The following is a 72089-nucleotide window of genomic DNA, read 5'->3' on the forward strand; positions in this document are numbered from 1 at the left end:
TTCTGCATCAGAGCCAATCAGAGTGCTCCTACAGCATTTGTCGAAATTCCGCAATAAATATCGCATTCTCATTTTGCGAAATTTCGATAAAATATCACGAATATTCTGAGCCAATCAGAGGGCTCCTACCGCAGTTGTCGAAATTCCGCAATAAATATCGCATTCGCATTTTGCGAAATTTCGATAAAATATCACGAATATTCTGAGCCAATCAGAGTTCTCCTACCACAGTTGTCGAAATTCCGCAATAAATATCGCATTCGCATTTTGCGAAATTTCAATAAAATATCACGAATATTCTGAGCCAATCAGAGTGCTCCTACCGCAGTTGTCGAAATTCCGCAATAAATATCGCATTCGCATTTTGCGAAATTTCGATAAAATATCACGAATATTCTGAGCCAATCAGAGGGCTCCTACCGCAGTTGTCGAAATTCCGCAATAAATATCGCATTGGCATTTTGCGAAATTTTGATAAAATATCACAAATATTCTGAGCCAATCAGAGTGCTCCTACCGCAGTTGTCGAAATTTCGCAATTATTTTCGCATTCGCAATAGCGAAATTTCGCAAACATTTCATTTCGATAAAATATCACGAATATTCGAATTTAGCGAATATTTCTCGAATATTCGGCTATATATTCGTGATATATCGCGAAATCGAATATGGCGTATTCTGCTCAACACTATTCCTCAGTGAAAGAAGGGGGGAGGAGGGGACAGCTGTTTGCTATTATTAGTCCTTCTTTGTCTCAATTTCAAGCTGAGATGCACTTGTAACTTTAAAACATTATAATCTGTTTCTTCATTTAAGGATAATAAAACACTTGTAGTATATTTTCACACATACATATGTATACATATCTTATATAGATCAATAAATAAAAGGAAATGAAACAAATGAACGATATAAGGAATGAAAAACAACATTTCAGTGGTTATATAAAAGAAATAGCATAATACAAAAAATATTAATTTTAGTAACTTCCATCACATATGTGTCACATACAGGCATTCCAGGACAACTCGAATCCATGCACCAAGCCCCTAATCTACATGCAGGATGCCGGACACATTGATTTCAATGTTTTTTGTTTTTTTGAAGCACGTGATTACAGCCAGAGGCCCTAATGGGCTTAAAAAATAGGTTGGGCTTGGGGCGCAGAACACTGCGCCCTGAGCCCACCCACTTATGTGGCAATAGCAAATTAATATTCGCTATTGTCTTCCTGATTCTCCTCCCGGGTAATCAGGAAGCGGGTCCTGAGACCTGATTGGCCGGTGAGTCTTAGGACTCCCGGGCCGATTGGGTCTCAGGGCCCACTTCCTGTTCGGCTGGGAGGAGAAGACACGCCTGTTCAGCTGGGAGGAGAAGCCCCGGCTCTTCTCCTGGAGAAACTGGAGCGAGGAGCAGAAGTGCTGCCCTGGAGCTGCATTATCTGCCTCCTTACGGTAAGGCCTATGATCGCCGCCTTCCCGTCTGTCTCCCAGGGGGAGACAGAGTGAGGGGAACAGGAGGTTTTGGGGGGAACAAAGAAAATGGCTTGGATGAAATTGTGAGATGAGATGAAGTTGGTGTTGATGTGCTGCTGCTGTCCCACTTGTAGTAGAGTACGATTGTACTAAACGTGGGCTTGGTTCATGGTGTCCCTGGGTAGCTCAGCTAGATGAGATGAGATGAAAAAAATCCTCCTACATAAGTTGTACCTGTTTTTTCTGCAGCCATTTGTCCTGTACATGTCTGAGGTTTACAATGATTACAACTACCTGCCAACCGCTCACACAGGGGCGTCAGGAGGGGTGGCTAGGGGGGGCAGAAGCCCCGAATGTGACCCCAAAAAGCCCCGAGTCTCATAATGGCAGGGCTCCATTGTTAGGCCCGATGGAGCGCAGGGCGCCGGGACCGATTTGATCCCCAGCGCCGTCGAATGTGGCCGAGTGAGGCCGGGTCCTGCCGACTCACTGAGTGCCATAGCAGGTCCCGCCTTCTGGAGCCTGTGCAATGCCTATGATGGACGTCCCACTAGTCCAATGCCGCGACCACGGGATGTGTGACGTCCATCATAGGCGCTGAAGGCTCAAGAAGGTGGGAATTACAATGCGGCCACTGCGCCACATCCCGGCTAGGCGCTCGTGTGGGCGGCTCTCCTCCATGCTCCTCGGCTCTCCCACCCTCCAGGCTCCTCTGCTCTCCTACCCTCCACTCTCCCAGGCTCCTCGGCTCTCCTCCCCTCCAGGCTCCTCGGCTCTCCTCTCCTCCTCTGAAGGACACCGCTGAGCTGAGGTAGGTCAGACAGTGTAATGTGTATGTAAAAGTCAGTGTATGTAGGTCAGTGTATATATGTCACTACTGTCAGTGTAGGTAGGTCAGTGTATGTCAGGTAGGTCAGTGTATATAGGTCCCTACCGTCAGTGTAGGTAGGTCAGTGTAGGTAGGTCAGTGTATATAGGTCACTACGTCAGTGTAGGTAGGTCAGATAGGTCAGTGTAGGTAGGTCAGTGTATATAGGTCACTACAATCAGTGTAGGTAGGTCAGTGTAGGTAGGTCAGTGTATGTAGGTCCCTACTGTCAATGTATGTAAGTCAGTGTATGTAGGTCAGGTAGGTCAGTGTATGTCAGGTAGGTCAGTGTATGTAGGTCGGGTAGGTCAGTGTATGTAGGTCACTACCGTCAATGTATGTAGGTCAGGTAGGTCACGGCTTTGGACTTAGGGCTGAAGCCCCTGGTCTTTTTGCCACCTAGCAACGCCCCTGTGCTCACAGTAAATTTATTAAGTGGACGGCAGGTACAGGCATGATCACATACATGTATGTGACGACCCTTCTTCTGGATTTGGGGGGACACGTGTGTGTGCCCTCTGCTGACCCGTGCTGTGATTGGACACAGCACAAGTTTGGTATAAGCAGCCTGCAGATTCCTGGAGGGGAACTTGAGGGTGGCACTCATTTCTAAGCAAGTTGGATACAGTCCCACAAGATTCAGGAATTTGATTATTTTTAATAATAATTTGGCATAATTCCACTTCAATAGGTGTGTCTATATAATTACACATTTCCACACAATGTGAACGTGAATATTTATATTGTTATATAGGATTTGTAACAGCTTACACAACAATTTCCAAATTAAAACAAGACAGTACAGTTACAATATAAATCAATACAAGAGAGTTCAGAGGGTCAATGCTTTTGTGAAAGCTTAAAATCCGAAATGTTGGGCCAAATTATCCAAAAGGTAATAACTGTGAGGGATTTGCTGATGGAAGAATGGGAGAAGTTCTGGAGAAGTCCTGGAGATGAGCATAGAGGGCAGGAGGTCTTGGTGGAGAACCAAGAGATTGGCTTGGATGAAATTTAGAGATGAGATGAGGTTGGTGTTGATTAGACATGTGCACAGAATTTTTTTTCGTTTTTTTTTTGTTCTGTTTCGGATCGTTCCGTAGGTTCGTTCCCGTTCGTTTTTCGTAAGACGCCCGTTTTCCTGTTCGTTCCCGTTCGTTTTTCGTACGACGCGATTTTTTCGTATTCCGATCGTTTCGTATTTTGGTTACCGTTTTATTTTCGTACATGCGGGATGGTTCGTTATTCTGTTTAATTCATGTTCGTTACTTGTTAGACAATCATTTTTGTGAATTTTCGTCATTTTGTACTTTCGTAAATATATCGCGGGATTCGCGGCACTTTCAACACGCGGCTCATCCATATTAACTATTGTTAAGCCCCATACACTTGGTCAGACTTTTTTAACAACAAACGATCGTTTTACCGAACGTTCGTTCGTTTTTAAACTCCATCAGAAAACCATTTTTGGGTTCCAGGTTCAAAAGTCTGGCCAACTGATCTCTCCCTTCAGACGAAAATCCACAGAAAAGTTTATTTGGCTTTACTGTACTACTGTACTCAGCACAACAGAGACGCTGCTTCACTAACTAACTACACTCACTGCCCATTCAAAAAAACGAAAATGACATCTTATAACAAAAGATTTGCATTCTGTATTTTGAAACCAAATTACGAACAGAAAAAAGGAATTCAGGATACAGAATACAAATCTTTTGTTATAAGATGTCATATGAACATACAAACAGAAAAAGGATTCAAACAAAATACCGAATACAAATCTTTTGTTATAAGATGTCATATGAACATACAAACAGAAAAAGGATTCAAACAAAATACAGAATGAAAATCTTTTGTTAGATGTCATATGAACATACGACTGAAAATCAAAATACGAACAGAACAAGGATTCAAACAAAATAAAGAATGCAAGTCTTTTGTTATAGATGTCATATTCGTTCTTTTGCCGTTTTTGTTTTGTCGTATTTTCGTCGGATCGTTTGTTCGTATTTGCGGTTGTTCGTTATGCGACTCATTCGTAATCCCGTCGTTTTCGTATTTTGGTGCTTAAATTTTTTTGTATGTACACATTATTCTGCGGGTACGAAAATGAACATTTTCGTACGAAAATAACATTTGTACGAACGGTAATGCACATATCTAGTGTTGATGTCCCACTTGTAGCAGAGTCAGCTTGTACTAAACCTGGGCATGGTTCATAGTATCCCTGTGTAGCTCAGCCGATCATTTGCTACTGCAAGGACTGTGCTAAGAATCTTAAGGAGGAAGATGCACTATATTACCACAAGAATTGGGACGCCTGCCTTTACACACACATGAACTTTATTGGCATTCCAGTCTTAGTCTGTAGGGTTCAATATTGAGTTGGCCCACCCTTTGCAGCTATACCAGCTTCACCTCTTCTGGGAAGGCCATCCACAAGGTTTAGGAGTGTGTCTATGGGAATGTTTGGCCATTCTTCCAAAAGCTAATTTTTGAGGTCATGTTGGACAAGAAGACCTGGCTCCCATTCTTCGCTCTAATTCATCCCAAGGGTGTTATATCGGGTGGAGGTCAGGACTCTGTGTAGGCAAGTCAAGGTCCTCCACCCCAAACTCATTCATTTATGTCTTTATGGACCTTCCCAGAAGAGTTGAAGCTGTTATAGCTACAAAGAGTGGGCCAACTCAATATTGAACCCTACAGACTAATGGCCAGATTCAGAAACAGTTATGCCCTGTACACACCATCACTTTATGTGATGAAAAAAAACGACATTTTCTGTGAAGTAAAAAATGACGTTTTTGAAACTTAAATTTTCAAAGACGAAGTTGCCTACACACCATCGTTTTTCTCACAATGTTCTAGCAAAGCAAGGTTACGTTCTCACCACTTTTTCCATTGAAGCTTGCTTCATAAGTAGCTTCTGGGCATGCGCGGGTGAAAAAACTTCATTTTAAACAACGTTTTTTACTACACACGGTCAATTTCTGTGAAGTAAAAGTTGACGTTTTGAAACACGACACATAAAATTGAAGCATGCTTCAATTTTTTTTGGCCGTTTTTTAGAAGACATAAAACAACGTTTTCCCCCACACACGGTCAATTAAAGTGACGTTTTTAAAAACGTCATTTTTTTTCATCCCATAAAGTGATGGTGTGTACGGGGCCTTACGCCGGCGTATCAGTAGATACGCTGTCGTAACTCTGAATCTACGCCGTCGTAAATTTAACCGTATTCTGGAAACCAGATACGCTTAAATTAGGCTAAGATACGAGCGGCGTAAGTCTCCTACGCCGTTGTATCTTAGGGTGCATATTTACGCTGGCCACTAGGTGGCGCTTCCGTTGAGTTCGGCGTAGAATATGCAAATGACTAGATATGCCGATTCACAAACGTACGTGCGCCCTTTTGCAGTAAAGATAGGCCGTTTACGTAAGGCGTTTTCCGAAGTAAAGTTATTCCAACAAATAGCTGGCCTAGCCAATGTTAAGTATGGCCGTCGTTCCCGCGTCGAAATTTGAAAATTTGACGTTGTTTGCGTAAGTCGCCTGTGAATGGGGCTGGACGTAATTTACGTTCACGTCGAAACCAATACGTCCTTGCAACATACTTTGGAGCAATGCACACTGGGATATGTACACGGACGGCGCATGCGCCGTTCGTAAAAAAAAAGTCAATCACGTCGGGTCATCAATCATTTACATAAAACACGCCCCCTCATCCTCATTTGAATTAGGCGCGCTTACGCCGGCCCCATTTACGCTACGCCGCCGTAACTTAGGAGGCAAGTGCTTTGTGAATACAGAACTTGCCTCTCTGATTTACGGCGGCGTAGCGTAAATACGATACGCTACGCCGCCTTAAAGATACACACATCTACCTGAATCTAGCTATAAGACTGGGATGCCAATAAAGTTCATGTGTATGTAAAGGCAGGTGTCCCAATACTTTTGACAATATAGTGTAGGTGTCCTCAAGTTACTTTTTACCATTATTGGTAACATTACTAGTTACCCTGCACCCATCCAACTTCAAGTTTTCAATGAGGCGTCAAAAAAGGATACCCCTAGAGCCTAGACTAATCATTGAACCAGAAGAGTGACTGAGACTGCTGGTGCAATTATTGGTGAAAGAACCTTGGGACCATTTGTTGGGCCCTCTCAGGGGTGAGCGCTACAGGTATTTCAGAGGAGAGAAAGTAGGGTAGCCAGGCAGTGAAGTCTCTGAGGAAGCTTTATACTGGTCAAGGAGGACAAGAGATCACAAATATCCTCTGGGAAACTGCAGAAAGTAGACAAAATTAATTAACCGCTTCCATATAGGGCTCTTATACACACCTCCATACCGGGCCAATTCTGGCACTTCTCTCCTACATGTACAAATCATAATTTTTTTGCTAGAAAATTACTCAGAACCCGCAAACATTATATATGTTTTTTTAGCAGACACCCTAGGGAATAAAACGGCGGTCATTGCAACGTTTTATCTTGTACGGTATTTGCGCAATAATTTTTCAAACACCTTTTTTGGGGAAATTTTTTTTTTCATGAATTAAAAAAATAACAAAACAGTAAAGTTAGCCCAATTTTTTTGTAAAATATGAAAGATTAGGTTACACCGAGTAAATAGATACCTAACATGTCACGCTTTAAAATTGCGCACACTCATGGAATGGCGCCAAACTTCGGTACTTAAAAATCTCCATAGGCAAGGCTTTGAAATGTTTTACAGGTTACCAGTTTAGATTTACAGAGGAGATCGAGTGCTAGAATTGTTGCTAGCACTCTAACGCACGCAGCGATACCTCACATGTGTGGTTTAAACGGCGTTTACATATGTCGGCGGGACTTGCGTGTGCGTTCGCTTCTGCGCGCGAGCTACCGGGGACAGGGGCGTTTTAATTTTTTTTTTTATTATTATTTATTTATTTTACATGTTTGTTTATTTTTTTACACTTTTTTTTTTTTTTTTATTACTTGTATTCCTATTACAAGGAATGTAAACATCCCTTGTAATAGGAATGTGTGTGACAGGTCCTCTTTATGGAGAGATGCAGGGTCAATAAGACCTCACATCTCTCCTCCAGGCTGGAAACCATGAGATCGGTGAAAAAAATTCACTGATATCATGAATACTGTGGCTTACAGCCGAAATCGCAGCTTTGTTTACTTACGGGACCCGGGCGTGACGTCATCACATCGCGCCCGGGTCCTCCGACGGTCATAGAGATGTCAGACCAGTCATCTCTATACTTCCTGCCAGCGCCGGACGATTCTTTCTCCGGGCCCCCGATGGCACGGGAGAGCCCGGAGAAGCACCGGATGGCGGCGGGAGGGGGGATGTCCCCTCCCGCCACCTGTAAGAACGATCTAGCGGCGGAACCGCCGCTATGATTGTTCTTATGTTGTGCAGAATCGCCGGCACAAGAGATAGATATCTGGATGATGCCTCTCGCTGCAGGCATCATTCAGATATCCCCCTTCAAAGTCCAGGACGTCATATGACGTCCACTCTGGATGGTAGAGACACTTTGTGGACGTCATATGACGGCGGCTGGTATGGAAGTGGTTAAAAAAAAGGAGTGGGACAGAAATGGAGTTGAGGGAAGATTTTTTATGATGTCTGTAGGAGCTACATATCCTCACTAATGGAATGACTTATCGTTCGTTTGATATATGCATACATCTTGTGTACCACCCTGGAGTTTAGTCAGGGTTGCTCCTAAAATGTACTCGCCAGGAATAATCATCTTGGCTAATTGTTAGAGATCAATTGATTTCTCCCTAAGTTTGGCCTGGTTGCACTTTTCTCTTCTACCACTAGGGTACCTGGTGGTATTAGATATGAGAAGGGAAATGCAAGGTCAGATAATGGCTATATGGGGTATTTCAGCCAATGGGCAGGGGTTTTCTTGAATCCCTTGGCCTGCTGGGAGAGCCTATATATTTGGGTGGAGTCAGGTGATCTGGGTTTCTGTGCCACCTGGAAGGCTGTCTGGGTGGACGTGTGTTGTGTTGTACTGCCTGGGCTGCTAGACCAGGTATTGGGCCAATCCACATCTGGCTGCTAGGCTGTCTGAGGGCCTATCCAGAAGCAAGAGAGCAGCGTAGGGTTGGGATTGCGGCTTGCAGTCCAACCAGACGTGACGGTTCATGCCGGCCAGAGAACCTGTCGTGGTCAGAGGTAGAGGGGAAGCTGTCGCCACTAAGGGACCAACCACCTTATTACCAGGGACCACAGTGTGTAGCTGAAGCAAGTACCGGAGCAGTATTCTCACCAACCGGGGACGGTGAAGAATCTGTAAACTTCAGCGGGTATCAAGCCATGGACCAAGCCAGTGGAGGTGACGCTTGCAGAGCAGCCTGGTGTGTCAAGCCAGGGACCAAGCAGGCCAGTGGGGTGAAGCATGAGAGGTATCTGGGTGCCAAGCTATGGACCCAGCAGAGAGGCAGGGGTGAGTGACGCTTGAGGAAGATACCATTGTGAAGATTGGAGGAGCTCAAGGGATTCAGTGGCAGTGAATCATCTAGTCTGGTGAGAGACCGGGAGCTTCGTACGCTAAAGAACTACAAGGAGCGATTGTAGTGAAAGTGAAAGAACTGTTACATTTGTGTTAGGAACGGGTCCCTGCATGGCTGTCCTCCTGTTACATAGTAGGTGAGGTTGAAAAAGGACACAAGTCCATCAAGTCCAACCTATATGTGTGATTATATGTCAGTATTACATTTTTTATCCCTGTATGTTGTGGTCATTCAGGTGCTTATCTAATAGTTTTTTGAAACTATCGATGCTCCCCGCTGAGACCACCGCCTGTGGAAGGGAATTCCACATCCTTGCCGCTCTTACAGTAAAGAACCCTCTACGCAGTTTAAGGTTAAACCTCTTTTCTTCAAATTTTAATGAGTGGCCACATGTCTTATTAAACTCCCTTCCACAGAAACGTTTTATCCCTATTGTCGGGTCACCAGTACGGTATTTGTACATTGAAATCATATCCCCTCTCAAGCGTCTCTTCTTCAGAGAGAATAAGTTCAGTGCTCACAACCTTTTCTCATAACTAATATCCTCCAGACCTTTTAATAGCTGCGATGCCCTTCTTTGTACTCGCTCCATTTCCAGTACATCCTACCTGAGGACTGGTGCCCAGAACTGGACGGCATACTCCAGGTGCGGCTGGACCAGAGTCTTGTAGAGCGGGAGAATTATTGTTTTTATCTCTGGAGTTAAACCCCTTTTCAATGCCAATATTCTATCTACTTTGTTAGCATCAGCTTGGCATTGCATGCCATTGCTGAGCCTATCATCTACTAGGACCTCCAGGTCCCTTTCCTTCCTAGATTCCCCCAGAGGTTCTCCCCCAAGTGTATAGATTGCATCCATATTTTTGCCACCCAAATGCGTTATTTTACATTTTTCTACATTAAACCTTATTTGCCATGTAGTTGCCCACCCCATTCATTTGTTCAGATCTTCTTGCAAGGTTTCTACATCCTGCGGAGAAGTTATTGCCCTGCTTAGCTTAGTATTGTCGGCAAATACAGAGATTGAGCTGTTTACCCCATCCTCCAGATCATTTATGGACAAATTAAATAGGATTGGTCCCAGCACAGAACCCTGGGGGACCCCACTACCCGCCCCTAACCATTCCGAGTACTCCCCATTTATCACCACCCTCTGAAGTTTCCCTGGTAGCCAGTTTTCAATCCCTGTTCCCCATCCACATGGTCCATGCCAGCGAACCTTATTTTGTGAAGTAAACGTTTATGGGGAACTGAGTCAAATGCTTTTGCAAAATCCAGATACACCACGTCTACGGGCCTTCCTTTATCTAGATACACCACGTCTACGGGCCTTCCTTTATCTAGATACACCACGTCTACGGGCCTTCCTTTATCTAGATACACCACGTCTACGGGCCTTCCTTTATCTAGATGGCAACTCAGCTCCTCATAGAAGGTTAATAGATTGGTTTGGCAAGAACGATTCTTCATGAATCCATGCTGATTACTGCTAATGATACCGTTCTCATTACTAAAATCTTGTATATAGTCCCTTATCATCCCCTCCAAGAGCTTGCATACTATTGATGTTAGGCTTACTGGTCTGTAATTCCCTGGGATGTATTTTGGGCTATGAGGAAGGCTTTTGCCGAAACATGTTAGCGTTTATATGTCGCACTGCTGTTTGTGCTCAATAAAGATTTAAGAAGAAGCAATCGAGTTGCCGGCATTCTTTTTGCAATTTTTATGTATTTTGGGCCCTTTTTTAAATATTGGTGCTACATTGGCTTTTCTCCAATCCACTGGTACCATTCCAGTCAGTAGACTGTCAGTAAAAATTAGGAACAATGGTCTGTAAATTACTTGACTGAGTACCCTAAGTACCCTCGGGTGCAAGCCATCCATTCCTGGTGATTTATTAAAGTTAAGTTTCCCAAGTCTAATTCTAATTCTGTCCTCTGTTAACCATGAGGGTGCTTCCTGTGATGTGTCACGAGGATAAACACTGCAGTTTTGGTTACTGACCCCCCCCCCCCCCGCCGATTCCCTTGTGAAGACTGAGGAGAAGAATATATTCAATACCTTTGCCATCTCCCCATCCTTTGTAACCAGATGTCCTTCCTCATTCTGTATGGGGCCAATATGGTCTGTTCTCCCCCCTTTTTTACTGTTTACATACTTAAAGAATTTCTTGTGATTTTTTTTGCTCTCCTCTGCTATGTGTCTTTCGTGTTCTATCTTAGCCGCCCTAATTGCACCCTTACATTTCTTGTTGAAGTCTTTATAAAGTTTGAATGCTGATGATGATCCCTCAACCCAGTGGCGGCTGGTGCTCAAAATATTTGGGGGGGCGCAAAGGAAAAAAAAAATTGCAGTCTCACTGTGCCCAAACGCAGCCACTGTTACATGCCATCAAACGCAGCCACTGTGCCATCAATTTGCACCACTGTGCCATGCCATCAAATGCAGCCACTGTGCCATCAATTTGCACCACTGTGCCATGCCATTAAACGCAGTCACTGTGCCATCAATTTGCACCACTGTACCATGCCATTAAACGCAGTCACTGTGCCATCAATTTGCACCACTGTGCCATGCCATTAAACGCAGTCACTGTGCCATGCCATCAAACGCAGCCACTGTGCCATCAATTTGCACCACTGTGCCATGCCATCAAATGCAGCAAATGTGCCATCAGTTTGCACCACTGTGCCATGCCATCAAATGCAGCCACTGTGCCATCAATTGTCACCACTGTGCCATGCCATTAAACGCAGTCACTGTGCCATGCCATCAAATGCAGTCACTGTGCCATCAATTTGCACCACTGTGCCATGCCATTAAACGCAGTCACTGTGCCATGCCATCAAATGCAGTCACTGTGCCATCAATTTGCACCACTGTGCCATGCCATTAAACGCAGTCACTGTGCCATCCTTTGTCACCACTGTGCCATACATTATCACCACTGTGCCATACATTGTCACCACTGTGCCATGCCATTAAACGCAGCCACTGTGCCATCCATTGTCACCACTGTGCCATGCCATTAAACGCAGCCACTGTGCCATACATTGTCACCACTGTGCCATACATTGTCACCACTGTGCCCTTTAATGGTCGCCGCTGTGCCAATTGTCCCCACTGTGCCCTGTAAATTGCTTTCTTCCCCCCCCGCCCGGCACTTATCTTTACTGGAGTCAGGCATCCACGTCCCACGATGTCTTCTCCCGCCCTCGATGACTGACAGGCGTCTAAGTCAATCAGGTTACTGGTAGCCAGAACCGGCCAACCTGATTGGCTGAGGCGCCTGTCATCTTATTCAAGGGGCGTACAGTCTGTGCGCTCAGAGAATAAGCTTCCGGGACCCGAGGGCTGTATTGGGAAAGCCTATCAGAGCTGTTGGCTTTGATAGACATTTCCCAACAGCCAACCAGCTGGCGTTATTCAGATGGCCGGACATTGAGCGCCGACCATCTGAATAAAAGCGGCAGCGGCGAAAATAACATAGATTCGTGCAATGCATGAATCTATGTTATTTCACTCAGTGGCGGTGAGAGCCAGAGGGGGCGGCGCTCCAGCGCCCTCTATGGACGAACCGCCACTGGGGGGGGAGGGATGGTGGGATGAGTGCCCGGGGGGGTGGTGGGATGAGTGCCTGGGGGGAGGGATGGTGGGATGAGTGCCCGGGGGGGATGGTGGGATGAGTGCCCGGGGGGGGGGATGGTGGGATGAGTGCCCGGGGGGGATGGTGGGATGAGTGCCCGGGGGGGGATGGTGGGATGAGTGCCTGGGGGAGGGATGGTGGGATGAGTGCCTGGGGGAAGGGATGGTGGGATGAGTGCCCGGGGGAAGGGATGGTGGGATGAGTGCCCGGGGGGGAGGGATGGTGGGATGAGTGCCCGGGGGGGGAGGGATGAGTGCCGGGGGGGGAGGGATGGTGGGATGAGTGCCCGGGGGGGAGGGATGAGTGCCTGGGGGAGGGATGGTGGGATGAGTGCCCGGGGGGATGGTGGGATGAGTGCCGGGGGGGGGAGGGATGGTGGGATGAGTGCCCGGGGGGATGGTGGGATGAGTGCCCGGGGGGGATGGTGGGATGAGTGCCTGGGGGGAGGGATGGTGGGATGAGTGCCCGGGGGGGGGGGTGGTGGGATGAGTGCCTGGGGGGAGGGATGGTGGGATGAGTGCCCGGGGGGGATGGTGGGATGAGTGCCGGGGGGGGAGGGATGGTGGGATGAGTGCCCGGGGGGATGGTGGGATGAGTGCCCGGGGGGGATGGTGGGATGAGTGCCCGGGGGGGGTGGTGGGATGAGTGCCCGGGGGGGAGGGATGGTGGGATGAGTGCCCGGGGGGGAGGGATGGTGGGATGAGTGCCTGGGGGGAGGGATGGTGGGATGAGTGCCCGGGGGGGGTGGTGGGATGAGTGCCCGGGGGGGAGGGATGGTGGGATGAGTGCCCGGGGGGGAGGGATGGTGGGATGAGTGCCCGGGGGGGAGGGATGAGTGCCGGGGGGGGGATGGAGGGATGAGTGCCTGGGGGGGGGATGGTGGGATGAGTGCCCGGGGGGATGGTGGGATGAGTGCCGGGGGGGAGGGATGAGTGCCGGGGGGGGGGATGGTGGGATGAGTGCCCAGGGGGGAGGGATGGTGGGATGAGTGCCCGGGGGGAGGGATGGTGGGATGAGTGCCCGGGGGGGATGGTGGGATGAGTGCCCGGGAGGGATGGTGGGATGAGTGCCTGGGGGGAGGGATGGTGGGATGAGTGCCTGGGGGGGGGGGGTGAGTCCCTTAACATTAGCAGCCCCCCCCCCCTTTAGAGATCCCATTAGCTGAGTGAATATCAGTGCTGTGGCGGCAGGACTCTGAGTGAACTGCGGGGGGAGCCGCTGCTGGATTGTAGCTGAGAGCCCACGGCCAACACAAACACAGGTATGCTGCTGGAATCCCCCCCCCCTCCTCTCCCCCCGCAGCGCCGCATACCTGTGTTTGTGTTGGCCGTGGGCTCTCAGCTACAATCCAGCAGCGGCCCCTCCCCCTCCCCCTCCCCCCCGCAGTTCACTCAGAGTCCTGCCGCCACAGCACTCACCAGTCCGGAGCACAGTGCGTGCTTGAAATTCCCCCCTCCATCTCAATGTGCCGCTGCTGGAAGAGAGCTCACGGTTGGCCACAAACACAGCTATGCTGGTGGTGGCGGAGCTGGCTGGCAGTACTAGCGGCGGCGGGACTCGGGAGTGCTGATGCGGGGGATGGAGCCGGGAAGTAACACTTACCTTCTTGGCGCCGCTCCTCAATAATGCCCCCACACGCTACAGAGAGATGCCGCCGAAAGTCATGTGACGATCCGCCCACTGACCTCTGCTCCGGTCCTGCCAATCCCATGATAGCTAGCGGACATGCTAGCAAATCAAATGAAGTGGGAGTGTGTGCGGGCGCACAGCTTGCGCCCTGCACACGCCCTAAACACGGGCAAATCAGCTTCCCAGCCTGCGATCAGCTGATTGCAGGCTGGGAAGCTTCCCATAGACCGCCGCATGTCCGGCGCCTGGTCACTCTTAAAGTGACATTTTTAAAAAAAAAAAAAAAAAATTTTTTTTTTCCTTCCACAGCTTGGGGGGGGCGGCGCCCGAGCGCCCCCTATGGGCGGGCCGCCACTGCCTCAACCTTGTATTTTTTGAAGGCCTTTTCCCTTTTACACTGGCGTTAAGCCATCCAGGACTTTTGTTCGCTCTTTTAAATTTATTACACAATGGGATACACTGGCTAATGCCCTTATTTAATATGCTCTTAAAGCGAACCCACCTCTCCTCCGTGTTCTTTGTTCCTAAGATTTTATCCCAATTTATATCTTCTAGCAAGGTTCTTAGTTTAGGGAAGTTGGCTATTTTAAGATTCAGTGTCTTTGTACTGTATTTCCCTTATATTTCCTATTTGTGTGATTTATACTGAAGCCAATTGACCTGTGATCGCTATTTCCCCATTCGTGATCAGGTCCGTATTGTTGGTAATCAGTAGATCTAGTAACACTTTATTTCTCGTTGGTGTGTCTACCATCTGACCCATGAAATTGTCCTGCAAGACATTTAGGAACTGGCGAGCCTTATATGAATGCATGGTTCCCTCCGCCCAGTCTATGTCTGGATAATTATAATCCCACATTATGATAAGATTTCCCATCCTTGGTGCTAATCCAAATTGTGATGGGGGTCCGCCTCCCCCTCCTCCCTCCTCCCTCAGGTTAGGGGGCATACTTCCAGTATTATTTTCCCCTTAGCTTCATCCCTTTGAAGCTCTACCCATAAGGATTCCACCTCCTCCCTAACTCCCTTAGTGATGTCATCTCTTACATTCACTTGTACATTATTCTTGATATACAGGCATACCCCTCCCCTTTTTTACCCTCTCTATCCCTGCGACAAAGGGTAAACTCTTAAATGGTTGCCAGCCAATCATGAGAGCTGTTGAACCAAGTCTCTGAAATTCCCACAAAATCCAACTCCTCCTCGTACAACAGTATCTCTAGTTCACCCATCTTGTCTGCCAGGCTTCTGGCATTGGTGAACATGCCACATAGTTTAGACCGGTCGCATACTATCCTCTTATGGGGTGTTCCGAGATTGCAACTAGGACTTGTTACTATACTTACCTTGGGTTTATGTGCTTTAGTCAACCTACCACTAATGCCTCCAATACTACTCTCTGGACTATGTTCTGGGCTGACTTTCTCTACCAGCCCCCCCCCCCTCCCCCCATCACCTAGTTTTAAAAACCCTCAAATTTTTAGGGCCATCTATATTATGGTGTGTGTTTATAACCCCATGAATATGTATAGCAAGGTAAGTTCGTTAGACTCAATGAAACGCCACTCACCTCAATAGCTGAACATCCAGAGATGGATTGAGAGTTCCAGAGTATGGGAGCAGGGAGCCACACTGTGGACCTACCGTATTTATCGCGGTATAACGCGCTCCCGCGTATACCGCGCACCCCTAAAGTGGCCCCCAATCCTGTGGAAAAAATGTTTTTTGTTTTTTTGTACTTACAGTTTTGGTGTCTTGCACGGCGTCAATCGGCGGCTTCGGGTGTCCTCTTCGGCGGGTCGGGTGTCCTCTTTGGCGGGTCGGGTGTCCTCTTCGGTGGATGCGGCCTCCTTCTGCGGCGTCCTCGTGGCATCCTCGCGTCCTCCCCGCTCGTTTCCCGCGCCGAGTTTGAATACTGCGCCGACATATACTGGTATATGTCGGCGCAGTACACTCGTGTATCGTCGTGCAGGCTCGGCAACTGTCGCGCTGACGTCCTCTACGCTCAGGACGTCAGTGCGAGAGGCGCCGAGACTGCCCGAAGATACACGAGTGTACTGCGCTCGGTATATGCCGGCGCAGTATTCAAACTCGTGGCGGGAAAGCGGGTATCGGCGTATATCGCGCACCCACGATTTTGCCCTGATTTTCAGGGCAAAATAGTGCGTGGTATACGCCGATAAATACAGTATATGCTGATATGGTTTATCTGAAAGTAACAGCAGTCAAACATTAATGTATAGCAAAAACAGAGACTACTGAAAGATACGGACTACGAATAGACAGTAGAAGTTCACATGGTGTGTTCGATCTGAACACGCCCGAGCCCATCATTAGTGTATAGTATTATCACTGATTATTATTACAAAGGATTTATATAGTTCCAACAGTTTGCGCAGCGCTTTACAACATGAGGTCAGACAGTACAGTTACATTACAATTCAATACAGGAGGAATCAGAGGGCCCTGCCTATTAGAGCTTACAATCTAAGAGCGAGGGTCAAGTGATACAAAAGGTAATAACTGTGGGGCAGGGATGGACTGGTCATTGGGACTACAGGGAGTTTCCCGGTGGGCCGATGGCTCAGTGGGCCGGCTTCAGTGACAGCAGACCGCCGCCCCCCTCTGCTCCTCTGTCTCTCCCTTCCCGCAGCACTCACCTCCTCTCCCTCCCCGCAGCGCTCACCCGGGGGGGAGCAAAGAAGCAGGGGAGGACCAGAGGAGCAGGGGGGACGACAGAGTAGCATGGGGGAGGGGACAGACAGCTGACTCAACAGCTATGGCCTGGGAGTTTCTCCCTTCTGCCTAATCTTGTCCCATAAGGGGGACACTGAACTGATTCTTTGCCCCGGGTGAAATAATGTCTAGCTTCGCCACTGGTACTGCCTATAAGAGTACAAGTACCAGCTGTTCTACTCTAATAAAGTAGAATGGCTAGTGGCTAGTGAAGGGGAAGAGGGGGCTTGGGTGGCCGAGGGGGGGGGGGGTGCGCGGGAGTTGTCCGGCCACCCTGGGAGAGACCTGTCAAAGTGGGCCAGTCTGGATAAAGTCCAGGGCCAAATTTGTGTCCCAGTCCAGCCCTGCTGTGGGGGATAAGCTGATGAAGAAAATGAATGTACAGTTGTTAGGTGGAGGCAGGATAGGCTTCTCTGAAGAGAAAAGTTTTCAGGGATCGTGGGTAGAGTTGGGGATAGTCGGACAGATTGGGGTAGAGAATACCAAAGGATGGGAGAGGCTCGGGAGAAGTCCTGGAGGCGAGCGTGTGATGAGGTGACAAGGGAGCTAGCGAGCAGGAGGTCTTGGGAGGAACGAAGGAAACAATTGGGTTGGTATTGTGAGACTAGGCTTGTGATGTAGCTGGGGGCCGAGTTGTAAATGGCTTTGTAAATTATTGTTAGTATTTTTAATTTAATTTGTTGGGTGAGTGGCAGCCAATGGAGGGATTGGCAGACGCTGAGCGGTTGGTAAGGTGGATGAGTCTGGCAGTAGCATTCATGATGGACTGAAGGGGGATAGCCTATTTAAAGGTAAGCCTATGAGGACATTCTAACGCTATTATGTACTGAAGGGGTATAACCACAAATGTTTACATTCTGGAATTTGGAATAGGGTGTCACCATAAAAAAAGTGAGTAAGCAGGGTGTCACCAGTAAAAAAAAGGTGGATAGGCAAACAGGTGAAGATTGTTTTATGAGCAGCAGTCACACCTTCTTGAGTGCTATGCCCTGCAGCATCTCTTTGGATGCCTATTGGTTCTGAGAGGCCTTGGTTCAAAACTAGGAACTGGAGAACCTGGTTCAGAAGATTGTACAGACACCGAAAATAATTTATCTCTGGCATCTATTCAGAATGAACACAACTTGGCCTCTTAAGTCTTATAGATTCCTCATCCAAAATGTTACAAGTGTGGTCTCTCCTCTCATGCCAACACAATTTCTAGGAAAAGCAGGAAGTGCTTCTAGAATAGGGATGGGCTGAACAGACCCCTGTTTGGTTCGCACCAGAACTTTCGAACACCGCAAAAGTTTGCACCCAAATAACGAACCCCATTAAAGTCAATGGGACCCGAACGTCAAAAATCAAAAGTGCCCATCTTGAAGGCAAGTAATTGGGCATACAATGGTTATAGGGGTCCGGGTCCTGCCCTGGGGGACATGTATCAATATAAAAAAAAGTTTGTGAAAAACTTCATTTTAAAATGAGCAGTGATTTTTTGATTTTTAAAGTGAAAGCATAAAATGAAAAAAATCTTCCAATATAGTGCCTGTGGGGTCCCCTTAGTCTACCTGTAAAGTGGCAGATCTGTACCATGTACAGAATCTGCTGCAGCAATAATTGAATTTATAAAGACAAAGGGCCAGATTCTTAGAGGAGATACGACGGCGTATCTCCAGATACGCCGTCGTATCTCTGCGTCCGGCCGTATCTATGCGCCTGATTCTTAAAATCAGTTACGCATAGATATCTATTAGATCCGACAGGCGTAAGTCTCTTACGCCGTCGGATCGTAACTGCATATTTACGCTGGCCGCTAGGGGCGTGTACGCTGATTTACGCGTTGAAATATGTAAATCAGCTAGATACGCGAATTCACGAACGTACGCCTGACCGACTCAGTACAGTTACGCCGTTTACGTTAGGCTTTTCCGGGCGTATAGTTACCCCTGCTATATGGTGGCGTAAGTGCGGCGCACCAATGTTAAGTATGGCCGTCGTTCCCGCGTCGACATTTGAAAAAGTTACGTCGTTTGCGTAAGTCGTCCGTGAATGGGGCTGGACATCACATTGAAACCAATGACGTCCTTGCGGCGTACTTTGGAGCAATGCACACTGGGAAATTCCACGGACGGCACATGCGCCGTTCGGGAAAACGCCAATCACGTCGGGTCAAGCCTGATTTACATAACACACGCCCACCTCTTCACAATTTGAATTAGGCGTGCTTACGCCGGCCTATTTACGCTACGCCGCCGCAATTTTTTTTGAGAATACGGCACTTGCCTGTAAAAGTTGCGGAGGCGTAACGTAAATAGGATACGTTACGCCCGCACAAATTTAAGCCATTCTACGTGAATCTAGCCCACAGAAAATACAATTTTCCCTGCAAGCTGCCTTTATTTTGCTCAGCAACAGCTGAGGAGCCAATGTGTATGATAAGGCCACAATGTAGTGCACTGGGAACAGGATTAGAGATTTTTCTGGATACATTCTGGTGTCACTTTAACTTTGGATAGAAGTAACGGGTGCATAAAAATTGGTCTTTGGGTGTCGGTGGTGCCTTCCCACCATAACCCTATAGAGGTAATCTTGATGAAAGCAAGAACTGGCCTTGCTGCAAAGATATGCACCTGTCAAACAGGTGCAGAAAAATTACTCTTTGGGTGTCGGGGGGGCACCTTCCCCATGTAACCCTATAGAGGTGCTCTTGATGAAGGCAAAAGAAATTGCAATGGAGGACCTTTCACGCAAAATATGGTCTGACTGGTTTGCCTTCATGTTTACCTCTGCCTACGCAGACATTATGGTTCAATCCGACTGATTTGATTCTATTGTTCTACTGATTGGTTTTGCTATTAACATATGGAGTGTACCTGAGATGGGTTTTCTTTTCTTTTCTATTCCTACCCCCTTTTTTCTCTTCCTCTGCTCTTCCCCCCTTTCTTTTTCTTTCTTTTCAACTTGTCTATCTTTCCCCTTTCGTCTCTGTTTTTCTTTTGGTCTCTATACCACTGTGTCTCTCTTTCTAAGAGACAGTCCTGGTATTGATGTTTATGTATGCTATCTTAGGTTTTGTGGCCAACGTGTTGTTCTCGGATCATGGATCCTCGCAGGTGGTGTATGGGTTATTGTGTTGCTTTTCACCCCCAGCTCTAGCCCCTGCGTCTGCGCACATACTGTGGGCTGCGAAGGCTGTGCACACTATTGTTTACTGTTTCACCTTGGATGCTAGTGATTGAACGACTGTCACTGCTCTTTTGTTTTGCTTTTTCTGTATTATATACGTTTCAATAAAAACGTATTGAACAAAAAATAAATAAAAAAATTGCAATGATATGCACCTGTCAAACAAAAATGTTTTTTGGGTGTTAATTGTGCCCATAAAACCTACACCAAAAACATTCTTCCAGATGAAATGATTGAACACCCTCAAAGCTAGGCAGCCACGTTCACTTCAATCCCATGACTAAGTCTTTTATGACGAAACATGTCGGGGCGTGGCTGTGCGGAAACCATCTGAAGTGAACGTGTGACGTATCAAGGCCGATCAAGGGAGCAGAGATCCAGGAAGGAACAGCGGGGAGGTGGTGAGCGATCAGTTGACACCTTGGGTCCGCTGTGACCAATATACTCGGCTTTCGGTTCATCTCTGAACGAGTGTTTTCTGTGCAGTGTATTGCTCTATTTTTTTTTTATTCATGTGCGTGATAGATTTGAAGATTTAAGTGTGTTATTAACCACTTCCTTACTGGGTACTTAAACCCCCTTCCTGCCCAGACCAATTTTCAGCTTTAAGCGCTGCCGCGTTTTGAATGACAATTGCGCGGTCATACAACACTGTACCCAAATTAATTTTTATTATTTTTTCCCACAAATAGAGCTTTCTTTTGGTGGTATTTGATCATCTCTGCGTTTTACATTTTTTGCGCTATAAACAAAAAAAGACATCAAATTTTGAAAAAAACACAATGACCCAGATTCTCGTAGACGCGCCTATCTATAGGCGGGCGTAGCGTATCTCATATACACTACGCCGCCATAACTTAGTGAGGCAGGTCCCGTATTCTCAAAGAACTTGCGCCCAAAGTTACGGCGGCGTAGTGTAACTGTGCCGGTGTAAGCCCGCGTAATTCAAAGTAGGCTAGTGTGGGCGTGTTTTATGCTAATGAATCGTGACCCGACGTGATTGACGTTTTTAACGAACAGCGCATGCGCCATCCGTGAATGTATCCCAGTGCGCACGCTCCAAATTACGCCGCAAATAGTCAATGCTTTCGACGTAAACGTAACTTCCGTCCAGCCCCATTCACGGACGACTTACGCAAACGACGTAAAATACGACGCTGTTCATACGTTTCCAACGTCCATACCTAACATGACTTACCCCTGCTTTATGAGGGGGTAACTTTACGCCGGCGTATGTCTTACGTAAACAACGTATCTTGCTACGCCGGGCGCACGTACGTTCGTGAATCGGCGTATGTAGCCAATTTAAATATTCGACGCGGAAATCTACGAAAGCGTCACCTAGCAGCCAGCGTAAATATGCAACTAAGATACGACGGCATAAGAGACTTACGCCGCTCGTATCTTAGCCAAATTTATGCGTAACTGATTCTAAGAATCAGCCGCATAGATACGACGGCTCTCATTCGGACTTACGACGGCGTACATGGCGATACGCCGTCGTAAGTCCTTTGAGAATCTGGGCCAATATTTTTTTACTTTGTTATAATAATATCCAATTTTTTTTTTCTTTTATTTCTCAGTTTAGGCCGATATGTATTCTTCTACATATTTTTGGTAAAAAAAAAAATCCCAATAGGCGTATATTGATTGGTTTGCGCAAAAGTTATAGCGCCTATAAAATAGGGGGTAGATTTATGAATTTTTTTTTTTTTTTTTTACTAGTAATGGCGGCGATCTGCGATTTTTGTCAGGCCTGCGATATTGCGGTGGACGTATCGGACACTTTTGACACTATTTTTGGGACCATTCTCATAAATATGCACTGATTACTGTGCAAATGTGACTGGCAGGGAAGAGGTTAACACTAGGGGGTGAGGAAGGGGTTAAATGTATTCCCTGGGAGTGATTCTTACTGTGGGGGAATGGGACTGACTGGGGGAGGTGACTGATCTGTGTCCCTATGTACAAGAGACACAGCATCATTCTCCTCTCTCCCTGACAGGACGTGGAGCTCTGTGTTTACACACAGAGCTCCACATCCTTGCTCTGTCACTGTTGATCGCGGGTACCTGGCGGACATCGAGACCGCCAGGCATGCGCATCGGCATTACGTGACACGCCGGGCACAGTTTTCCCCAGCTGCGCGCCCTCGGCGGCGTGCGCAGGGAATGTAAATAGCAGGACGTCCAGGGACGAGCCGCATTGTGGACATCTTTCGTCTATAGCTCGGCTCTCAAGTGGTTAAACTGATTTTACGGTATCACGCTATTTTGAGCACTTCTTTTATTTACATGCGGAGCTTTCTGGCAGTGAATTGGTTGGAACTGGAATTATCTGCTATACCTACCAGTGAGGTCTTTTTGTACACGTTTACATGCCAAACACGAGACTGTAAGGCAATTTGAGTTGGTGAGTTTTGCATCTGACGGGAGAGGATTCACTGACACCGGGTGTGGGGGAAGATAGGAAGCTATTATCATTATTTTTTCACAAACCTACTTGATGTGATATATGGACTTATATTTTATTAATATTTAAACACATTTATATATATTTTTGGGAATTTGTGCACATATTCACCTTTGTCACATGGTGATGTTTATGGACATTAGCATTATTTTTGAATACCTGTGAAAACTGATATTTTATCTTACATTGTTTACAGCGCTGCTTATATTTTATTACGCTAATTTTACTGTTTTAGAATATGTTTTTCACATATTATGCATTGCAAGAATGTGGGGAAGAACCAACAAGTCTCATTGCTCATGGGAGAGTACCAGCCTTGTCTTTTCACACTTCCCGCCAGTACTGCGAGGGTTAAAACGGACTCCATTACAGATTTGGCGTGCTGCAGAGGGAAAAAGGCAGACGCTAAATTTTCCAGAGAGTATCTACAACAATCTGTTGTCAAGAGTTTTGGAATTTCGGAATTTCGAGTTTTTGAAAATCCGAAAATTCAAAAATCTGAAAAAAATAAAGAAAAATCTGTAAAATTCTAAATAATAACTAACTAATAATAACTATTAAATTATAGGTATTGCAATTTCCTTTCAAATTTGGCTGTTAGTGAACGTAACGAATACAAATTTATCTGAAGTTACGAATTATCCGAAATAACAAATGCCACATCTAAACAAATGGATAGGAATAAATTAATAATAAATAATAATAATAAAACGTTTTTTTTATTATTACTACTGTATTTGCTGGCGTATAAGACTACCTTTTACACTTAAAAAAACTGGCCAGAAAGCAGGGGTCGTCTTATACGCCGGGTCAGCTGCTCGGATGCCTGCTGGAGCTGAAGTCAATCACGGCAAGCGATGTATTCTATTAATGAATACAAAGCCTGCTTGGATTGGCAGAGGCTGTAACATCATCACCAGCCCACGCCTCTCTGACTCTCAAAGCCAATCCGAGCAGGCTACTGTATGTAGACACTCGGATTGGCAGAGGTTGTTATCCCAATATGAGCAGGCTCTGTATTCATTTGAATACATCACTCACCGGCATTGGGTAAGCGGTATATTACCGGTAATATACTGCTTACCCAATGCCGGTGAGTGATGTATTCAAATGAATACAGAGCCTGCTCATATTGGGATAACAACCTCTGCCAATCCGAGTGTCTACATACAGTAGCCTGCTCGGATTGGCTTTGAGAGTCAGAGAGGCGTGGGCTGGTGATGATGTTACAGCCTCTGCCAATCCAAGCAGGCTTTGTATTCATTAATAGAATACATCGCTTGCCGTGATTGACTTCAGCTCCAGCAAGAATGAAGAAGAATATGGCTCCAGAAGAAAGAAATATGAAACATCGGAATGGGGGTCGTCTTATAAAGTGAGTAAAGGCAAAAAATCTTAAAAAAAATGTAAAATTAGGGAGTCGTCTTATACGCCCGGTCGCCTTATACACCAACAAATACGGTATTTATTATTATTAGATCGTTACGTTCCATTCGTTTAGATGCAGCATTCGTTATTTCGGATAATTCGTAACTTCAGATAAATTCGTATTCGTTATGTTCACTAACAGCCAAAGTTGAAAGGAAATTCCAATACCTATAATTTAATAGTTAAAGTGGAGTTCCACCCATAAATATAACATTACATCAGTAGTTTTAAAAAAATGTCATTAGTCCTTTACGAAAAAAACATTTTTTTTAGATGCCTTCAAAGTGTTGTTGCTAGGCAGAACAGTTAAAGAGGAGTTCCACCCAAATTTGGAACTTCCTCTTAACCCACTCCTCTCCCCCTTACATGCCACATTTGGCATGTAATTTTTTTGGGGGGGGAGTGGGGGCTTCAGCACGAGTGGGACTTCCTGTCCCACTTCCTCCTTCCTGTAGGCGACTAAGCTTAATCGCCTTCAGGAAGTGGCTGCTGTAGGCGATCGCCTAGGACACGTCACAGGTCCTAGGCGATCTCCTGGCCAATTACACGGCGCGGCGCCGGGCCGCGCCGCTCGCGCATGCGCAGTGCCGCTCGCGCATGCGCAGTGGGTGCCCGGTCGTGAAGCCGAAAGCTGTCACGGCCGGGTGCCCACACTGAAAATGAAGACGCCGGCCGGGGAGGGGGGGGAGAGGAGCGGAGCCCCGGCCGGCGCGTCGCTGGAGCGCTGGAGCAGGTAAGTGCCTGTTTATTAAAAGCCAGCAGCTACACTTTTTGTTGCTGCTGACTTTTAATAAACATACAAATGGCTGGAACTCCCCTTTAATCTTCCCACTTCCTGCACCTAGGTGCTTAATGCTTCTTTTTTTTTTTTTTATAATTCTTTATTTTATGTCTTTTTTTCTTTTCACATACAAAAAATAACATGTACAGCTCTTTCAATACCTTCAATATTGTAACATTCGTTTATATCATCACCTAAACATCTCACAATCTCTATGTTACTACCTCCTATTCCGTTTCTGATCTCCCCTATACTGGCCAAGGTACTATCTCCTTCACGGCCCCGAGGCCTTCGTCTGCCACCTTCGGAGAAGCACCTTGGTCCCGAGGGAGTGTTGGTCACTCACCCTGCATCCCCCCTCCCCACCCCAACAAATACAAATACAAAAAAAAAAAAAATCCGCACCGAGCCACCCCTGGTCTCTCCCCCTCCCCCCCCTAAGGGTTACGTTCCCTATATTCTATGTATGGAGTCCAGGTCCTCCAATAAATCTCCTCTCGTTCCTGAATTCCCATTGTAAGGTTTTCCATCATCTATATCTCGTTTATTCTGCTAAGCCATTGTAATTTTGTTGGGGGAGCAGTATTCTTCCATAAGATTGGAATGCACGCCTTTGCAGCTGTTATCAAATGACGTAATAGGGATTGCTTATAGTTTTCCAGTGATATGGGAATGTCAAATAACAAGAAGGCCGCGGGTCTGTCTCCGAGATTCACCCCGGTAATTTCCAGGGTTGTCTCCGAGACCATCTTCCAAAATTCTCTTATCACCTGACAGTCCCAGAAAATGTGTACCATGGTGCCCTCTTCTTTCTGACATCTCCAGCAAACTTTAGACGTATTAGGGAAAAACCGGTTCAGTATTGTTGGTGTCCTATACCATCTTGTCAGTACTTTATATCCCCCCTCCTGGTACCTGGATGCGATTGAGGCTTTGTGTGTAAATGAAAAGATCTTATTTTTCTGTGCCTCTGAGAACTTAATGCCCAGCTCCCTTTCCCACGCCTGTATAAAAACAAGATCTTGTGGCGCATTTGATTCGATCAATAGATTATACATATATGATAACGTATGTCTCAGTGGTTCTTTTTTTAAGCAAATTTCTTCAAATTTGGACGGGATCCCTATATCTACCTCTTGGATTTTCAGGGAGCCTAGAAACGTTCTCAACTGATTTTGTCTCCATATATCTATATCTTCTCCATATGCCTGTTCTAGTTCCTCGTTCTGCATCACATGATTCTCTCTCATGAAGTGTATCAGCCTACTGACTCCTCTCCGTCTTAAACTGCTAAAATGTCGGTCTGTTAGACCTGGCTCAAAGCTCAGATTTCCCAAAATAGGTGTCATAGGGCCGATACACTTCACCAGTTTCGTTTTCTTACAAACCCTTCTAATTACTCTAAGTGTGGTATTTATCATTGGGTGTTTCTTAACACTCTGAGGTATCTTCTTCTCCCCTAACCACGCCAACCCTTCTATGGGGATATTGCTTACTTCTCGTTCCAAATTGACCCATGGTTTATCTGCCTGATGTGTGCACCAGTCCACTACTTGTGCTAGATGAGAGGCCTCATAGTACCCCATAGGGTCTGGGAGTCCGACTCCTCCTTTTTCTTTCGGTAGGGTCAATATATTTCTCCGGACTCTGACCGGTTTACCAGCCCATATGAACTTCATAAACCTAGATCTCAGATCCCTCAGAAATCCCATCGATAGTGTTATGGGAAGAGTCTGAAATAGGTAAAGTAATCTTGGTATCGCATTCATTTTTACTATATTGATTCGGCCAAACCATGAAAAAATGTCTTTATCCCACTTTTGTAAGTCTAATTTTATTTGTTTTGTCAGGGGTAAGAAGTTTAATTCAAAGACCCTGCCTAGTTTCTTTGGTATCTTAGTCCCTAAGTATCCTACATGGGAATCTGTCCATCTAAAAGAAAAGCTGCCGGCTAATTGCTGCTGCAACCCACTGTCCACCTCAACTCCCATTGCCTCCGATTTGTTATAGTTTACTTTAAAATTAGAGATTTTTCCATATCTTTTTATTTCTGCTAATAAACATGGAAGCGATGTTACTGGGGACGGTAACGTAAACAGTAGGTCATCAGCATAAGCTGCCACCTTATAATCATCTTCCCTAACCCGGATACCCCGTATGTCGCTGTTTGCTCTTATAGTTCTTAGAAAAGGTTCCAGAGTGAGGATAAATATGATCGGGGATAGAGGGCATCCCTGCCGAGTTCCATTATGGATAGGGAAAGGGTCTGATTTTTTCTCGTTTATCTTCACTCTTGCCGATGGGCAGGAGTATAAGCTCGTAATCCAGTTCTGTAGGCCCTTCCCCAAGCCAATGTGTTGTAAAATAGCTTTTAGATACCCCCATTCTACCCTATCAAATGCTTTTTCCGCATCGGCGGATATCAGGACTACTGGCTGGTGACGTTGTTGGGCTAGGTATATTGTACTTATTATCCTTTGAGTGTTCTCTCTGCCTTCTCTACCCGGGGTGAATCCCACCTGGTCTGGGTGTATCAGTGCCGGGATGCACGTCAACAGTCTATCGGCCAGTATCTTCGCCAGAATCTTTAAGTCAACATCTAGCAAAGATATTGGCCGATAGCTTGAACACTGGGCAGGGTCCTTCCCTTCCTTAGGAATCACTACTATCTCGGCCATTAAGGTTTCCGCCGGCATCCTGTGTCCGTCGCGGATCGAGTTGAAGGCCGCGACGAACCAAGGCGCCAGTTTTTCCGCAAAAATTTTGTAGTAACGCAATGTATATCCATCGGGACCCGGCGCCTTTCCCGATTTTAATGCTCCCAAGGCTCCCAGGAATTCTTCTACAGTAATCGGGCCATCTATCTTCTCTGCGTTTTCTGTGGATATCTTTGGCATTTCTGAGGACACTAAGTATTCCTTAATCCTTTCTTCTCTTTCTGAGGTACTTGCTCTTACATGCTGCTTATCCAAATTATATAGATTTGAATAGTAATCTCTAAATGCTTCTGCTATTTGTTGCGTGGAGCTCACCACCACATCTCCCTGCGTTTTAATTTTTTCGATCTGATTCCGGGCTCTTGTCTCTCTGAGTGCATTCGCCAGCAATCTGCTGGGTTTATTCCCAAACTCATAGTAAATTCTTTTACACCGACTCAGTTTGTCTTTTGCTTTGTCCGTTAGCATAAGATTCAATTTTTCCCGCAGACCCGCCAACTTCTCCTCAGCCTGGGAATGTAGTGGGTGTAACTTTCCAGGAGTCTGTGCATTCCCAAGTCTCAAAGAATCATGTGACTTGGACAGCACAGGTGCTGAAACCTGATCTGACACTGCTTGTGCAGCACTGAGCATGTGCGAGATTTGCAAGGCTGAAATCCAGGAAGTCATACAGTCTGGCTTCATGATGCCCACACTTAAGATGGCCCCAGTCAATTTCTATTTTATAAAGTGTCTAAATGCTGTAACAACCTAACAAAACAGACCTTAGTTTACAGACTAACTTTACTAGAATACATTAAGCTTGTGTATTACAGGGGTAATTATATTTAAAAAGTGAAATTGTGTCCGGAACTCCGCTTTAAGTTATTATTAGTTATTATTTCAGGTTTTTGGATTTTCATTCTTTAGAATGTTCAGATTTTCAATATTATTTACGTATTTTTTAGAAATTTACCAATTTCCGAAATTTCTAAATTGTGAAATTTCAAATTTGCGAAATTTCGAATTTACGAAATTTCAAATTTATAAAATCTTACATTTCCAAAATCTTACATTTTCAAATTTCTGAAATCACAAATTTCCGAAATCTCAAATTTCCGAAATCTTAAATTTCCGAAATCTTAAATTTCCAAAATCTTAAATTTCCAAAATCTTAAATTTTCTAATTTTTGAAATTCTGAATTTCCAAATTTCAGAAATTCTGAATTTCAGAATTTCAGAAACTCTAAAAATTTTGAAATTTACGAGATTCTAAATTTCAGAAATTCTAAATTTGGAAATTTCTGAATTCGGAAATTTCTGAATGAACTAATTTGTCAAAACGAATTCAGAACTAAATGAATTGCACATGTATAATTCTTACCAATGTAGTGCTGCCCTGAGTCGACTTGAGGATCCCAAGCTTGCTTCTTATAGTCCCTCCCAGCGATCTGCACTTCTCCATCAGCCTGCTGGTAGTTGCAGTTTCACACAATGCAGCCAGAGGGTGAATCCTTTACAAGTGGACTACATGTCCCAAGATGCCTTGCTCTACCTCTACCTCTAATTAAAGAATCACAGAACAGCTAAACTGGAACACTAAGGGGGAAAACAGCTCCTTGGTAACATAATTACACAGCTGTTCTTCTGATTGCAGGCAAATGTAAGTATCCAGCTTCTGGCTACACCAATATGAATAAACATGCAAATGGTAAACTGTACTTACAATTAGACATGTGCAATTTGTTTTGTTCCAAATTCTTTTTTTTTCTATGAAATTCGACAAATGTGTTAATTTGGAAATTGTCGAATTAACGAAGAACACGTTTAACAATTTTTTTCCAAGATTGGAAAGAACGAAAATCCGAAATGAGAAAATCTGAAATGAGAAAATTCTAAAGAACGAAAATCCGAAATGAGAAAATCCAAAATTCCAAAATTCCAAAATAAGAGCGAAAATCACAAATTTCTAAAACCCGAAAATCGAAAATTCAGAATTACTGAAATAATGACTAACTAACTAATAATAACTATTACTAACTATTACATTATAGGTGTTGAAATTTATTGTTAAATTTGGCTGTTAGTGAACGTAACGAATACGAATCAACGAATGCCGCATCTAAAACGAATGGAAGGTGACAAATTAATAATAATAATTAATAATAGTAATAAAACTTTTTATTATCATCATTTATTATTAATTTGTTACGTTCCATTCGTTTTAATGCGGCATTCGTTATTTTGGATAATTCGTACATTTTGGATACATTCATTTACGTTCACTACTTTCCAATACCTATAATTTAATAGTTAGTTATTATTAGTTAGTTCGTTATTAATTTTGGATTTTTAGATTTTTTCCAGTGGGGGGCATTGATAGTTTTAAAAACTATTAGATAAGCACCTGAACGACCACAACATAATACTGACATAAAATCACACACATATGTTGGTCTTGATGGACTTGTGTCTTTATTCAACCTCACCTACTAAGCAACAATGTAACTATGTAACAATTGTGATTAACTATGCAACTATGGATTTTCGTTCTTACAAATTTTCGGATTTTCGTTCTTATTTTTGGATTTTCAAATTTTCGGCTTTTTTACATTTTTGGATTTTCAAATTTTGGATTTTTATGAATAATCAAAATAATGATTCTGCATCTAAACGAATAGAATGTAACTAATTTGATTTTTTTCAAAGTTATGAATTTATTCGAAACAACGAATTTTGATCATAACGAATGACCCGAAAAACAAAATAAATAAATAAATGAAACGAAAACAAACACATTTTTTGGCAGTGCACGTCTACTTAAAATTGAACTTGGGTCCTCCCAAGTGGAAGCATATACACTATATTTCCAAAGGTATTGGAACACGTGCCTTTACACACACATGAACTTTAATGGCATACTGCTCTTAGTACGTAGGGTTCAAAATTGAGTCGGCATACCCTTTGCAAAGACACGGATGAGCGAGTTTGGGGTGAAGGAACTTGACTGGTCCTGACCTCAACCCGATAGAAAACCTTTGGGATGAATTACAGTGGAGACTGCGAGCCAGGCCTTCACTCCCAACATCAGTGCCTGACCTCACGATTGCTCTTTTGGAATAATGGTCAAACATTTCCATAGACACTCTCCTAAACCTTGTGGACGGCCTTCCCAGAAGAGTTGAAGCTGTTATAGCTGCAAAGGGTGGAGCCAACTCAATATTGAACCCTACGAACTAAGACTGGGATGCCATTAAAGTGTGCGTGTAAATAGCCGGCGTCCCAATACTTTTGGTAATATAGTGTACAGTAGGTTGGCAACGGGCCAATTTTACAAAATATATTATGTACTGAAGGGGTATATTGCACAAATGTTTCCTAACATTCAGGAATCTGGAATAGGTAGTCACCATTAAAAAAGGGAGTAAGCAGGGTGTCGCCAGTAAAAAAGGTGAATAGGCAAACAGGTGTAGACTGTTTTATGAGCATCAGTCACACCTTCTTGAGTGCTATGCCCTGCAGCATCTCTTTGGAGGCCTATTGGTTCTGAGAGGCCTTGGTTCAAAACTAGGAACTGGAGAAATTGGTTCAGAAGATTGTACAGTCACCGAATACAATTTTCCTCTGACGTCTACTCAGGATCAACACAAATCGGCCTCTAAAGTCCTAATCCAAAATTTTACAAGCTTGGGGCCAGATTCACGTAGATGAGCGGCGGCGTAACGTATCGTAGATACGTTACACCACCGCAATTTTTCATCGCAAGTGCCTGATTCACCAAGCACTTGCGATGAAAACCTACGCTGGCGGCCTCCGGCGCAAGGCGGGCCAATTCAAATGGGCGTGTGCCATTTAAATTAGGCGCGCTCCCGCACCGGACCTACCGCGCATGCTCCATTTCCGAACTCTCGCCGTGCTTTGCGCGAAGTGACGTCATTTTTTCGAATGGCGACGCGCGTAGCGTAATTCCGTATTCCCGGACGGCTTACGCAAACGACGTTATTTTTTAAATTTCGACGCCGGAACGACGGCCATACTTTATACAGCAATACGATTGCTGTGTAAAGTTAAGGCACCAAAAAAAACGACTAACTTTGCGACGGGAAACTAGACTAGCGGCAACGTAGCGAGCGCGAAAAACCGTTGTGGGTCGCCGTAACTCCTAATTTGCATAACCGACGCTGGTTTACGACGCGAACTCCCCCCCCCCAGCGGCGGCCGCGGTACTGCATCTTAAGATCCGACAGTGTAAAACAATTATACCTGTCGGATCTTATGGATATCTATGCGTAACTGATTCTATGAATCAGTCGCATAGATAGAACAACAGATACAACGGCGTATCGGGAGATACGCCGTCGTATCTGCTCTGTGAATCTGACCCTTGGTTACTCCTCTCATGCCGACAAAATTCCCAGGAAAATCGGGATCTTCTTCTAGAATGGGGAAGTCTCTTAATGGTTGAGTGATGGTTGGCTGTACAACTTGACTGGTAACAAATTTCGGCATTTTAAAATAAGGAGATAAATAAGAAAATAAGGTGGGAATCCTGTTGCATACTTTCTAGTGCTGTTTGTAAACACGTACAACAGTAACCACAAGCCTACTCAAGTGGTTCTCCTTACCATCTGAATCTGTACCCAACACATCCTGCAAAGTCAAGTTGACTTTTTTTTCAACCATAAAATGCACAGGCTAAGGGTCCCCTTGAAGCGTACAGCGTAGTACAACTCTTTTGAACTCCCAGCAGAGTTTATAGTTCATTAGACATGTGCAATTGGTTTAGTTCCAAATTAGTTTTTTTTAACCAATTTCGACAAATTAGTTAATTTGTAAATATCAGAATTTTCAAATTTTTGAAATTCCGAATTTTTCTCAATATTTGAAAATTCGGAAATTCAAAACTTTTCAGAAATTTGAAATTTTGAAATTCGAAAATTCGGAAATTCGAAAATCAGAAAATAAAAATGAAGATTCTAAAGAACGAAAATCCGAAAAGTAAGAACAACAGTCCGAAAATTCAAAAACCAGAAGATTAGAAAATCTGAAATAATAACTAACTAATAATAACTTAACTATTACTAACTGTTTAAATTATAGGTATTGGAATTTCCTTTTCAAAATTGGCTGTTAGTGAATGTAACGAATACAAATTTATCCAAAGTTACAAATTATCCGTAATACCAAATGCCGTATCTAAATGAATGGAAAGTAACAAATTAACCACTTAAGCCCCGGACCTTTAGGCAGCTAAATGCCCAGGCCAGGTTTTGCGATTCGGCACTGCGTCGCTTTAACAGACAATTGCGCGGTCGTGCGACGTGGCTCCCAAACAAAATTGGCGTCCTTTTTTTCCCACAAATAGAGCTTTCTTTTGGTGGTATTTGATCACCTCTGCGGTTTTTATTTTTTGCGCTATAAACAAAAATAGAGCGACAATTTTGAAAAAAAATGAATATTTTTTACTTTTTGCTATAATAAATATCCCCAAAAATATATATAAAATAAAAAATGTCCTCAGTTTAGGCCGATACGTATTTTTCTACCTATTTTTGGTAAAAAAAAATCGCAATAAGCGTTTATCGATTGGTTTGCGCAAAATTTATAGCGTTTACTAAATAGGGGATAGTTTTATTGCATTTTTATTAATTATTTTATTTTTACTACTATTGGCGGCGATCAGCGATTTTTTTTCGTGACTGCGACATTATGGCGGACACTTCGGACAATTTTGACACATTTTTGGGACCATTGTCATTTTCACAGCAAAAAATGCATTTAAATTGCATTGTTTATTGTGAAAATGACAGTTGCAGTTTGGGAGTTAACCACAGGGGGCGCTGTAGGAGTTTGGGTTCACCTAGTGTGTGTTTACAACTGTAGGGGGTGTGGCTGTAGGACTGACGTCATCGATTGTGTCCCCTATAAAAGGGATCACTCGATCGATGCAGCCGCCACAGTGAAGCACGGGGAAGCCGTGTTTACATACGGCTCTCCCTGTTCTTCAGCTCCGGGGAGCGATCGCGACTATAAACGAATAACCGCGCCGTCGTCCCGGATCGCTCCCCAAGGTAAGCCGCCCGCCGCACGCAGCGGGGGGGGGTCCCGATCGGACCCCCCACCCGCTAGAAGGCAAGGACGTATATATACGCCCATCTGCCTGTACGTGCCATTCTGTGGACGTAAATAGGCGTGCGGCGGGCGTTAAGTGGTTAATTATAATAAATAACAATAATAATAATAAAAACATATTATTATTATTATTTATTATTTATTTTTTCGTTCCATTCCATTTGTTTAGAGGCAGCATTCTTTATTTTGGATAATTCGTAACTTCAGATAAATTTGTATTCGTTACGTTCACTAACAGCCAGATTTGAAAGGAAATTCCAATACCTATAATTTAATAGTTAGTTATTAGTAGTTCGTTTTTATTTTGAATTTTCATAATTTTCAAATTTCATAATTTTCTAATTTCATAAGTTTGGATTGTCGGATTTTAAAATTAAAAAATTCCAAATTTCTGAATTTCCGAACTCCGAATTTTCAGATTTCCGAATTTTCAAATTTCAGAATTTTCAGATTTCCGAGTTTTCAAATTTACGAATTTTCGGATTTACGAATTTATGAATTCAGAATTTTCGAATTTATGAATTCAGAAGGAGCCACTTGGTGATCTGGGTTCTCTGTTCAGCGCCTTGACTTCAAGAACAACCTCAACCCCCTCTGACGCACCTGGTTGAGTGAAAATTACTACACTAGGGCCCCTTTCACACTGGGGCGGGAGGTTCGGTGGCGGCAAAGTGCCGCTATTTTTAGCGGCGCTTTAACGTCAGAATTGCGGAGGTATTCGGCCGCTAGCAGGGAGGTTTAACCCCCCCGCTAGCGGTCAAAAAAGGGTTAATACTGCCGGCAATGCGCCTCCGCATTTCCGGTGGTATAGCCGCGGTTTCCCATTGCTTTCAACACACCGCTCCTTCACCGCTCAAAAGATGCGGCTAGCAGGACTTTTGTAACGGTCCTGCTAACGCATTGCTCCAGTGTGAAAGCCGTCAGGCTTTCACACTGGAGAAACAGCAGACGCAGCAGACGCTGTTTCAGGTCAGTTTGCAGGCGCTATTTTTAGCGCAATAGCGCCTGCAAACCGCCCCAGTGTGAAAGAGGCCTTAGAGGAACACAAGTGTAGATACCTTTAACTCAACTGGATTTCAATGTTTTTTTTTTTAAGCACATGATTAGAGCCTGAAGGGTGGGTTTGGGGCGCAGAGCACAGCACCCTGAGCCCACCCAGTTGTGTGACAATAGCAAATTAATATTCGCTATAGTCTTTCGGATTCTCCTCCCGGCCAATCGGGAAGCAGGTCCTAAGTCCCTATTGGCCGAGAGGAGAAGCGATCGTATTGGCTGCTGAGGAAAAAGCCGCTGAGGAGGAGGAGACGCAGGGTGAAACCACAGAGGAGGAGGAGATGCAGGAAGCAGCTGGAGCTGCCCACAACCTAGATGGGGTAAGTGTGGGGCTGGTGGGCTGAAAGAAATGAATAAACAAGCCTCCTGAACAGGAGCCTCCTGAACAGCAATCCTAGATGAGATGTCCTTCAGGGAGACGAACAGTGATGACCCACCAGCTGCTGGACACGGGCGGAGGTTGGATCCGTCTGGCGAGGTGGTGCCGCGGTGATGTCTTGCGAACAGCGAGCAGAGTTGGGCCCTCCTGGGCCGGGCTGGAGTGACTCAATCACCGTGTGGTAGGCTGCAGCCCTTTCCCCAAGCAGCGGAGAGGTGTTTACTCGGGGAGGCCTAGGAAGAAGAGAGCATGGTTGGATCTGCTGTTCCTTTCATAGTCCCTCCTAGAGGTCTGTTCGTGTTGCAGAGGGACCCCTGGGACGTGTAGTCCAGGGGTAATATCACAACATCCGAATGGCTGATCAAGAGACTACTAATCCCACAATCCTCCCTGTTTGGCTCAAATATATGGTGTAAGTTACTGGAGCCCAGCACTAGAGGGACATTGAAATAGATGGAGAATGACGGGGGGTGGTCAGAGAGGCAAGTACTGTATTCACAAAGCACTTGCCTCCTAAATTACGGCGGCGTAGCGTAAATGGGGCCGGCGTAAGCTCGCCTAATTTAAATGAGGATGGGGGGGCGTGTTTTATGTCAATGTTTGGTGACCCGACGTGATTGACCTTTTTTTTACGAACGTTCGTGTACATATCCCAGTGTGCATTGCTCCAAAGTACGCCGCAAGGACGCATTGGTTTCGACGTGAACGTAAATTACGTCCAGCCCCATTCACGAACGACTTACGCAAACGACGTAAAAATTTCCAAATTTCGACGCGGGAACGATGGCCATACTTAACATTGGCTAGGCCAGCTATTTGTTGGAATAACTTTACGCCGGAAAAAGCCATACGTAAACGACGTAAAAAAAATGCGCCGGGCGCACGTACGTTAGTGAATCGGCGTATCTAGTCATTTACATATTCTACGCCGAACTCAACGGAAGCGCCACCTAGCGGCCAGCGGGAAAATTGCACCCTAAGATACAACGGCGTAGGAGACTTACGCCGCTCGTATCTTAGCCTAATTTAAGCGTATCTGGTTTCCAGAATAGGCTTAAATTAACGCCGGCGTAGATTCAGAGTTACGACGGCGTATCTACTGATATTAAACGTACCTGAATCTGGCTATAAATGTCTGTTACCTTGGTGGTCAGTGTAAATCATCTTATTACATTGGGGCTTGGTGTACAATCCTTTCATTCACACTAGTGGCCAGTGTGAAGGTCCCCCTTACATTGGTGGTCAGTGTAAATCCCTCCTTACATTGGTAGTTACTGTGAATGCTCCTATTACATTAGTGGTCAGTGCAAATTCCCCCTCACATTGGTGGTTAGTGTAAATCCCTCCTCGTATTAGGGGTCACTGTAAATTCCCCATTACATTGGTGGTCAGTGTAGAATCCACCAGTATATAGTTGCCAAAGATTTCCCACTTTGCTGGTTCCAGATATGTCACAATTTAGATCAGACATGTATCAACCGTACAAATTGTGTTATCGTTTTCCTGGAAGGTCACCCTACCCTATAATTAGTCAGCTTGTGCCGGGAGCTGGGGATCGGCTGTTTGAAGCTTCAGGTGGCTGATTACATCTAAGAAGCCAATTATATCAGACACCAAGTGCAAAATCACACTCGTCTCTTCATGGCTATTGGCATTTATTGACTCTGGGGGGGTTCTTCACATTAAAGGGACCCACTATGCATACCTTAGGCCCCGTACACACGATAGGATCCCTCCGCTGGAATTGATCCACGGACCGGCTCCAGCGGATAGATCCCCTGGTGTGTACAATCCAGCGGATCTGTTTCCGCGGATTTTTATCCTCTGGGATGGATTTCAAGCGGATAAAAATTTGAAGACATGCTTTCAAATCTATCCGCTTGAATCCATCCCAACGGATTGATCCGCTGGTCTGTACAGACTCACCGGATCAATCCGTCCAAAGGGATCCCCCGCATGCGTCGTAATGATTCGACGCATGCGTGGAATTCCTTATATGACAGCGTCGCGCACGTCGCCGCGTCATCATCGTGGCGACGGCGCGACACGTCATCGCGAGGGGATTTCGGCGCGGATTTCGATCCGATGGTGAGTACACTCCATCGGATCCAAATCCTCGCAAATCCTCGAGAGGATTTATCCGCGGAAATCCTCTCGTGTGTACTAGGCCTTAGATTTCCTTTCAAAACATTTCTGTCTGCAACAATTTTTTTTTTTTTCACACACATGATAAAAAAAATCTGCATTTTTGGCTATCAAATTACTGAAAACATAGAGGACCTATAGAATATAAAAGGTGATATTTGCAATTTTTTTTGTTTATGTTGCATTATATTCGCATAACTGTTTATGCAATGCCAAGCTGCCGTTTCCCAAGCGAGCAAAATCCGTTCTTGTATAAGAGAGGTATGGACTCCAGAGACAGAGATATAATGTTGCCCCCTGTACAAATCATTAGTAAGACCTCATCTGGAATATACAGTTCAGTTTTGGGCTCCAGTTCTCAAAAAGGCTATCGGGGAACTGGAGAAAGTGCAGAGAAGGGCAACCAAACTGATAAGAGGCATGGAGGAGCTCAGCTATGAGGAAAGATTAGAGGAACTGAATTTATTCACTCTTGAGAAGAGGAGATTAAGGGGGGGGGATATGATCACCATGTATAAATACATAAGGCAGAGGTGTTGCTAGGGGGTTGCGGGGGGTGCGGTCCGCACCGGGTGACACCCGCTAGAGGGGTGACACCATCCCGTTTTTTTGTTTTTTTTAGCTGACATGCCCAGCCTGCTCTGTGCCACCCCAGCCTGCCCTGTACCACCCCAGCCTGCCCTGTATCACCCTGACTGCCCTGTACCACCCCAGCCTGCCCTGTACACCCCCAGCCTGCCCTGTACCACCCCAGACTGCCCTGTACCACCCAGCCTGCCCTGTACCACCCCAGCCTGCCCTGTACCACCCAGCCTGCCCTGTGCCACCACAGCCTGCCCTGTACCACCCCAGCCTGCCCTGTACCACCCCAAACTTTCCCATGCCACCCCAACTTGCCCTGTGCCACCCTAACTTGCCCTGTACCACCTCAATCTGCCCTATGCCACCATAACTTGCCCTATACCACCCCAACCTGCCCAATGCCACCCTAACTTGCCCTGTACCACCCCAACCTTTCCCATGCTATCCCAACTTGCCCTATGCCACCCTAACTTGCACTATACCACCCAACCTGCCCTGTACCACCCTAACTTGCCCTATACCACCCCAACCTGCCCTATGCAACCCTAACTTGCCGTATACCACCCCAAACTACCCTATATCACCCCAACATGCCCTATACCACCTTAACCTGTCCTATACCACCCCACTACACCAACCTGCCACTATACCACTCTATACTACCCTAACCTGCCACTATACTGCCCTATACTATCATTTACAGGGGCTGGTTTGGGGTGAGCCCCGTGCCTGTGCGCTGCCTGCTTGGTGCTGGGCAGCCTAGACAGAGGGGGGGGGTGACACCATGTTTTACCGCACCGGGTGACACCAACCCTAGTGACGCCACTGACATAAGGGGAGGGGGATATGATCACCATGTATAAATGGCTGCTAATACCATTCCACTGCTGGGGGGGGGGGGGAATATAAAAAATAAATCTTTGTTGTAGCAATCACAGGATTTGTACGGCATCATTTCCAAAGTCTGGTATCACTTTTCTCAATATCACCTGCAGGGTGTGGTCCTTATTGGTCACCCCACCCCATCTTTTAAATGGTACGGCCCTCAGGTATATAATCCCAGGTACTCTCTAATGGGTATCAGTCTGCTGAAAACTTTGCAAAGATGAGTGTGCATACGATAGGACTTGGGGGAGTGGGTGTGCCCACAGAACCTACTGAAGAAGATCAATCCATCCTTGACCAGGTAAGTGGTTGGGGATCCAATCCTAAGGCCCCTTTCACACTGATTTGTTTTATAATAGAATCAAGAGAAAACAATGTATACATTGTATGTCGTTTACACAGTATAATAGGCATTTTAAAACATAGATACATGCTTAAGAATCAACTAACAGAAAACTCTGAACTAATACTTATACAATAGATTTAGATATGTTTTCATAAAATTGTGGTTTCACCTTACCCAAGAACCCCCAATGGGACCTCTTTTGTTACCTGGAGGAGGGCTTTGTCCTGTTTCTTTTGCATAACATAGACTTTAACCACTTCCATACCAGGCACTTACGCACCTTCCCGCCCAAGCCAATTTTCAGATTTCAGCACTGTCGCACTTTGAATTGCAATTGCGCGGTCATGCTACACTGTACCCAAACAAAATTGGCGTCCTTTTTTCCCCACAAATAGAGCTTTCTTTTGCGCAACAACTAAAAAAAGACTGAAAATTGAGAAAAAAAATACGTTGTTTTTTTTTCGGTTAACTTTTTTGTAAATAAGTATGTTTTCTCTTTCAATTACGGGCACTGATATGGCGGCACTGATGGGCACCGATGAGATGGCACTGATGGACATCGATGAGGTAGTACTGATTGGCACAGATGAGGTGGCACTGATTGGCGGCGCTGGTATGCAGCACTGATGGGCACACATAGGCGGCACTGATGGGCACTCATAGGCGGCACTGATGGGCACTCATGGGCAGCACTGGGCACTCATAGGCGGCACGGATGGGCACTCATGGGTGGCACAGATGGCCACTGATAGGTGGGCACTGGGCATGGATGGGCACTGTGGGGTGGCACTGATGGACACTGTGGGGTGGCACTGATGGACACTGTGGGGCGGCACTGATTTATCCATGTTGCCAGTCAGTGCCCATTTGTGGGCACTGATTGGCATCTTTTTTATTTTTTACTGCTCTTTTTTTTTCCACTGACTTTTTTTTTTTTTGCCCCCTTTTCTTTTTTTTTTCTTCTTCCCTGGTGTGGGCTACCCTGGTGGTCCAGTGTGGCGATCCAAGGGGGGGCTGCGCTGATAAACAATCAGCGCGAACCCCCCTGTCAGGAGAGCCGCTGATCGGCTCTCCTCTACTCGCGTCTGTCAGACGCGAGTGAGGAAGAGCCATCAACGGCTCTTCCTGTTTACATCGTGATCAGCCGTGATTGGACAAGGCTGATCACGTGGTAAAGAGTCTCCGCCGGAGGCTCTTTACTGAGATCGGAGATGCAGGGTGTCAGACTGACACCCCGCATCACCGATCGCCGCGCTGCGCGCCCCCGGCATGAAATCCTGCAGGACGTCCATGGACGTCCAGTCAGGATTTCAGAACCACTTCCCGGACGTAAATCCCCTATGGACCGGGCGGGAAGTGGTTAAACATTACGGAGGTGTTTGAACCTAATTACTGCTGGATCATGACTGAACTTAGAGCTAATTCTACTATGTTAAAGGAATCTCGCAGCTCGAGACCACTGTTCCCACGGTAGCCACGCTCTCTTTCCCTTAGCTAGATAGCCTTGGCTAGAGGCCATTGTCATTTCATAGCTTTAATGGAGGTTTACAGATTTGAGGGTGTTTTCAATGGAAGGAGCCCTGTCTGTATCATTTTGTTCTTTGATGTGAAAGAAATGCACCCGCATGAGCACATCAGCCATGATTAAGCACTAGCAAGAGTGCGAAACTAGTCGGCTGTCCTGGTTTATGGTTGTGGTGATTATGCATGTTCCTGCTTGAAAATAAAAGACAACTTTTTTGAAAAGTTATTTCGGAGTGCGGCTGTCCATCTCCTTCCTCCTATTGCTACCGCATGAGCACATCTCTCGGCACAGACGCTGCTAGATAAAGAGGTTTCGCTATTCTGTGGATCCTGTCTATATAATTATGTCTCTGGGAGATGCATCAGGTAGAATGGTGTGTATGAGGTCCTTAGCATACTTGTGTAGATCTGCCGGCAGTAAAGCTTCAGGGACCCCCCTTAGTTTAACGTTATTACGTCGTGAGCGGTCTTCTAAATCGGCCAGCTTGGCCCAGATCCACTCCTGTTTTTCCTTAAAGGGGTTGTAAAGGTAAATAAAAATTCCCTAAATAGCTTCCTTTACCTTAGTGCAGTCCTCCTTCACTTGCCTCATCCTTCCATTTTGCTTTTCAATGTCCTTATTTCTTCTGAGAAATCCTTACTTCCTATTCTTCTGCCTGTAACTCCACACAGTATTCTGAGGCTTTCTCCCTGGTGTGGAGTGTCATGCTCACCCCCTCCCTTGAGGGGGTAGGTGGCGAGCAGGAGAGTCAGGACGCTCTCTACATTGCAGATAGAGAAAGGAGCTGTGTATTAGTGGGTGTCCTGACTCTCCTGCTCGCCCCATCCCCCCTTAAGGGAGGGGGCGAGCACGACACTCTACACCAGGGAGAAAGCCTTGCATTACTGTGTGGAGTTACAGACAGAAGCACAGATAGTGAGGATTTCTCAGAAGAAATAAGGACATTTAAAAGCAAAATTAAAGGATGAGGTAAGTGAAGGAGGACTGCACTAAGGTAAAGGAAGCCATTTAGGGAAATGTTATCTTTACAACCCCTTTAACCTCCTCATTTGTATCAATCGGGTCATTTACTGTGGTTGTGCATTCCGCCATGCCCGTTTCAATGGTAGTGACTCTTTGCCCCATAGATCGCATGTCTGTAGTGATCTTTTGAAACAGGGATGAGAGATCTGTCATCAAGGATGATTGCAGTGACATGAGCATGTCCTTTAAGGTAGTGTCCATCTCTGGCTGCCCTGTGGTGGGGGAGGATGCCATGGAGTTGTGTAAGGCCTGGTTGAATTGCAGCGGATTGAAAGCCTGGGCCTCGATTAGGGCTTGAGGCGGCCGTGGGCGCAGTGCATTCATCCGCATCCGGGCCTTAGCAGGGCTACTTGTGAGGGGGTCTGCACCTGAGTCCTGTGTGGGGGACAGGGGTAGTGCTAAGATGCCCATTTCTCCCTGTGTGTCATCCGGGAGGTCTGTGTGTCCCCCATTATATGGGTTTTCAATTGCATAGTTCATACCAGTGCTTGCAGTTCCAGGAAAAAAAAGCAGAACATGCTGCATTGTTTCTGCACTGGACTGGACTGTACTGGAATGCTGTAAAACGCATAAATACACTGAAACACACACACATCCTTATTTAAGGTTAAGAAAAAGGGGGGGATGCACTGGACTGCATAAAAAAAACACACTGGAACACATGCATGCAGAAAAGCATCTGCCCCTAAATCCTATTGGATTTTACACACCACTATGCTGCGGGTGTGGTAAATTTTTTGAAAAGTCCTGCATGCTGATTCTTTGGTGCAGCGTTGAAAACCGCACCAAAAACAGGCAAATTTCCCTACCCCAGCTGCTGCAGCACCGAAAGAAGTACTCTCCCAGCCATCCACATGCCCAGCGGTTGAATGCTAGCTTAGCTAAATTGCTAGCACTTCAACTGCTGCATTTTCAGTTGGTAGATTCTGCCCCCTTCCCTGAGTTTGTGGAATGTGCGGTACCTCAGTGGCAAGTTCCCAAACGCCACTTTTTCTCACGGAAGGCGATTCCGGCTCTCTACCGGCATGTGGAAGGCTATGTCCATGCCTCGCTGGACAGGGCGGTCAGTGATAAGGTGCATTTTCCGCTGACTCATGGTCCAGCAGGCATGGACAGGGACGTCGTTACCTATCTTTCACTGCGCATTGGGTGACTCTGCTGGCAGCTGGGAAGAATGCAGGACAAGGTGCAGTAGTGTTGGAGGTTGTTCCGCCACCACGCCTCCAAAATGCTACTACTGGTTGTGACACACCTCTCTCCTCCACCCCATCCTCTTCTTCTTCCTCTGTGGCCTCTTCCTGTGCTGATGTGTCCTCAGAACCAGCGGTGCTCTGTAGGCGTTCAAGGGGCTACGCAGGTACGCAGGCAAAGAGATGCCATGTGTTGCTTGAGATGGTGTGCTTGGGGGACAGGAGCCACACTGGGCCAGGGGTTCTGTCAGCTCTGCAGGGGCAGGCTCAGAGGTGGTTGACGCCACGCCAGCTTAAGTCAGGAATGGTGGATTGCGACAATGGCATCAACCTCCTCTCCGCCCTGCGACAGGGACAACTGACCCATGTGCCCTGTTTTGCTTATGTCCTTAAATTGGTGGTGCAGCGGTTCTTGGGCAGGTACCCGGGCTTAGAGGATGTTCTAAAGCAGGCCAGGAAAGTCTGTGTGCATTTCCGACAGTCATATAATGCCAGTGCTCGGCTGGCAGACCTCCAAAAGGAATACAACCTGCCCAAGAACTGCCTAATCTGTGACATGCCTACCAGGTGGAACTCTACGTTGGCCATGCTGCAGCGACTGCACACGCAGCAGAGGGCCATCAATGAGTATCTTTGCTAATATGCCTGCAGGACAAGGTCAGTGGAGCATGTTTTTTTCCCCCACGCCAGTGGGCCATGATCAGGGATGCATGCACTGTCCTGTCATCATTTGAGGAGGCCACGAGGATGGTGACAGTGCATGCATCAGTGACACTGTCCCTCTTATTCACCTGTTGGAGCACATGCAGCGTGGAATAATGGACAGGGCCCTTGAGGCAGAACAGAGGGAGGAAGAGGAGGACTTCCTTACCTCTCAAGGCCCCCTTTATCCAGACAGTGTTCCTGCTTGCCCGCCTATCACACAGGAAGAGGAAGAGGAGGAGGAGGAGGATTGTGTCAGCATGGAGGTGGAGCCTAGCACTCAGCATCAGCAGCAGTCTTCAAGGGATCAATTATAGTCCCAAGAAACCCATGGACTTTTACGTGGCTGGGATGAGGTGGCTGCGGATCCTGTCATCCTCAGTGACCCAGAGGACTCCGTAAATGCCTCAGCAAACCTATGTTGTATGGCCTCTCTGATCCTGCAAAGCCTGCGGAAGGATCCTCGTATTCTTGCTATCAAGGAGAGGGATCATTACTGGCTGGCAACCCTTCTTGATCCACATTACAAGAGTAAGGTTGCGGACCTTATCTTGCCGGTGCAGAGGGAGCAGAAGATGAAACATCTTCGGGAGGCCTTGCAGAAAGGTCTTTGCAACGCGTTCCCAGAGACTGGGAGGTTGCAAAATCCTGGTCCTGGACAACGTGTTGCCGAGGCTTCGGTCAGTCACAGAAGGAGCGGTGGAGAAGGTGGCCATCTGATTGATGCATTCAGACAATTTTTTAGTCCGCAGCCCCAAGGTATGACTGGTTCCAGCAACCATCGCCAGCGTCTGTTTTACATGGTGCGGGAATACCTAGGGGCAAGATCAGACTTGGACACCTTTCCCACCGAAAATCCTCTGGCTTACTGGGTCTTGAGGATGGATCACTGGCCAGAGCTTGCACAGTATGCAATTGAGCTACTGGCTTGTTCTGCATCCAGCGTTCTTTCAGAACGCACATTCAGTTCTGCTGGAGGCTTTGTAACCTATCACAGGGTGCGCCTCTCCACCGACTCGGTCGATCGACTGACCTTCATAAAAATGAATCCGGCTTGGATCACCACCAGCTACCAAGCACCTGATGCTGATGTAACTGAATTTTTTTTTTGAAATTTCAGATCCCTTCAAGACTGCCTATGCTAATGCTAAGTGACTATCCTGTTATGCTGAGTGACTATCCTTTTCCTCCTCAATGATCATGCTGATAGCTTGTAAGAACATTTTTGGTTCTGGACACCGCCACCAGTGCCTCCTAATGCCACGTACACACGATCATTTTTCGGGTTGTAAAAAGTGAAGTTTATCGTGTGTGGGCTTCAGAGCATTTTTCGGGTTCTGAAAAGCGGGCAAAAAAAATTTGAACATGCTCTATTTTTTAACAACGTTTTTAACGTTGTCGTTTTTCGGGAAAACGGTCGTGTGTGGGCTTTAACGACGTGAAAAATCCGCGCATGCTCAGAAGCAAGTTATGAGACGTGAGCGCTCGTTCTGGTAAAACTAGCCTTCGTAATGGAGTAAGCACATTCATCACGCCGTAACAGACAGAAAAGCGCGAATCGTCTTTTACTAACACAAAATCAGCTAAAGCAGCCCAAAGGGTGGCGTCACCTGAATGGAACTTCCCCTTTATAGTGCCGTTGTACGTGTTGTACGTCACCGCGCTTTGCTAGAGCATTTTTTTATCACGATCGTGTGTAGGCAAGGCCGTTTTAATGATCAAGTTGAAAAAAACGTATTTTTTTCTAGAGCCTGAAAAACATAGTTGTTTTTTTACAACCAGAAAAATGATTTTGTGTACGCGGCAGAAGGCCTAATTTTTCTGCCCCTGTTTAACAGGGGCATATAATTGCAGTTTTTGATGCAATACTTTTCAGCGGGCTCATTCCTGCGCTCCAACTAGAGTATCTGTGAGGGGTTGCAGTGTTGTGGCACCAGCACCACCACCAACATAGGCCCAATTTTTCTGCCCCTGTTGGCATGTAATTACAATTCTTGAGCTAATATTTCACAGCAGGACCCATTCCTGCGCCCACCAAGAGTAACTGTGAGGACATACAGTGTTGTGGCACCAGCGCCAGCACCAAAGGCCCAATTTTTCTACCACTGTTCAACAATGGCATGTAATTACAATTCTTGATATAATAGTTCACACAGCAGGGCGCCCACCAAGATTAACTGTGAGGGCTTACAGTGTTGTGGAAACACCAACACCTAGGGCCCAAATGTATGCAGAGTATATACGGCAGGCCCCTACTTTCAAACATCCAACTTACAAACGTCTCCTAATTGCAAACGGAAGGAGACAACAGGAAGTAAGAGGAAATCTACCCCTAGGAAGGGAAATTCTCTTCTGTAAGAGGTGTCTCCTGTCCACTGATGCTTTATCACCAATCCTTGTTTCACTAAAAGACCCAAATTTTCAAAAAATCATATGTCATTGGGACAGAAAGTGAGGTGCAATCTTCTGAACAGATGCACACAGACAGCAAAACCAATGTTACAGGGGTGATAACCCTTCTCTATGTTTTCAGAAAAGCTTAAAAATAGATTTTTTGGCTGTTGCTACACTAAAAAAGTACCAGTTAAAAATTACAAACAGATTTTACTTATTTTACTTAACAACAAACCTACAGTCCCTTTCTTGTTTGCACCGCCTGTATACTGCTGTTCAAAGTAATAGTATATAGGGCCAAAGGGGCTGGTAATGACATGGGGGAAGGGGGGGCGGGGAAACCCATGCTATACTATAGACACCCAGCAGGTACGATATTTAAAGGAATTTTTTTTTTTTTTCACTTTAAGCATCATTAACCACTTAAGCCCCAGACCAATATGCTACTAAATGCCCAAAGGCGTTTTTACAATTCGGCACTGCGTCACTTTAACAGACAATTGCGCGGTCGTGCGACGTGGCTCCCAAACAAAATTGACGTCCTTTTTCCCCCACAAATAGAGCTTTCTTTTGGTGGTATTTGATCACCTCTGCGGTTTTTATTTTTTGCGCTATAAACAAAAATAGAGCGGCAATTTTGAAAAAAACAATATTTTTTACTTTTTGCTGTAATAAATATCCCCCAAAAACATATATAAAAAAAATGTCCTCAGTTTAGGCCGATACGTATTCTTCTACCTATTTTTGGTAAAAAAAAATCGCAATAATCGTTTATCGGTTGGTTTGCGCAAAATTTATAGCGTTTACAAAATAGGGGATAGGTTTATAATTTTTTTTTTTTACTACTAATGGCGGCGATCAGCGATTTTTTTTTTTCGTGACTGCGACATTATGGCGGACACTTCGGACAATTTTGACACATTTTTGGGACCATTGTCATTTTCACAGCAAAAAATGCATTTAAATTGCATTGTTTATTGTGAAAATGACAGTTGCAGTTTGGGAGTTAACCACAGGGGGCGCTGTAGGAGTTAGTGTTCACCTAGTGTGTGTTTACAACTGTAGGGGGGTGTGGCTGTAGGTGTGACATCATCGACCGAGTCTCCCTATAAAAGGGATGACTCGATCGATGCAGCGCCATAGTGAAGCACGGGGAAGCTGTGTTTACATACGGCTCTCCCCGTTCTTCAGCTCCAGGGAGCGATCGCGACGGAGCCACTATAAACGAATAGCCGCGCCGTCGTCCCAGATCGCTCCCCGCGGGTATCTGACCGCCGCATGTAGCGGGGGTCCCGATCGGACCCGCGGAAAGGCAAGGACGTACCTGTACGTGTGCCATTCTGTGGACGTACATATACATGCGGCGGTCGGGAAGTGGTTAAAATCACTGCTCCAGAAAAAACAACCGTTTTTAAAACTTTTTTTTCCATTGATACATGTTCCCTGGGGCAAGACCCGGGTTCTCAAACCCGTTTTACGACAATAACTTGCATATTAGGCTTTAAAATGAGCACTTTTGAATTCGAACGTTCGAGTCCCATAGACTTTCTTCGCCCCCTGGTACGCACACATCTCGAGAACCATCATGCCAAATATGGGCCCCAAGGGACGTATAGCCGGGGAACAATCGTGTCCCAAGCTGGCAAAAAGTAAAAAATATTGAATTTTTTTCAAAATTGTCGCTCTTTTTTGTTTATAGCGCAAAAAAATAAAAACCGCAGAGGTGATCAAATACCACCAAAATAAAGCTCTATTTGTGGGGAAAAAGGACGTCAATTTTGTTTTGGAGCCACGTCGCATGACCGCGCAATTGTCAGTTAAAGTGACGCAGTGCCGGAAGCTGAAATTTCGCCTGGGCACGGTCCAGTAAGCAAGTGGTTAAATCTGAACAGTAAACATGATGTCTCTTTCAGGTGAAGGAACAGTATAAGGCGCAGTCCGGGACGAACCCCGGGAAATTTAAGGCGATCCTCGTCCGCACTCAGTCTGTTGCCGGAACAAATTACTTTTTCAAGGTAATATTTTGGGCTTTCTGCAACATCAGGTTTAGACAGCACTGTCCCTTGCTATAAATCTATATAGCTCTAACATATACTGCAGTGCTGTACAAAGAACACTGAATCATTTACATCCTTCTTTGCAGCAGGGCAGATTACACTCTCTTCCCCCCCCCCCCCCCCAGGGGAAAAAAACGTTTTCTGGATATTTTTGTTCTGTCTCTCACTGTTAAAATTAAACCTACCATTAAAATTATAGCCTGATCATTTCTTTGTCAGTGGGCTGATAACTGAGGGTCAGGGCCGCCATCAGGGGGGTACAGGCAGTACACCTGTAAGGTGCCCAGATGGCAACCCCCTTTTTTATTTTATTTTTATTATTATTATTATTATTTTTTGTAAGGGGCCCAGAGGTCCCCAGGGCCCCCGGATGGCAACCCCCCTTTTTTTTATAATTTTCTGTTTTTATTAAAGGAACCAGAGGTCCCCAGGGGCCCCAGATGGCAACCCCTTTTTTATTTTTATTAATTTTTTTGTATATAAAAAAAATATACATATATATTTTTTATTTTAATTTTTTTTAAAGGGGCCCAGAGGTCCCCAGGGGCCCTTTTAAAGGGGCAACCCCTCTTTTTTTTTTTTATATAAAAAACATTTTTTAATTTTGTTTTATATAGAAGTCCCCAGGGCCCCGGATGGCTACCCCCCTTTTTTAAATATTTTTTTTGTTTTTATTAAAGGACCCAGAGATCCCCAGGGGCCCCGGATGGCAACCCCTTTTTTATTTATTTAAAAAAAATTATATTTTTTTATTTTTTTTAAAGGGCCCTTTAATAAAAAAAAATATATATATATATATATATAAAACAAAATTAAAAAATGTTTTTTATAAAAAAAAGAGAGGGTTGCCCCTTTAAAAAACATTTTTTAATTTTGTTTTTTATATATATATATATATATATATATATATATATATATATATATATATATATATATATATATATATATATATATATATTTTTTTTTTAATAAAGGGCCCAGAAGTCCCCAGGGCCCCGGATGGCTACCCCCCTTTTTTTTTATAATATTTTTTTTATTTCTTTTTTTGTAAGGGGCCCAGAGGTCCCCGGGGCAACCCCCCCCTTTTTTTTTTTGTTCGTCAGCACCCAAAGCCCCTCGCTTCTCAATTCGTGGCATCCCCCCGCTTCTCAATTCGTGGCATCCCCCCGCTTCTCAATTCGTGGCATCCCCCCGCTTCTCAATTAGCGGCGGCACCCCCTGCTTCTCAACTTGAGGCGGCAGCACCCCCCCAGTTCTCTGCTCCAGGGGGCCCATGCCTGAAGCTGGGTAAGGGGCCCCATAATTCCTGATGGCGGCCCTGCTGAGGGTGGTGCAGGTGACCCGACCCACCAGGAGGTGGCTGGCTGTCGGTGCACTGTTTGCCGCCCCCCCAAAATACCACCAGCCACCACTGCACCCTATAATGCTTATGTAGCTCAGTGGTTCTCAACCCTGCCCTCAAGTAACCCCAACAGGCCATGTTTTGGGAATTTCTAGCTGTCCAAAATACCAAGCCATTGACTCTGAGATAAAGGAAAACCTGCAAACATGGCCTGTTGGGGGGGGGTACTGTAAGACAGGGTTGAGAACCACTGATGTAGCTGACCTATTCCAGCCCTTCACGGATTCATTGTAGCAGTTGCATTCGTTCCTCACCAGAGGAGCGTGCACTCCAATGTCTGTCAGTCCTTGCCCATACCTCCCAACCTTCGAACTTCAGAAAGAGGGACACTTGAGGAAGTAACCTTGCATAGCGCGCTGTGGCAAACATGGGTGTGGTCAAACTTATGACAGTGGGAGGAGCTTGAGGGGCATCATTAAACAACTCGGGCTTCCTTGTGCCTATAAAATATGCTTTTATTGTTCCACAAGCACGAGTCTCATGGATACATAAAAACCCCAGCACATTCATTAAAAAAAGAACAAAAGCATGCAGTGTATTGCGTACAGGGTGCAGGGTTCTGGGATAAACTATATACAGGGTGCAGCAGAGGTGTAATTAGAACCTTCAGGGCTCTGATGGACGTGGTCAGTAGGGCAGTGGAATAATCAGTAGGGCAGTGGACGGGATCAGTAGTTTTTGATATTGAATTTTTTTACGATTTTTTGATGGGAGGGGTGGCAGTGGAGAGCAGTATGATAGGTGGTGGGCAGTATGATAGGTGGTGGGCAGTATGATAGGTGGTGGGCAGTATGATGGGGTGGAGGGTAGTATGATGGGAGGGGGTAGTGGAGGACAGTATGATAGGGGCAGTGGAGGGCAGTATGGCGTGAGGGGGTGGCAGTGGAGGGCAATATGATGGGAGGGGTGGCAGTGGTGGGCAGTATGATAGGTGGTGGGCAGTATGATGGGGTGGCAGTAGAGGGCAGTATGGTGGGAAGGGTGATAGTGGAGGGCAGTATGATGGGAGGGGTAGTTTGATAAGGTAGAGGGCAGTATGATGGGAGGAGTAGTATGATGAGGTGGAGGGCAGTATGATGGGAGGAGTGGTATGATGGGGTATTGGGCAGTGTGATGGGAGGGGGGTAGTGGAGGGCAGTGTGATGGGAGGGGGTAGTGGAGGGCAGTGTGATGGGAGGGGCAATGTGATGGAAGACAGGTAGTGGAGGGCAGTGTGATGGGAGGGTGCAGTGGATGCCAGTGTGATGGGAGGGGGCAGTGGAGGGCAGTGTGATGGGAGGGGGTAGTGGAGGGAAATGTGATGGAAGGCAGGTAGTGGAGGGCAGTGTGATGGGAGGGGGCAGTGGAGGGCAGTGTGATGGGAGGGGTGGGAAAGTGGAGGGCAGTGTGATGGTTGGGGGGATAGTGGAGAGCAGTATGATGGGAGGTTGGGCAGTGGAGGTCAGTATTATGGGGGGTTGGGCAGCGGAGGGCAGTATGATGGGAGGGGGTATAGTGGAGGGCAGTATAATGGGGGGTATTAGAGGGAAGTGTGATGGGAGAGGGGGGTATTGGAGAGTAGTATGATGGGAGGGGGCATAGTGGAGGGTAGTATAGGGGGACTGTATGGTAGGACTGAAGGGGGGCAGTGTATGAAAGGGAGCAGAGTGACCATAAGCATCCTCGGCGCACTGCAGGGAGCATCTCTTTCAGCGGCAAGAACAGCTTCAGGCGAGACCCGGAGTCGGCGTTCCTCCGATGACTGTGAAGCTTAGGTGTGAGGCGGAGAAAGTGAAATCCTCCTCCGGCTCGCTATGAATGCTGGGGCCCCGCTCTCCCCCTCGTCATGATGTCACTGGTTGCTAGACGCCAGGCAGGCCGCGGCTAGCAACCAGTTTTTTGGGCAGTGAGCCATGCAGCGCCTGGTGGTTAATAATAAAGTGGGTCTCAGCCAGCAGTACACCGGGCAGTGAGTGACAGCAGCGGCATTTATAGCGGGCATCAGGTCTTCCCTGGGGGAAATTCCAGGATACTGTATTGTCCCGGAATGAAGGCGCCCGGGACCTCCCAAGGCAGGACTTTCCCAGGCAATCTGGGACGGTTGGGAGGTATGCCTTGCCCCACAGGAGCTTGAAACCAGAGTATCTCAGAACTGTTATTCTGGATAGAACATTTGAAATGTATAATATCAGTAAAGCTGTTTAACTTTTCTGATCTTTCAGGTGGACACCGGAGAGGACACTTATATCCACGCCCGAGTCTTCGTACCTCTGCCTGGTTCAGAGGAGGGACCCACTTTGTCGTCTTTCCAGGCGAATAAGACCAAGGATGATGAGCTGGAGTATTTCTAAGATGGAGATGACTACAACAGAGAATGAACATGAAGAATCCTCCTAAATCTTCCCCAGTTCACCTTTCAGTCGGCACAATTCTAATTAATGCAAGACCAAGTGTACATTTCTGCAATACATGTTTTCTCTTTAGCCTCTACCCTCTGATGTAATGCTCAGGAGTCTGTATGGGGGATGAACCTGAACGCTGGCTGTATGTATACATGTCAGCTGGCTCTGCGCAGATCCTTTTCTAAGCACAGTGACCGAGCTGTCACCATTGTACCTGGTGGGCAGGGCTTGTGATCATGTGCTCACTGCAATAGCCAATTAAAGTAGTCATATGATCAGGAGCTCCACCTATCTTTCAAAACACCTTAAAGGGCCAGCAACAAGAAGTGAGAATGAGGAAAGGGGTGGTGGGACTTTAAATGAAGCACATAGGTATACAAAATGTATTTATTAATGATAACAATAATAGTAATCATGATGCATAATGGAACTCGATACAGTTCAATATCAATATATATATAAATTTATACACACACAAATTGCAAATCATAACATAAAAAATAGAGAGTTGATATTGCATAATGCACGTATGAAGAGTATGGTAAGTGGAGACACGGCATTGAACATCTCAACGCGTTTCATGGATTGATCCAATCTTCGATTCGGCACTGCGTCGCTTTAACAGACAATTGCGCGGTCGTGCGACGTGGCTCCCAAACAAAATTGGCGTCCTTTTTTTCCCACAAATAGAGCTTTCTTTTGGTGGTATTTGATCACCTCTGCGGTTTTTATTTTTTTGCGCTATAAACAAAAATAGAGCGACAATTTTGAAAAAAATGCAATATTTTTTACTTTTTGCTATAATAAATATCCCCCAAAAATATATATATAAAAAAAAAATTTTCCCTCAGTTTAGGCCGATAGGTATTCTTCTACATATTTTTGGTAAAAAAAAATCGCAATAAGCGTTTATCAGTTGATTTGCGCAAAATTTATAGCGTTTACAAAATAGGGGATAGTTTTATTGCATTTTTATTATTATTTTTTTTTTACTACTAATGGCGGCCATCAGCGATTTTTTTTTTTTTTCGTGACTGCGACATTATGATGGACACTTCGGACAATTTTGACACATTTTTGGGACCATTGTCATTTTTACAGCAAAAAATGCATTTAAAATGCGCTGTTTACTGTGAAAATTACAATTGCAGTTTGAGAGTTAACCACGAGGGGGCGCTGAAGCGGTTATGTGTGACCTCATGTGTGTTTACAACTGTAGGGGGGTGTGGCTGTAGGTGTGATGTCATTGATTGTGTATCCCTATAAAAGGGAACACTCGATCGATGACGCCGCCACAGTGAAGAACGGGGAAGCTGTGTTTACACACAGCTCTCCCCGTTCTTCAGCTCCGGGGACCGATCGCGGGACTCCAGCGGTGATAGGGTCCGCGGGTCCCGCGGTCCCGAAGCTTTCGGACCGGGTTGCAGGCACGCGCCCGCTACCCACGGCTGGGTACTAGCACAGGACGTACCTGTACATGCATGTGCCCAGCCGTGCCATTCTGCCGACGTAAATGTGCAGGAGGCGGTCCTTAAGTGGTTAATAGGAAAAAAAGCATGACAGGTCCTCTTAAATATGAGATCTGGGGTCAAAAAGACCTCACATATCATATTTACACTAAAATGTAGTAATAAAAAAATTAATAAATTGTCATTTGAAAAAGAAAAAAAATCCCTTTTAAAAGCTATGGGCGGAAGTGACGTTTTGATGTCGCTTCCGCCCTGCTATGGTATGGAGACGCCAACAGAAGGATCCGATCGCCTCCGCCGCTGCCGACAGCTGCAGTAAGCGTCAGAGGGCACGGGAGAGTGGCAGGAGGGGGGGAGCCCCCTCTCCCGCAGCCGATAACGGTGATCTTGCAGCGAATCCGCCGCTGAGACCACCATTATCGGAAACCGGACCACAGCCTGAAGAAGAGGATACCGGGGGGGGGGGGTTATGACAGCTAACTGCTGCCATAACAGGGATATCCCGCTTCAAACAGCCGACGTATATCGACGCGCGGTGGTCCGGAAGTGGTTAATAAATGAATTTTGTATTCCTATGTGCTTCATATAAAGTCCTACCGCCCCTTTCCCCCATTCTCCTTTAGACAGGGGGTGGAGGCACTGGACCTTACCAGGTCACCGCCCCATATAAAGTCCCAAACCGTTTCTTTATAAAAGCAGAAATGCGTAAAAATATCTAATCCTGTCAGAAATGCACTTGGTTGACACACAATATTTCTGTGGACGGAGTCCTCCTGAACACTAATGATGTGTAGATAACAATGATGTGCACCTGGAAAAACAAAAGAGCGGTAATTGATGGTCAGATTTTGGAGGCAAGACGGGAATATCAAAAAATATATACATTTTATTAGAAAAATAGACAGAAACAAATAAATAAATAAACCATATAAAATATGATATTAACAATATCCTCTACGCGTTTCGCCGTTGGGCTTCCTCAGGACGAGCAGAAGGGATTTAACAATGTAAAGATATATTTCATTGTCTCAAAGCATTCCAAGTAATGTAAAAATGTCAGAAGGATAGGAGGAGGGGGTTCCAGGTGTAATAGAGGAGTCTCCGAAAAAAAACTTCAGCCTGTAATATTGGCTGTACAATGCACCGCAGGTACAAAACATCCGGTTAGCACAGGTTATTACCCCGGGGGACACTTTGATATGCAGACACTGCTGTGTTTGCTGTTCCATAGTTTCCTCCACTGAGAGCTGCTAATATTATAGTGGTTGGCAGGGGCGGACTGACCATTGGCACTCTCGGGCACTGCCCGAGGGCCCCATGCCACTAGGGGGCCCCATCAAGGTTGCCAGACTCAATAAAACCAGGGACAGTATGTAAAAATCTTTTTTTTTTTTACATCTGTCCTTGATATGTCCGAAACCGACATGCTTTTGATGTGAAAATCCAGAGATTTTAGCTTCCCTGCCTCTGCACTGCCTCCTGGCGTGGTGGCCACCTGTAACCCCCGGGGGCCCCATAATCTTCTATTGCCCGGGGGCCCCATGAGTTGTCAGTCCACCCCTGGTGGTTGGATACAGTTTTGGCATACCTGGCTAACACTGCCTAGTTATGTGTTTCTGACACCCCCCCCCCCCCCCCCATCGGTCTGCCCCGGAATTAATATTCCGTTTGGTTCTATTAGAACCGGATGTTTTGTACCTGCGGTGCATTGTACGGTCAATATTACAGGCTGAATGGTTTTTCGGGGAATCCTCTATTACATCTGGAACCCCATCCTACTATCCTTCTGACATTTTCACATTACTTGGAATGCTTTGAGACAATGAAATATATCTTTACATTGTTAAATCCCTTTCTGCTCGTCCTGAGGAAGCCCAACGGCGAAACGCGTAGACGATGTACAGAGAATATTGTTAATATCATATCTCTTATATGTTTTTTTTATTTATTTGTTTCTGTCTATTTTTCTATTTTTGTAATACAATTTATATATTTTTTGATATTTCCGTCTTGCCTCCAAAATCCGACCATCAATTACCGCTCTTTTGGGTAACTGTTTTTCTTGTTGTCTTCTAAAATTACGGATGTGGCAATTGTGAGTACTCACCCCTTTTTCCCCTTTTTTTTGATTGATGTGCACCTATTTGTAAAATCCTGTTCAGTGTTATATCTCGCTCACTGTAATACTCTGAAAAACGCATAAAACTTTTTTTTGGGGAAAATTTGTTGTCTAGTTTTGCAAATGTAATGTACTGGCTCTAGTTTATTTCTGCAGGTACCTTGGTCCAGGGATGATCAGGGTTTTCTTAATTATAATAAATTATGTGGTATAGTTGCTGTAATGTTTTTCTGTACTTTTCAAACACTTCTTTTCTGCATTGTCAAAAAAAATTAAATAATGAAATGGTCCTATTTAACCTTAAGACCCGGACCTTTAGGCAGCTAAAAGACCCGGCCAGTTTTTGTGATTCGGCACTGCGTCGCTTTAACTGACAATTGCGCCGTCGTGCGACGCGGCTCCCAAACAAAATTGGCGTCCTTTTTTCCCCCACAAATAGAGCTTTCTTTTGGTGGTATTTGATCACCTCTGCGGTTTTTATTTTTTGCGCTATAAACAAAAATAGAGCGACAATTTTGAAAAAAATTCAATATTTTTCCCTTTTTGCTGTAATAAATATCCCCCAAAAATATAATTTTCCTCAGTTTAGGCCGATACGTATTCTTCTACTTATTTTTGGTAAAAAAATATCGCAATAAGCGTTTATCGGTTGGTTTGCGCAAAATTTATAGCGTTTACAAAATAGGGGATAGTTTTATTGCATTTTTATTCATTTTTTTTTACTACTAATGGCCGCGATCAGCGATTTATTTCGTGACTGCGACATTATGGCGGACACTTCGGACAATTTTGACACATTTTTGGGACCATTGTCATTTTCACAGCAAAAAATGCATTGTTTACTGTGAAAATGATAGTTGCACTTTAGGAGTTAACCACAAGGGGGCGCTGATGGGGTTATGTATGACCTCATTTGTGTTTCTAACTGTAGGGGGGTGTGGCTGTAGGTGTGACGTCAGGGATTGTGGATCTCTATAAAAGGGAACAGACGATCAATGACAGCGCCACAGTGAAGAACGGGGAAGCTGTGTTTACACACAGCTCTCCCCGTTCTTCATCTCCGGGGACCGATCGCGGGACTCCAGCGGCAATCGGGTCCGCGAGTCCTGCAGGCCACGGTGCTTCGGACCGGGTCGCGTGCACGCCCCCGCGACCCCACGGCTGGGCTTAAAGAGCCATGTACATGTACGTGGATGTGCCCAGCCGTGACATTCTGCCGACGTATATCGGCGTGAATGGGTCCTTAAGTGGTTAAACTGTCATCACCATGTTGATGAAAGGGAGAAACCAGAAAAGGCAACAATATAAGCATTGTGTTGCCCCCAGCAGTACAGTATATGGGAAATACAGTTGCATTTGTGTATGTAGCTTAATTTGTTTCTTTGGTTGTTTTTATTTTGATGCCACCTTGTGGCTATTGCTTTTATTGCATAATATATATATATATATATATATATATATATATATATATATATATATATACCCTGTTTCCCCGAAAATAAGACAGTGTCTTATATACATTTTTGTGCTAGGTCTTATTTTCAGGGGATGTCTTATTTTTCCATGAAGAAGAATACGGTACACATTTATTGTTGAACAAAAAAAAGGAAATGTATTACCTGTATACGAAGGGGGCGGGGGGATCAAAAATACACAGGAGAATCAGAGGGGGGGGATTACCATTTTAGTAACCCCTTCTAATCCTGCTGTGTCATTTTGATTCCCCCCCTCTGATCCTCCTGTGTAATTTTAAGTGATCCCCCTCCCCCCACCCCTGTGCCAGTGGACACCTTCACCCAATGCTGTATCTTGGCCTAAGCCAGTGTTTCTCAATTCCAGTCCTCAGGCCCCCCCAACAGGTCAGGTTTTCAGGATTTCCCTCAGATGAAAAGGCTGTGGTGATTACTAAGGCAGTGAAACTGATCAAATCAGCTGTATAATAATGGAAATCCTGAAAACCTGACCTGTTGGGGGGGGCCTGAGGACTGGAATTGAGAAACACTGGCCTAAGCCCAGGCCTAGAGCAGCACTTTGCAGGGGGGGGGGGGCAGCACGAAAAGAGTCCCCGTGGCTTGCGCTATACTTTTTGTGTAGCGCCAGTCTTGGGGGGGACTGGGCCAGGAGGCAAATCAGTCTAGTGCCCCCATAAAGCGGCCGCACTACTGCCGGTATAATAATACTGGCAGGGACACCATTGGGGGGGGGGGCAGCTCATACACATGGAGGAGGAGAGGCTAGGGCGGCAGACCCCAACCAATGAGTTATTGTGTGGGCGGGCGGCGTTCCGCAAATGGGAGGGGGGGCTTTGCATCGCTTCTAGTTTTGACTGTCCTATCATAACAGTGGACCTCCCACCTGAGTTCTCAGCTAGAGAGAGAGACAGGTGCCATGTCGGGAGGCTAAAAACTGTCAAAAAGTCAGCCGACGGGCTCCATAGCAAAACAGGAAGTCAGGGTAAATCCCTGCAAATTATGGGACTCTACTGCCCCCCCAAGGCCCTCAGAACTAGTGTCCCCACTGGAAAATGTCAGGGCGGGTCTTAAATGGGTGTGTGGCTTCGACAGGAAGGGGTGGGTCATATTTAAATTAGGGGGTGCACGAGTTTCGTCTGGCCTAGGGCAGCATAAAACTGAAATACACCACTGCCTTCACCAGACATCCCCCCACCCCTTTATCAGACATTTCCCCCCTACCTCAGTCACCCCTGTGTTTACAATGTGCGCGACTCCTGCTCCGCGCTACTCACTGTCTAATTGTGAGCCGGGCAGACTCCGTCAGGGCAGAGCCAGCAGCAGGCGATAGCTTGTCCTGGCGGCGGCGCAGGCTCTCTGATGAAAAGAGACCACGCACTTTCTGTCTGCTCCGTCTGCGCTGCGGCCAATAGTGAGCTGCGTGGAGGCGCCCGCCGCTATAGTCCAGGGTACAGAGTTACGGTAGCTTCGGGGGGGGCTTTTTATCGGGATGCCTTATGTTCGGGGGAGGCCCTATTATCGGGGAGGTCTTATTTTCGGGGGGATGCCTTAAATTTCAGCGAGAGGCAAAACTGTAATTAGGTCTTATTTTTGGGGATACAGGGTGTGTGTGTATATATATATATATATATATATATATATATATATATATATATATATATATTTTTTTTTTTTTTATTATTATTATTATTTATTTATTTTTATTTGCTATTTTCAGGCCAGGCATAGCGGTCTCAGGAAGGGATAGTCGCTGTTACAATGACATCCCTCCCAACTTTCTGAAATGGGAACGAGGAACACCTATTAGAAAAAAGTACCGTATTTATCTTGCTATAACGCGCCCCGGCGCATAGCGCGCACCCCCGAACTTGAAGGAAAATTCCTGCAAAAAAAAAAATACTTACAGTTTGGATGCCCCTCATCGGTGTCTTGCCCGTCGTCCATCGCGTCCTGCCCGTCGTCCATCGCGTCCATCGGCGGCCTCGTCCGGTCCGGCGTCCTTCTGCGGCCATCGTGGTGTCCTCCCCGCTCGATCCCCGCTTCCCGCGCTGTGTTTGAACCACTGCGCCGACATATACCGAGCGCAGTACACTCGGGTATAGTCGGGCAGGCTCGGCTCCTCTCGCGTAAAGGACGTACAGGACGCACAGGACGTGACCACGAGAGGAGCCGAGCCTGCCCGACTATACCCGAGTGTACTGCGCTCGGTATATGCCGGCGCAGTGGTTCAAACACAGCGTGGGAAGTGGGTATCGGCGTATATCGCGCACCCACGATTTTGCCCTGAAAGTGCGCGGTATACGCCGAAAAATACAGTATTTCAGCATAGGACACCCCAGGGGGGGGGGGCAATCAGTGGGTCCGACGGAGAGACAGGACGGCGGCGCTCTTCCGGTGTAAACAAGCAGCAATTATGGAAGACTCGGCCTCAGCATATTTTATAGCTACAAGGAAGCCCAGGTTGTGTTGTTCCCGCCGCCTAGATGGGGTAAGTGCCGGTGGACCGACCGGTGGACAGTGGGGGTTGGGGGTTTTGAGTTGCCATGGGGGGGGGGGGGTTTGGTTGTTTGCCGCCCCCCAAACAAAAAAACACCAGCCGCCACTGCCTCCCAGCACATATACCCCCATTCCTCTTCCTAACACAATTCCCCCATCATCCCCATTACCAAAGCTCCCAACTGTCCCTGATTTGGAGCAATGTCCCTCTTTCCTCCTCATTTGTCCCTCATTTTGGTCTGATCTATATAGATGTATATAAAAAAGTGTTTCCCAGCTCTAAACCTTTCATCTGATTTCTAAATTGCTGCATTTGTAAATTCTTGCGATCAGTGCTTAGTAGAAACGCGTAGGCTGTATTCCACCCTTTGCTGTTATTTGTAGTGCATTTTCCACCTATTTTTAAAATAAAGACAACCTAAGGTTTTTTTTTGGAGGTGCGGCTGTCCATCCTTTCAACTAATAAAAATAGGTGCCAACAAATATACTGTAGGTCAGTCTTTCATACAGCAGAACTGAAGAGAAGGTGTCCAACCTCCTAGGACACTAGCAAAAATGCCATGCTGGCAGGGCCGCCATCAGGAATTATGTTGCCCCTTACACAGCTTCAGACATGGGCCCCCTGGAGCAGAGAACCTAGGGGGGGGGTGTGCGCTGCCGCCTCAAATTGAGAATCGGGGGGGGCTACCGCAAACTGAGAAGAGGGGGGCCGTGAATTGAGAACAGGGGGGCCACGAATTGAGAATCGGGAGGGTGCTACCGCCGCAAATTGAGGTCGGGAGGCTTTAGGTGCTGACAAAAAAAAGGGGGTGTTGCCCTGGGGACCCCTTACAAAAAAAAAAAAAAATTTATATATATATATATAAAAGGGGGGTAGCCACCCGGGGCCCTGGGGACCTCTGGGCCCTTTAATAAAAATAAATAAAAATATATAAAAAATGTAAAAAAAATGTATATAAAAAAAAGGGGGGTTGCCATCCGGGCCCTTGAGACCTTTGGGCCCTTTAATAAAAATAAAAAATATATAAAAAATACATTTTTTATATAAAAAAAAGGGGGGTTGCCATCCGGGGCCCCTGGGGACCTCTGGGCCCTTTAATAAAAAGAAATAAAGAGATATATGTAACGGCTACCCCCTAGTAGGGAGGGTATCAGCCGTTGGAGACGTCCTTTTCCCTGGCAAGTTGCGATATGCAAGTACCGCCAGTATATCCCATCGAACGCCCTTTCAAAAAACGAGACGGTGCTACGTTTTGAAGGGTCAAGTAGGACTGTTTTTTAATGGTCCACTCTGAGATTTTATACAGTCTTCAAGGCACATGAACAATCAAACTGTCCCCACCCACACATCACACCGTGGGGAAGCTTCAATCACATTCTTTGAGCTAATTACTAAACATTCCTTCCAATCCACATCTCTAGACAGACGTTCTGTCTCCGACAAGTCCATTCCACACATAAACAGTATTTAGCATACATAACACCTTTACACAAGGGACAATGAAATGTCTAGGAGTAGATGCAATTAACACCTTTCAAAAGAATGTGTCCCCACAGTGAATAGTCAACAACTTGTGATATCTCAAGACATCCTGCAAACAAGGACTATGATTCACTTGCCACCCCATCTCCTGGCTCAATCTGTGCCCAAAAGTCACTCTACAATTAACCCTTTGTATGCCTCACTGCATGATGATTATAGATGTCCAGGCAGAATACATAGGTCCGTTACAATATATATAAAAACAATGTATATAAAGAAAAAGGGGGGGTTGCCATCCGGGCCCTTTAATAAAAAAAAAATATAAAAAAATATATAAAAAATACATTTTTTATAAAAAAAAGGGGGGTTGCCATCCGGGGCCCCTGGGGACCTCTGGGCCCTTTAATAAAAAGTAATAAAAAAGAAATATATACAAAAAATTATATATAATAAAAAGGGGGGGTTGCCCTCCAGAGCCCTGGGGACCTATGGGGCCTTTAATAAAAAAAATTATATATATATATATATATATATATATATATATATATATTTTTTTTTTTTTTTTTTTTTTTATTAAAAGGCCCAGAGGTCCCCCTTTTTTTTTATATATATATTTTATATAAAACATATATACATATTTTATATAAAATATATATATATATATATATATATATATATATATTTTATATAAAACATATATATATATATGTATATATATTTTATATAAAATATATATATATATTTTATAAAAAAAAATGTATTTTTATAAAAAAATTATAAAAAAGGGGGTGTTGCCATCCGTGGGCCCTGGGGACCTCTGAGCCCTTTAATAAAAAGAAATAAAAATATATAAAAAAAAAAAATATATATATATATAAAAAAAATGTATGTAAAAAAAAGGGGGGGTTGCCATCCGGGCCCTTGAGACCTCTGGGCCCTTTAATAAAAATAAAAAAATATTTTTTTTATAAAAAAAAGGGGGGTTGCCATCCAGGGCAAAAAAATAAAAAAAAAAGAAATAAAAATAATATATAAAAAAAAATTGTATATAAAAAAAGGGGGGGTTGCCCTATGGAGCCCTGGGGAACCTTTAATAAAACAATTATATATATATATATATATATATATATATATATATATTAGGGCTGCGCATCTTCACCGGTCTCACGATTCGATGCGATTACGATTATCAAGTCCACGATTCGATTCGATTCGGCGATGCATCACGATGCATCACGATTGCAGCGCAAGTGCGCATGGCTCTCCCCCCAAAATACTAAAGGAGATGATCAGAGACTGCAGACATGCTACAGGAGATGATCAGAGACTGCGGACATAGTACATGAGATGATCAGAGACTGCAGACATAGTACAGGGAGATGATCAGAGACTGCAGATATAGTACAGGAGATGATCAGAGACTGCAGATATAGTACAGGAGATGATCAGAGACTGCAGACATAGTACAGTAGATGATCAGAGACTGCAGACATAGTACAGGGAGATGATCAGAGACTGCAGACATAGTACAGGAGATGATCAGAGACTGCAGACATAGTACAGGAGATGATCAGAGACTGCAGACATAGTACAGGAGATGATCAGAGACTGCAGATATAGTACAGAAGATGATCAGAGACTGCAGACATGCTACAGGAGATGATCAGAGACTGCAGACATGCTACAGGAGATGATCAGAGACTGCAGACATGGTACAGGAGATGATCAGAGACTGCAGACATAGTACAGTAGATGATCAGAGACTGCAGACATAGTACAGGAGATGATCAGAGACTGCAGACATGCTACAGGAGATGATCAGAGACTGCAGACATAGTACAGTAGATGATCAGAGACTGCAGACATGCTACAGGAGATGATCAGAGACTGCAGACATGCTACAGGAGATGATCAGAGACTGCAGACATAGTACAGTAGATGATCAGAGACTGCAGACATAGTACAGGAGATGATCAGAGACTGCAGACATGCTACAGGAGATGATCAGAGACTGCAGACATAGTACAGTAGATGATCAGAGACTGCAGACATGCTACAGGAGATGATCAGAGACTGCAGACATAGTACAGGAGATGGTCAGAGACTGCAGACATGATACAGGAGATGGTCAGAGACTGCAGACATGCTACAGGAGATGGTCTATATTTCTCCTCCATACAGCCCAGTCCCTGCAGTGACAATGACTTATCACAGGTGACACATCAGATTCCACTACATGCCCGTACCCTCCCTGTGTCCCCGGATAACAGCACCCCCTCCTCCTCTGTACTTACATGCTGTTCTGCGCACAGAGGATGATTGGAGGGAACAATGAGGAAAAATACATGATTTTGCCTGTGCATTTTCAGTGTGTTTCTATGTGCTGACATTGTCATCAATACGCCCTTTAAAAATGCACAGATGACAATGAACCCTCAATGAAAATATCAGTACAGCGAGGACTACCGTGTTATTTATTTTCTATTACAATTGACACATTTCCAAAGTCCTTGCTGATATTTTTTATTGAGGGTTCATTGTCATCTGTGCATTTTTAAAGGGTGTAAATAGGGTGAAAGTCCCCTTTAAAAAGTGCACAGGAATACACACATGGCTGCTGGGAGTGGGGGGGGGGGGGGGGCTGGACTCAGGGATTAGATTTCACAATTGACAAAGCCCTGTGAGTTTCACTGCACTGCACTGTCTGCTGAAATTTCTCTGACTCTTTGCACATTCCAGCACACTAGGAGTTAACACAGTGGAATGTGCAGAGAGTCAGAGAAATGTCAGCACATGCAGAGCACGTGTAAGAGTCAGACTGCTGATAAAATATCTGTGATAATAAATGCTGTTATAGCCAGGGCTGTAATATGCTTTTTACAACATATGCAGAATCATCATACCTCATGTCTCCGTGTGTATATTACTTTCCCCTCATTTGACTCCATGCTCAGACTTGCCTCTCTCTCCTGATGTCCGTTCTCAGCCCCGCCCATCGTCTATAGCTAAAGTAACAGATCACAAGAGAGGCGGGCGGGGCTGACATCAGAAGAGACTTTGAGACGAGGGATGTGAGAGGACAGAGGAAGAGAGAGGCGGGCCGGACCATGGAGTCACATGATCGCATGTACAGTTACTACACACGGAGCTACGAGGTATGAATCTACATAAATTTAAAAAAAGCACACACAGCGATTGCCAAACAATGGATTACAAACCGCATTTATTACAAATAAAACATTTTAAAAGACCTGCTCGGAGCGATCTCCCGGGAGGGGCGTGGCAAGTCGGGATGACGTCACCCGACATCGATTATTGGGGTCACATGCATCGATGCAGAATCGGGGGGCCCCGAATCGCGATGCATCGATGCATCGATTATATTCAACACCCCTAATATATATATATATATATATATATAAATATAAATACATTTTTATAAAAAAAAATATAAAAAAAAGGGGTGTTGCCATTCGTGGGCCCTGGGGACCTCCGGGTCCCTTACAAAAAAAAGGGGGTTGTCATCCGGGCCCCTTACAGGTGTACTGCCTGTACTCCCCTGATGGCAGCCCTGCATGCTGGTAGTAGGTGAAGTTATCCTAGGTTGGCCTACAGTTTTTTTGGTTTGCCGTGTCCAATCCTCCTGTACATGGCAGTATAACCCAAAAGTGAGAAAAATTCCTATGTCCCTCAATGGATGAGGAAGAAATTAGGTCAGTAACATAGCCCTGACTTGGCTCCATTGGCAGCTCTCTGCGATGGCTCCTGTCCCAACATGTATATCCAATTTTATAAAATCTGCACTGGGAAACCTGTGTGGGTGTGATTTGCTGGGCCCCTGGGTTCAAGCCGGGGACGGTTTTTGAAAGAAGCCATGCAAGCGTTCAGCGCCTTTTTACGAATCTTCATTTTTACAGCTTCCCCTCTCCTATGTGGATGCCAATTTTTTTCCCCCCCTAACTAGACTTCGGTGCCAGACGTTTTACAAGCGCTACGAGATCGGCTCCAGGGTCAGCGTTTAAAATCTAATTTGGACGCAACGAGGCCGTAAAAATGAGCCTTCACACCGGATTGTATTTCCTTGCGACTCTGCGATCATTTCCCAAGGAAGAGAGATCGTTTTCAGCACAAATGAAAAGGCAGAAAATAAAGGAGGTTTATATTCAGGTTCTCGGGAAAGGATACGGCTAATAAAAATAATGAGAATTTCCAGATTTTTGACTATGGTTCTTTTTTTTGTTCTTTCTTTTAGGTATTTATTATCTATGGCAAGACAACTCCAAGTCCTGCTCTACGGACAGAATTATTATTAGAAAATTGATCTCGGCTTAACCTGCACCTAAACCAGAGAGCAAAAATGTAGTAAAATGTAGTAGTGCTCCATAGATGTTTTGGCTTTATTCGTTTTCTTTATTTTAAGGCTTTTTTTCCCCCCTTTGTAGTCACCTGGTGATCTTGCCAGCAATACACTTCCTGTTCAAAGGTGACAACAGTCGACATACTCTATCTACTTAAGCCCCGGACCATTTGGCTGGCCAAAGACCAGAGCACTTTTTGCGATTCGGCACTGCGTCGTTTTAACCGACAATTGCGACGTGGCACCCAAACAAAAATTGGCGTCCTTTTTTCCCCAAAAATAAAGATTTATTTTGGTGGTATTTGATCACCTCTGCAGCTTTTATTTTTTGCGCTATAAACAAAAATAGAGCGACAATTTTGAAAAAATGAAAAATATTTTCTACCTTTTGGTATAATAAATATCCCTATTTTTTTTTTTTTTTTTTAAAAAGCAATTTTTTCCTCAGTTTAGGCCGATACGTATTCTTCTACATATTTTTGGGAAAAAAAATGCAATAAGCGTATATTAATTGGTTTGCGCAAAAGTTATAGCGTCTACAAAATAGGGGATAGTTTTATGGCATTTTCATTATTAAAATTTTTTTTACTAGTAATGGCGGCGATCGGCGTCATCAGATGTTTTTTCACCTTAAAGTGGAGGTTCACCCCAAAAATAAATTTTTAACATTAGATTTGGCCTAATTACAGGAAGCAGAATCGGGTGTTTTTTTTAAAATCAATGCAGTGCTTACCGTTTTAGAGATCGATGTTCTCCGTGGCTTCCGGGTATGGGCTGCGGGACTGGGCGTTCCTATTTGATTGGCAGCCTTCCGACCGTCGCATACAGCGCGTCACGAGTTTCCGAAAGTAGCCGAACGTCGGTGCGCAGGCGCCGTATAGAGCCGCACCGACGTTCAGCAACTCGTGACGCGCTGTATGCGACCGTCGGAAGGCTGTCAATCAAATGGAAACGCCCAGTCCCGAAGACCATACCCGGAAGCGGCGGAGAACATCGATCTCTAAAACGGTAAGTACTGCATTGATTTTTAAAAAAAAAACAGCCGATTCTGCTTCCCGTAATTAGCCTCAATCTGATGTTAAAAATAGATTTTTGGGGTGAACCTCCACTTTAATGCATAGATTGCATTAAGGTGAAACATTTTTTCCTTTAACCGGATATGACGTAAGACACCTAGGTGACCAGACAGCACGAGACGTCTTGCGTCATATCCGGTTAGGGCTCTTTCACACGTCCGTTCAGTTTTTCAGATCAGTTTTTTTTTCATCAGTTGATCTGTTTTTCCATCAGATTTTCGTCAGTTTTTCGTCAGTTTTTCATCAGTTTTTCGTCAGTTTTTCGTCAGTTTTTCGTCAGTTTTTCGTCAGTTTTTCATCAGTTTTTGCATCAGTTTTTGCATCAGTTTTTCCATCCGTTTTTTTTTTTTTGGGGGGGGGGCTTTTTACATAGAAAAACGGATGTTAGCGGAACGGATGATAAACGGATCATCCGTTAACGTCCGTTTTTCGTCCGTTCCGTTTTTTAGACGGAAGAAAAATAGGGTTTTCTTCCGTCCAAAAAAACGGAACTGAACGCAGACGGATGCTAACGGACGTTAGCGGATGCTCATCCGCTAACGGACGCTAGCCCATAGGGAAGCATTGCGGTCCGTTAACGGACATCCAAAAAACGGACGAACGGAACGGACGTGTGAAAGAGCCCTTCTTCCGTCCAAAAAAACGGAACTGAACGCAGACGGATGCTAACGGACGTTAGCGGATGCTCATCCGCTAACGGACGCTAGCCCATAGGGAAGCATTGCGGTCCGTTAACGGACATCCAAAAAACGGACGAACGGAACGGACGTGTGAAAGAGCCCTTCTTCCGTCCAAAAAAACGGAACTGAACGCAGACGGATGCTAACGGACGTTAGCGGATGCTCATCCGCTAACGGACGCTAGCCCATAGGGAAGCATTGCGGTCCGTTAACGGACATCCAAAAAACGGACGAACGGAACGGACGTGTGAAAGAGCCCTTCTTCCGTCCAAAAAAACGGAACTGAACGCAGACGGATGCTAACGGACGTTAGCGGATGCTCATCCGCTAACGGACGCTAGCCCATAGGGAAGCATTGCGGTCCGTTAACGGACATCCAAAAAACGGACGAACGGAACGGACGTGTGAAAGAGCCCTTAAGGGGAGTGTGACCGTGGAAGACAAATTGTTACAATGTTTAGACTTAACATTCCACTGATAAAGAATGTTGTGATTCTTGGCAGATTGCCCAGACTTTTGACGCTGAGAGCAGAGAGAATTCTCTGCATACAAAAGATCGGGAAATACTGTGTAAATGTCAAGATCAGGGGAAAAAAATAAAAATAACGATTCTTGACGATTAATCGTGCAGCTCTACTATATAGTAATGGTGCGGTAATGTTGCCACTCTATGACAGGTGTACTTTTTCCAAAACCTTGAGGGGGGAAGGGTTTTTTAATCCACACAAAGAACTCGGATCAATGTTAACTGAAACGAGTGTAGGTCAATAAAGTATTTTTTTTACACTTATTCAACAGATAACAAAATGCTTTCAATGGTACATGTACTTTACCACTTCAGCCCAGGAAGATTTTACCCCCTTCCTGACCAGAGCATTTTTTACAATTTGGCACAGCGCCGCTTTAACTGACAATTGCGCGGTCGTGCCCAAACAAAATTTGCGTCCTTTTTTTCTCCACAAATAGAGTTTTCTTCTGGTGGTATTTGATCACCTCTGCGGTTTTTTCATTGTTGCGCTATAAAAAAAAAAAAAAGGGACCATTTTGAAAAAAATAAAAATAAATATGTTTTACTTTTTGCTATAATAAAAACAAATGTCTTCATCAGTTTAGGCCGATACGTATTCTTCTACATATTTTTGGTAAAATAAAAAATCATAATAAGCGTTTATTGATCGGTTTGCGCAAAAGTTATAGCGTCTAAAAACGATGGGAAAGATTTATGGAATTTTTATGGCGTTTTTATTATTTATTTGTTACTAGTAATGGCGGTGATCTGCGAGTTTTTGCGGGAATTGGGACGGACGGATCGGACACTTTTGACACATTTTTGGGACCAATAAAGAGCGATCAGAGCTATAAATATGCACTAATTACTGTATAACTGTCACTGGCAGGGAAGAGGTTAACAGTAGGGGGCTATCAAGGGGTTAAATGTGTGATCTATATGTGTGAAGGGGGCGGGGGGGTGGAGACGACAGATCACCGTTTCTACTTTGTAGAAACACACGATCTGTCTTCTCTCCTCTGACAGCACAGGGATTTGTGTGTTTACACACACAAATCCCCACGCTGGCGCTCGTGCACGCGGCCAACGGCGATCGCGCCCGCCCTCTGTTGGTTCTCCTGGGCAAAGCCATATATATATATAATTTCGCCCAGGAGAGCCATGCTGACGCAGTTTATCTGCGTGAGCCGGTCAGGAACCGATTAAAGTGGCTCTAAGGGCATTGAGGTAAAAAAAAAAAAAAAAGCCGAGCCCCCCTTATACTTACCCGAGTCCGATCGCAATCCAGTGTTGTGCTTGAGAGCATCGGCTCTCTCCCTCTGCGTTCAGTAGGACTTGATGCTATGTATGTATATGGTTTCTACCATGCTGATATCCATGCTCCAGCAGCTTATTACTTCTTTATCCACAAAAAAAAAAAAGCCGAGCCCCCCTTATACTTACCCGAGTCCGATCGCAATCCAGCGTTGTGCTTGTGAGCATCGGCTCTCTCCCTCTGGGTTCTGTAGGACTTGATTCTATGTATGTATATGGTTTCTACCATGCTGATATCCATGCTCCAGCAGCTTATTACTTCTTTATCCACAAAAAAAAAAAAGCCGAGCCCCCCTTATACTTACCCGAGTCCGATCGCAATCCAGCGTTGTGCTTGTGAGCATCGGCTCTCTCCCTCTGGGTTCTGTAGGACTTGATTCTATGTATGTATATGGTTTCTACCATGCTGATATCCATGCTCCAGCAGCTTATTACTTCTTTATCCACATTTGCCTTGACTGTCAAAGTTCTTCTATTTTCTATGGTACTTCAAAACTTTAAAGTGGATGTCAACCCTCCATACACCCAGTGAAGTGAACAGCCTCAGATGATACACAGGGATGAACCAAATCTCCCTACATAAGTTTTATATGTATATCTGCTGTCTTCACATTTATATACTGTTTAGAAAGTTCAGATTGTGTTAGGAGATTTTCTCTTCCTGGTTCACAAAGAGTGTGATGTCTGGGCATACAGCCAAGATAGCCAGCATTGCTGATTGGAGGAAAGGCACACACCCCCTCTCCTCATAGGCAGAGACTCTCAGAGCTGTTTTGTAATAGGAGCTGCTCTCTGCTAATCTATTTTAGCAACCTCCTTTGACAAAAGATTCAGGCTGCTTTTGTCTAAAAAGTAAAAACATATGTCAGGAGTCCTCAGGCTGATAACAGAGGAACCGTTCAGAAGAGAGCCAATAGACTCGCTCATTGAAAAGAGATAACAAAATACTGCAGATATATGTGCCCAGCTCAAATTTCATGTATTGGGTTTACATCCACTTTAATAAAAAAAAATATTGAAAGAAAAACCACAGACTCCAATATGAAGTTGTCCCTTTTTGAGGCTATACCAGCCTCCACGCCTCAGGACAAAAATTTTAAGAAGTCTGTGGGAATTTGTGCCCAGCCCATTTGTCAGGTCAGGTACGGATTTGGGATGAAAAAGCCTGTCTCTGTGTTCTAATTCATCCCAAATGTGTTCAGTAGGGTTGAGGGCACAGTTCAGTTCAGGCCAATTCAGTTCTCAACTCCAGACTCATCAATGTCTATATGGAGCTGGCTCTGTATTCAGGGGCACAGGTATGCTGGAACAGAAAGGGGTCTTCACCAAACCGTTACAAGGTTGGGAGAGCATAATTGCCTAAAATGTCTTTGTATGCTGTAGCATTAGCAGTGTTTACTGGAAAAACCCAAGCTTAGTCATCATTTGGGGGGAGGGGGCACAGGCCATTTAGGAAGGTGATGGTCAGGTACCCACATACTTTTGGCCAACCAGTGTAGGTGTGATGGTCAGATGTCCATCAACTTTTGGCCATAAAGTGTGGGTGCGATGGTCAGATCTCCACCAACTTATGACCATATAGTGTAGATGTGATGATCAGATGTCCACCAACATTTGGCTATATAGTCTAGGGGTGATGGTCAGATGTCCAACTTTTGGCCATATAGTGTAGATGCGATGATCAGATGTCCAACTTTTGGCCATTTAGTGTAGGTGCGATAGTCGAAAGGTTCACCAACTTTTGGCCATAAAGTGTAGATGCGATAGTCAGATATCCACCACATTTTGACCATATAGTATGGGCAAAAGTTGGACATCTTATCATTGCATCTACACTATATGGCCAAAATATAGATGTGATGATCAGATGTCCACAAACGTTTGGCAATATAGTATACATGTGATGAGATGTCCACCAACTTTTGGCTATATAGTGTAGATCTGATGCTCAGATGTCCATCAACGTTTGGCCATGTAGTGTAGATGCGATGATCAGATGTCCAACTTTTGGCCATACAGTGTAGGTGTGATGGTCAAATGTTCACCAACTTTTGGCCATAAAGTGCAAAAGCGATAGTCACATGTCCACAAACTTTTGGCCATATAGTGTAGAAGTGATGATCAGATGTCCACCAACTTTTGGCTAAATAGTGTAGATGTAATGATCAGATGTCCAACTTTTGGCAATATAGTATATATGAGATGTCCTCCAACTTTTGGCTATATAGTGTAGATCTGATGCTCATATGTCCATCAACGTTTGGCCATACAGTGTAGATGCGATGATCAGATGTCCAACTTTTGGCCATATAGTGTAGATGTGATGGTCTAATGTTCACCACATTTTGGCCATAAAGTGTAAATGCGATAGTCAGATGTCCACAAACTTTTGGCTATATAGTGTAGATGTGATGATCAGATGTCCATTATTGTTTGGCCATATAGTGTAGATGCAATGATCAGATGTCCAACTTTTGGCCATATAGTGTAGATGCAATGATAAGATGTCCAACTTTTGCCCATAAGGTGTAGGTGTGATAGCCAGATTGTAACGGAACTATGTATTCTCCCTGGACATCTATAATCATCATGCAGTGAGGCATACAAAGGGTTAATTGTAGAGTGACTCCTTCACTGCTAAATTCTAATGTCCCCCTTCTTCAGCTAATTGACTCTCTTTTGTGTATTGTACTACAAGTTAGCAGTCTCCTGTCGGGTGTATGCTGATGGGATTATCTGTGAGTGTGTATTGTTCTAAAGGTTAATTGAATTCTATTGATAAAGGAATGTGTCTGGTCAGGTCATGTTAAACATAGCTCGGAGCCGAAATGTCTGGATACTGATTAGCTCAAGGGGATGTCATTATTTCAAAGTATCTGTATTGAAACCCCCCCTGTGTGAGGAGGGGGCGGAGATTTTCATTGTTCCTGTAACAGCTTGTAACTAGATATAAACCATGTGAATGTACCATTAAAACAGTCTACTTGACCCTTCAAAACGTAGCCCCGTCTCGTTCTTGAAAGGGCATTCTATGGGACTATTATTCTGCTCCTTTTACAGCTGGACCTGACTCTCTCTCTGGATCTCGTGGATGGGGTTATACCAGCTGTACTTGCATATCGCAACTTGCCAGGGAAAAGGACGTCTCCTACGGCTGATACCCTCTCACCACTTGGGTAGCCGTTACACAGATGTCCACCACATTTTGGCCATATAGTGTAGATGCGATGATGAGATGTTCACCAACGTTTGGCTATATAGTGTAGATGTGATGATCAGATGTCCACAAGCGTTTGGCCATCTAGTGTAGGTGTGATAGTCCGGTGTTCACATACTTTTGGCTATGTAGTCTCATAAAAGTTTGAGATCAAGACTGAAAACTGGCACACAATACAGTCTTTTAATAATAACTTCTAAAGATACCAGGGGACATAAGGAATGACAAATATTACATTTAAATTTATATTTTATTTTCAAGAATTTTAACAACTTTAC

The 72089-nt window shown here is 45.1% G+C and overlaps 1 protein-coding gene across 1 annotated transcript; it reads left to right on the forward strand.

Moving 5' to 3' along the window:
• Window positions 1-38781: 38781 nt before the first annotated feature.
• On the forward strand, window positions 38782-52286 carry LOC120928064 (cystatin-B-like). The gene is made up of 3 exons (XM_040339140.1): window positions 38782-38901; window positions 47694-47795; window positions 51441-52286. The coding sequence occupies exons 1-3, from the start codon at window positions 38821-38823 to the stop codon at window positions 51567-51569; spliced, it is 312 nt and encodes a 103-aa protein (XP_040195074.1). The 5' UTR covers window positions 38782-38820; the 3' UTR covers window positions 51570-52286.
• Window positions 52287-72089: the final 19803 nt, after the last annotated feature.

Source organism: Rana temporaria, chromosome 2 (assembly GCF_905171775.1).
Source record: "Rana temporaria chromosome 2, aRanTem1.1, whole genome shotgun sequence".
Lineage (NCBI taxonomy): Eukaryota > Metazoa > Chordata > Amphibia > Anura > Ranidae > Rana > Rana temporaria.

Coding starts and splice junctions, on each gene's coding strand:
- LOC120928064 (XM_040339140.1), top strand. CDS start 38,821: ATGAGTGTGCATACGATAGGACTTGGGGGAGTGGGTGTGCCCACAGAA. Junction 38,902..47,693: donor ATCAATCCATCCTTGACCAG/GTAAGTGGTTGG, acceptor TGTCTCTTTCAG/GTGAAGGAACAGTATAAGGC. Junction 47,796..51,440: donor GAACAAATTACTTTTTCAAG/GTAATATTTTGG, acceptor CTGATCTTTCAG/GTGGACACCGGAGAGGACAC.